Raw genomic sequence first — 72,089 nt, forward strand, 5'->3', positions numbered from 1 at the left:
TTCAGATTAAGTATTGCTTTGACGCAGTATTGTGGACCTGTCCTTACAGGACCTTTTTGAATGGAGATGTGAATTGTCAATGAGGTTAATAAAAAATATAATGGGCAATGGAAAGTAGACTCGTAAATTCGTAATACTGCAATCTAATGGTAAATCTGCCTGTAATACTAAATATGGCTAGGGGAAAAAAAAAAACCTTTAGACAAAAAAAAGATGCCGCAGATGGGTAAGCCTTGAATAATATATCAGTTTAATCACAAGGAGAGACAATATTAGCATGAATAAATGGCCATTCAGTTTAAAGGTGTATGAATATATTCAGCTGTGTTTATCACCTCTAGGTCTACTGAGTGCGAGACCTGACTTCTCAACATCATTTATCAGCTCCCACAACGGACTCGCTTTTGTTTTGCTTCTAAACACAGGATGTCTCTTCTTCAACAGTCAATAGCGAGATGGATTTTAGCTGCCGGGAGACAATGAAAAGATGAATAACCTACAGTAGCGCACTTCATTTATAATCACCATCTCTGCACTCTCGGGTATAATTTTTCAGACATCCCTTTCTCCCTCGAAGAACTAATCCACGAATCAGACCCAAAAGTTCATTTAAATACAACAAATACACCATCCGTGATAACAACGCTAAGCTGCCGGAAAAAAAAGCACATTATGAAGCTGCTGTAAGTGTTTTCAACATGTAAAATCACCTGTGATATTCCCTCTGAAGACAGTCGGGCTTGGTTGTAGAAAATGCGTCCAAAATGATCTCTGTCTGGGAAGACATCAGCTTGTCTGGGTAGATTGGCCCCTCCAGAGTCCACTAAAGGAATCAACAAAGCAGATATTTAGAGAACTCAATGATTATCATTAACATTCAGACTCGGGCTGTATCACAGACACCTAGTCTCCACTTTTATGATGAACTGCAGCCTCAACAAGGGTCCTCTGGGATGTCTCAAGTCTACACTGACCAAAAAAAAAGAAAAAAGTAAAACTGGATTTCTCCCAAAGGGCTCTTTGACTTTGGAACAAATGCAGAGGAGACCTACAACTTCTGGTATTCTCATTTTATAGACTTACCGGTATAAAATATATTTATTTTTCTCCTGAGTGACTTTCATTGTTAGTTAATTAATTTTTCAAGCAAACATTTCAAATGTTTGCCTCTCCCAGCTTCTTAAATGTGAGGATTTGCAGCTTTGTTTTTTATTTATGAGAGTAAATAAAGAGTCTAGATTTTGGACACTTGGTTGGACAGAAGAAGCAATGTAATGATTTCACACTGGGAAATTCTGATGAGCATTTTTATAGACTGAACAGTTCATTTATCATGAAGATGATATATCAGCAGATTAATCAATAATGCTAGCCCTAAACCTATTTAAATCTATAAGTCTTTTGTTTTACTAAATCCTCACATATAGAGGAAAACTCACCCAAGTAAATGCATGGCATGTGGTTCTGCTGGGCTATTTCCTGTGCACGGAGGTGTTTCTTCACTGTGACTGGGTAGTATGTTCCTCCTTTGACAGTAGCATCATTTGCAACAATAACACATTCCACCCTGTGAGAAATAATAAAAAAAGAAAATACTGAAAATTATCAGGTGCACCTGGAGTAGAACAGTGAATTCTCACTGGAAATTAAAGAAAAAAGCTAATTACAAGGCACAACGGTGAAATTAACACCCCATGTAATTTAATTTTGTAGTCAGTGTTATTTTAGCAGAAATATTCGCTCCAATCAAAATATTTGCTCATAAATATCTGAGATCTCACACTGTGAGAGATTATCACGTAATAGTGCTTACCCTGAAACCCGCCCAATCCCGGTAAGTATACCGCCTGCTGGGACTTCCTCTTTTCCATACAACTCATATGCTGCAAACTGAGAGAATTCCAAGAATGGGGTCCTGCAAGAAAACCCAACAAAAAAACATGTAATACAGTTTATTTTTAACTGTGGAGGAGAAATGTCCTGGCTTGAATTTTTTGCACTTTTACACATGAGATGTTCAAAGTTGAGTGTGTCCTGACTGTGAATTATTTCAAGTCTACAGTAAACAGCAAGATAAGCAAAGCCATCCTGCTTCCCTGTTCTCAGCATACAGGGGAGTGTGGACAGAATCAGTCATAAGAAATACCTGCGCTATAGTTTGCGTATTGACGTCAAACCACTACAAATCTATAGCATCTGGTCTGCTGGGTGCTGTATGAGTCAGCCATGAAAAAGTCAAAACTAGTGATGGAAATAGATGTTTCTACCCTGGATCCAGCAGTCTGTCTATACGCTCTCTAGGCAGCAGTTTCCCGCGAGAAGTATGAAGTCTTCTGGCTTTTTCACCCCCACCTGGATTCATACAAATAAACAAGATGTTAACAAAACGTTAAAAGCAACATTTTGCATAGCCTAGTGTTGATTTTAAACTTAATACAATGTGTTAAAGTGTAGATCCAAATTCAAACCACATACTTAGACCCTACACATTTAAACTAAGTTAAAAAAAAGTGTATGTTTATTATGCTTTAGTATAAACTTTCATAAAACTCATTGTAGCTGTTAACTGTAATATGCTCAAAGTTAAATTAGTATCAGCACTGAAATATCTACTGTAAATAAAAGTGTGACTGATAATGTTTGGACACAGTGAAAGTTGCACCCTTCATTAGCATGGACAATGTCAGATAAGGCAAATTAAGTTAAAAACATTCTGCTACCAGTTTATTGCTTCCTAATACAAAAGCACAACTCGGAGACATGGGAGTTTGCTGCTTGTGAGGGCTCGGCATGCGCCATAAACATTGATTGATTGTTCTTGATCAATTTATCCAAGAAGCAGGCTGTGCTTTGTATCTTTGATCAAATGCACTCCCCTACAAAATCACTCCCATCATTCTATCATGATTAATTACTTTCAAACAGAGCCATCCAAGTTTACTGGAGGAAATTCCCAGAAAACCAACATATCACAGTGTCTAATGTCTAATTAATCGTTACTTCCAGTTTGCACATTCACATGTGACAGCAGGTCCTCAAATCCTTAATAAACCACGAGCAGTTTTAATAAAACAGGGGAGTAATTGTGTAATAGTGTTTTTGTCAACAGTTTCATCACCGAGACTGTGTGAACATTCATTTGCAATGTTAGAATTAAAACACAATGTTATGAATTGAACTTTAGTGTAGTGGAACACCTACCCAGTTTGATCTTCTCTGTCCTGTTTTTCAGTTCATCAACAAGAATTTTCATTCGGTCATAATTCTCCTGAAAAACAACAACAACAACAACAACACATTTGTTTGTGTATATGTATTTTCTGAAGATTACAATTTGTGGCAGACGAATTACCATATTAAGAAACTGATGACTAAAATAAAATAGGTGGCTGTAACTTAATCCATACAGGCAGGTAGGAAAGTTTCAATGTCATACATACAACAATAATGGCTTTAAGGCTTTGGTCAACAAAATTATGTGTATTTATCTATGTTAATGCCACAAATACCATTTAATCAAGGCACCATTCAGCTTAACAGTAACCTGTCACACAATCAGGCCAACAGCTACTCACCAAACAGATAAGAGAAAATTAAAAAAAACACCGCTACTTGTAATAACAACCAATCAACCTCTGAGTGCTTTGTGACAGATTTTTTTTCCACCCCATTACCAAAAAATGGGACAATTTACGATCGTGGCGCTTATTTAATTCTTAAAGTCAGCCCTTAGATCACTTGCAATAAAGAAAGTTTATAACCCTCCTCAGCACTCTGTCATCAAACTCCATTTCTCAAGAGGAAATGAAAAAGGTCAGTAACACAGCTGCAATAACACTGATTTAACGTAGGACTTGATCACCTAAAAGACACGTTTATGTTGGTGTCTCTCTCCCAACTAGAAATACACAGAAAATGTGTCTGTGATGCCATCCAGTGATATGTTTTGGTGTTGCATCAGTGAGGATAAAAATAAAAAAAATGGATGCCGGGTACTGAATGTACCAATAATTACACCGATGCACCTTGTGATTTGAATGGTTGAATTATACCTTCAATCTAACAATCTTAAGCAACAAAATCTTAGACAATAAAATAATTGAGTAAACCTAATTTTACATTCTCTGCTATTTTGACACTATCAATGAACATATCTGATTTATCACAGATTCCCCCTTTCCATTGAACTCCTTGGCATATTTAATTTTATTTAACTATATTGTATTTAATTTATTACTCATCTATTTTAGTGTCTACATGTTACTGGATGTTTAGTGTGTGTGCCAGGCAAACTGTTCAAACAAAGTGGTGGGATTAATGAGGTTGTCTGAATCTCAAGCTTATGTTTTAGCGGTGTGCAAAGCTGGTATCTAAGTGGTGATCTAAAAAGTCACAAGTTTTATTTATTTTTTCATTATAATTGCGACTGTTTATACTCTTAAAAGGGTTCACACTGTACCATAGGTCTATCTATACATACACCTGAGATGTCACAGGTATGAAAAGTTTCACAACTAAACATAATGATTACTTGTTTAGGCACTAACTGAGGCGAGGATGCATACAAGGAAAGTACGCTTCACTTTATTAAGACTTACTTGGTTGATGAATGAGAGTTACAATCTGCCCTGTTATGACATGTGGAGTAAATGTGTCTACCTGCTGTTCAGAAATGTTAAGTTAACAGAAATGCATTTATCAGACTAACGTTAGTATTGTGATGCTAAGACCTTGTGCACAATGCAGACTCAAGGTTTTGACCTCTTGCAGCCATTTAACTAGCTAATGTTAGCCTCTGTGTGGTTTAGCGACTAAACAAACTACAGCCTTGATGCTTGTCAACAATAGCTGTTAACCCTAACTTGATTATTCAGGTCAGGTGAGCCACCAAACCCATCTAGCTCAATAGTGACGGTTGACATTAGCAGCAACTGTAATGTTACAGTGTGGCTAGCTAGGGTTAGCAACAGGCTAGCCTACCTGATATTCAGAAGACTGTTTATCCGGCTGCGAGCCGAGTCGAGCCACTTTATCGGCGTAGTAAGACCTCGAGCAAGCCAGAGGCAGACTCCTGCATCGGACCAACCACGGTCTGGCCGTCCGAAGAAGCATTTTGATGCTCACGTCTGACTTACTATATGTGCACCTTGCTAGCTTGCTAGCTAACCTAGCAGTGATCTTCTTCGGTGGGTTATGCTAGTAGGAATGAAGCTCCATACTGGCACCTGCTGTTGGAGGTAAGATGAGGCAAGGCTGTGTTGACCCACAGGGGGAATTCAGGTGCTGCAGCAGCACAAGAACAGTTATATTAACAAGTTATATTTTATTAACCAAAAGTAAAAGTATTAAATGTGCTGAATGGCCCATTTCAGAATAGTATTTTACTGGATTATGAAAAGTAATGAATAATATGTAGCATCACTAATGTTGCAGTTGGTATAATGAGGGCTAATTTGAAGTAGTCTACTTTATAAACTGTTTGGTAGCTTAATCTATGATAATCCATAATGATGAATCTGTTGATATATGTTTTGTATAAATAATCTGCATTTGCAAAACAAACAATGTTGTCAAAAATAAATGTACTGGTGTAAAAAGTAAATACTGGCTTTTAAAATGTAGTAGTGAAAAGCAGCATAAAATGAATGTACTAAGTACAATTCCCTTTAAACAGTACTTTACAAATCTTCATTAACTTGTGTGTCAATATAGTGGAAAAAAAAAACACTGACAAAATAATCTTAGCTCAAGATCCATTTACATGCATTTTCTAGGGCTTTCAAGTGCATCCCTCAAAGAAGAAAGTAGGTTTAAAGTTGCAGAAAAGCTCGTGCATGGAGGGTATTTGCATCAAAATACTGCTCCTAAGGTCAAGAATGAATCTTCAGGCTTGAGTACAACCTCTGTACCTGGCTCAAAGGTGCAAACACCACACTGTAGCTTAAGAAAATGCATACAAATTAATATTCATACACAGCAAAATACCCAATTTACAATTTCAGATTTTTTTATAACATGATGTAAATTGAAATGAAAATTGTTTGTGGTTCATTTTATGCTGCCTAGTAAATGGGATTCAGACCATTGTTCAGATCCATGCTGCCATCGTGTGGATTTTACAAACACTACACACTCAAAATCAGTGCAAAATTTGTCTGTGTGCGTGTGTTCGTGCATGCGTGTGTGTGTGTGTGAAAGAGAGAGAGAGAGAGGGAGGATTTATTGTATTAAACAGACTCTACTGCAGGAGCACTTTTTGTTTAATCTCCCCAATGATATCATTAATTTAAAAAACATACGCATACATTTACAATTGACTGCTTAGTACCCTTGTTTGAAAGCAGATAGACTCCACTTACCTCGAATCACAAGTGTCTAAAAAGTGTAGAAGAAAGATTTAAGCATAACGCGGCACAGTAACTCTGCACACAGATGCAGAGAAACGGCCTTGCCTCGTTCAGAAATGGGAACTAAAGTTGGTTTTAAGTGGGAATCAGAGTTAGCCTAAAAGCTTCAACGGACACCCCATCTGACCCGAGTGCTTTATTCTAGCTAGAGTACATTTGGCAGAGTAGGGGCTGAAGAGCATTCAAACCAAGAGCTTTTAGTTCATTTAGTTTTAAGAGGCCTTTCTCCTCCAACGCTTCCACCTATTCTATCAGCATGCATAGAAATGTCCATGACCTCCACTCAAATGGCTGCTCCTGTTTTCTTAGGAAATATACAATCCTCCACTCTCTGGGTGAACTCAAACCCTCTCACTCATCCAGCTCTCTCTACTTTGCCGTGACCTTTGAGCCCTTCTAACTGCCGCAGCTGCTGAAGTGACAGAATAGATGTAGAGGTATGAAAAGCCTCTTAAAAGCGAGAAAAAAATTAATAAATAAAATATTTTTGCTGACAGGGAGTAGAGTGCAGGAAAGTGTTTGAAAAGCACACCAGGGTGGGATGAAAAAGAAAGGAAGAACAGGTTATCATGTGCTCATGAAATTTGTGGATAATCAAAGGGGTCAGACAATGGATTCATCTTTCAGAACATCAAGAAGTATCAGTATCAGGGAGCATTATCCTTGAACATATTTGTTTGTTTTTGTGATATTAGTGTTTCATTGCTTGATGTGGTTGCTCTCTTTTAACTGGAGAAATGAGTCCATTTTACACAACGCATGTAAATAGACGAGCAACAAATTCAAGGAAAATCCTGAATAAGTCAGAGGACAAATATAAAAGATGCAAATTACTCTACACGGGTGCACTAAAGTTAACATCCAACCATCATCTATATAATAATGCTGAGCAGGCACAGGGCACCAAGCATCAGTCACAACAAATGCTCATTTGGCTAGTATCTCAATAGGAACAGCTACGTAAATCTGTATTTAACTTTAAGGGAAAGACATCAGCGGGGTTATAATTGTGGTCAACAGTGCACATTCGATTGAGAACTTAAATGCAGGTTCTGATCAGAGAGGGTGCTAAAGTGGAGCTGCGGAGCATAAAGCCCTCCTTACACAAATTCATACACATTTGAGTGTTATGTTGTGCAGAACCCATAGGCACTTCTCTATATAGAGAAATGGATAAGAGTGATATAATCAAATGAGTCATATTTCATTATATTCTTGATAAGTGGGTGAGTGCATGTGTGATGTACTGTACACCAAGAGAACAATACAGGCCTGAATACCTGACCCCTCCAGTGAGGGGATTCTGTAGCTCTGATTTACTGTGGGAGCCATTTTACTAACATGGATTGGGTCCTTTAAATGGAAAGAGTCGCTGCAAATCAGTGACTGGTCACCTAGCAAGACCAGCATATGTTGTGTTTTGGTGCTGGTTTTGGTGATGGTCTGTGCTGTTTTTTCTGAAAGGATTTCAAGATAAAACCACATCAGCAACATACAATCAATGAACAAACAAGCTAACAATAAACCAGTAAATTGGCTGGGTGTTTAAGTAGTGCAACAAACTCCAATAAACTGTCTTCTCGTATTTTCAAATGTCCCTTTGGTGACAAAATGGGGGGGGGGGGGGGGGTGCACAATCTCGAACAGAGATCCTAAGATGGCAGCTGTTTGACTGACAGCTCATTTGACGAGCTATAGGCTTATATCCCCGCCCTAGAGCCCACAACAGCCAATTACACACCTTCATTAAAACACAAAAGGAGGTTAAGTCATTTGAAAGAATGGTGTCCATTTAGAATCAATACCAATGTGCCTTGTTCTGTTGATGTTTCCTTTAGTTTGGTGCCCATCTGTAAATCTCAAAGCTCCCTTAATCTGAATTCAGATTCAACACATATTCAGCCACACAGGTTATCGTCAAGGCTGTGAACCTTTTAAGCCATTTTTTGTATTTTATTGTAGTGATTTGGTGTTATTATATATTTCTTCTCTTAAATAAAACAAAAATGTAGGAAAAAAAGCGTCACGTTTCTCAAGTATCAAACAAAGTAAGATTTCAGTATCTGTACCAAAAGTCAGGCAGTGTATTGGCACTGGTATAGAAGAAAAGCTGTTGTGTTCAAGGGACACTCCACCAGTTTGACACATGAAGGTGAGCTCATCACGAGGAGAAGAGCACAGCCTGTGAAAAATTTTAAGAAATGATAATGTCCTCTGTGGCTTTGGAGGGGCATTTCTAAAGTCTTAGAAAATTAGGTTTGCAAACCACAATATTTTAGAATCTCATGCATTAGTTTCAAATCAGAGGTCTGAAAGACGTGGGCATTTACCAGGCTGGAGGGTCTCATAAAGATGCTACCTACTTGCATTATGGGAAATGTTGTATCCAGCTTTTCTTGCAGCTTGATCCAAACCACAACTTTTGTGTGGCTTTTTGCAAGTCCCCTAACGTTATGGGACTGTGACATAAAATCACTTGATATCTTATTCTGATTTTACTTCAGGTTAATTTTACTCAATGAAACCTGTTTCGACAGTATTAATTGCTGTTTGGGCGTAACTGTACACAGAAAAAGCTGCTTTTCAATCCTTCACCTCGAATGCAGGATGCAATGCTCAAGTGTCATCAGTCCCTTACTCCCACACACATACACACACACACACACACACACACACACTCCCACTCACATACACACACACACACACACACACACACACACACACACACACACTAAATGATTCTTTCCCTGTCTTTTTTTACAAGCTGAGCTGAAATCTCCCATCCTTCCCCTTTTTGAAAAGAAATAATGATGCTCGTTTCTCAGCTCAAAGAAGTCATTAATGTGTGACACGGCCTTGAATGTAGGAAATCAAAGCTCCACAGAGTGCGTCCCCCTCCCGCCCACTAACGGCCACAACCTCGTTAAGATGGCGGAGACATGAATTAATCAACAGTCTAGCCTGTAATAGGGCGATGGATTGTTAGCGGAATCAGTTGTTGTGAGAAATGTCCCTTTGAATCGCTCCGAAGTATAAAGCTCCTTACAAATCTTTCATCTCGTCGAATTTACTCCACCAGATACACTGATGGACATGCTCCCTCGTGTACCCTCGTCCACTCTCTTTCGCCGACATGATAACACTGGTAAAGTGAAAAATGGGAGGAATTAGTGAGTCAGATATTATGAGGATGGATCTGTGTGAGTCCACGAGTGATACATGGCCTTTTAAAAGAGAACGCTGTGATCTTTGCGCATTAACTGTGATATAACACGCCAAAGCAGATCCTGAAGTATAGCATAACCTGCACCTCCGGATACCAAAGGAACAAATCTTTATTCACATGACGGGACATGTTTTTCACAGCAATTGGAGCCTGCATTTCTGCATTTTCTTTCTGTCATATTTTTGGGTGAGAGAAGGGACTGACAGTATTCACTTTCATCCTCGTGTCCCAAAAATATGAATAAGTGGGCAGAAATGCTCCCACTGCGACAAAATTCCCTCTTCTAATGCCTTAAAATGTCACTCTGAGTTATTGTGTTGCTTGTCAGTTGTTTATTTGCTGCTTTTGTATGGGGAAAAATCCTGTTGGTGCATATAAGCATGAGGTTTCAGACTTAATAAAGAGCAGAGTTTCTCTGGTAATGTCTAATTCACAGCTAGTAGTTATTAGTACTAAAGGAATATAAAAGCCACCCATTACTGCTGGTCAGCTGTTATAGGAATTCATCTATGCTTTTTTATTTAGACGGGAAAAAAAATCCTGGCGTTTCCTGGAGTAATTATTCCTTTTGTGCAGAATATATCCTTTTAAGGGAATAAAAGACCGAAGATACACAGCAGCATATTCACTGCTGTCTCCTGGGCTTTTGTGTATCCCATCAAAAGGACGACCAATGATTTTAAGTTCAGCTGAGGTTTTATGATCAAAGCCAACCTCCCCATTCGTGTTATCAGGTGGTGTGGTTTTGTCAAAAAAAAAAGAAAAAAAAAGAATCTCCTAGCAACCACGACTGTGCCAGAAGAAAGAAGAATTCCATTGAGCGGTTTAATCTGTCCGCAGAGTGCAAAAAAAAAAAGCTGTGCTGATGTCGTAATTGGCTCAAAAATGTTTGAGCGTCAATATATTGAGCATTCGTTTAGGATGTTATAGTATCTAATGGTTTATGTTGGATGCTGCCATGATTTGTGCTTTATTTTCTGGCCTCAGTTAAGTCAGCAGGAGTTTGTGTTTGGATGACAATTTGCAGTTTAACCATGTAGGAGAGCGACATGTTGTTTGTCTCTCGCAATGCTTGCCAGCCAATGTCTGTGACAACAACAGATGGATCGCAATAGAATTTAGCACAAACACTCATGATTCCCAGTGGAGGAAGCCTGCTGACTTTTCCTCTAGCGCCACCGCGATTTTGACTTTGGCATGGAATTTGGTTCAGACGTTCATGCTTCCCCCAAGATGACTAGTGAAAAAAACATGCATCCCTTAACTCTTTATTCATCAGTTGACATATATTACAGCTTTACTTTGTATTTAATGCAAATTCTCCAATGTAATCTAAACAATAATGGTAAATCTGCTAACATCAGCATGGAAAGAGTTGTCACTGCCAACATGTAAACGTGCTGAAACTGGCACCTGAACACACCCTCAAAGAGCTGCTAGCATGGCTTTAGACTCTTGTTTAAGGAATATATTTTCATTTTCCATATATGTAGGTCTTGTCTATAACACATTTTTAATTATTATTATTTGTATCAATTAAATACAATTATGACACTAGCTTTGAAATAAGTCATTTTCATATGCATTACATAAAATGTACCTGCAATGTATTAATAAATGATATATTCCCCCTATACTGACGAATATAAAATTCTTGCATTTTACATACATACATTTATTCATACAGTATTGCGATAAATTATACACATATAATATCAATATAAATTATGAATATATTATCAAGTAATATATGCTAAATATATTTCAATTAATACATGTTTAAAAAAGCATACCAGTATGCAGTATATTATGTAGTATCACAATGTGCGTTCATTATATTTTGTAATATATTCTTGACGCAAAATGATGAATATGTACAATATATATGAATAATGCAGTTTCTTATGATTTTTCAGTATATGTCATATATATATATACATATATACAAGGACTGTACATGCAAAAATATACATATATGTATATGTATATATATATATATATATATATATATATATGTATGTATGTATATTTTTGCATGTACAGTCCTCTTCCGTAGACTCCAAAGTGTGCTGTCGGTGCTCTAAAAGTGAATTAATTAATAGCGATTCTGACAGTGCTCTGAAGTTAGTGGAGTATTGTAATGGTTCTGTAAAGTGGCACTTTGCAAACATTATACCAGCAAACTGTGAGGTCGCTAACATGGTCAGGAAGGTTTTTTGGAAGGGCAACAAACGTGACAGTGGTGATCACGGATATGCATACTTTTAACATCCGAGTGCTCGGTCTTGTAAGGAAGTGAATTAATGCTACTCTTTTGCAGCTTCGTGAGCCGAGAAATCTACCAGCAAAGTGATGCAATGCATGCAAGCTATAGCCATCTTGCTATTGTGTGGCCTGTTTGTTTAATCTATGTCTGTCAGTAAAGTGGACAATTTGCAAGCTGCAAGTGCTCTTAATATAAAAACGTTGAAGTAGGGTGGCTCATTCCCACATTGCATCCCCACCTTTCCTCCTTCTCTCCCACTTTTGGCTGTTTGAAGTGGCGGCTGGAGAGCTGTAACAGGAGTATCATTCACTGTAATGGTGGAGCGTCCTCCTCCACAGCCCTCACTTAGATCACTTAATCCACTTCAGCAGTCCAGCACTGTGCTCTGCGTGAACACAGCACGTTCACAATGGGAGGTGTGACAGAGACTAGCGTTGACCTGTCGGCGTGTACTAAAATGCCACTAAAACACTTTTGTTTTCCAGCTCACTTAATATGGATGATGGACTCTGCCTGCCGCACAGTTTCGAGTCAAAACCTGAAGCTTTTTTGGCCAGAAGTTTGTAACACTATATCCAAAAGAGAACATAACGTGATTATTGTGATATCAGTGTTGTCCACAACATCCACTACTACCACTACTTGTTGTATTCAATCCCTTTTTAAATGCAGAGTTTTGAGGTGAACCCGGATAAAGTGATAACAATTGAAACTAAATTAGAATTCAATTAAATTTGAAAGTCTGCCAGTCAGATCATTGGAACAAACCCCACACCCTCAGCAGATGCGGTCTAGATACTTTATGTGGCCAGTCTATTCAGCACAGTATCTGCTTTCTGCTCAGGCGAAGAGAGGATTGACTTAGAACTTCAACAGTGGATACCTATAGGGTGTTTCAAGTAGATTTAGCAATAAGTCCAGAGCTAAAAAAAAAAAAATAAACAAATCAAAGGACGAACTCACAAGGGTAACCTGTGTGACACATCCATCCCAGCTCACACCCTATTTTTTCATTTCTGCTTTATATGATCAAATGCTATGGATGCTCTTCAAAGATACGGAAAATCCCTCTTGATGCACCTCGTAACACCATGGAGGTAAAACAAGGTTATTTTCTTCAGCTAGGCAAGTAGAGAGGAGTCGAAAGATACTTTAAAACAACATGTTTTCAGTCCGGTCCCTTTATTTTACAGAGTTTATCAACTGAATTAATAAAGGATTGTTCAAGTTGTCCCATTTTATTCAATGCCCTCCTCTGTCCACATGAAAATGCAAACGCAGGCTGTCAAGCGATGCCAAGTGCATGCCAAAGCAACAGGTGGTGATATTACCTCTGCCATAAGGCCAGGTTCAGCCAGTCAGAAGCCCGTAGTTATTAATGGAAAAGACAACAACACCAAAGGCGCCTCACAGGGGAGAATCATATGTGTGGACTGACACTGAGGTGGAGTCGATCCTCAGTGTCACACTTAAATATAAGGTGAACAAAGTCCAGGAAAATGTGGTCTGTGCGTGTGTACGGAAGGCCAAAACATCCGCGTATGTGTGTTCAGTGCCTGGAGCTGCAATGATTTATTGATTAATTGATTGGCACGCTGAAATCAAAGAGTGTGGACCCAAATGCAGAAGACAGCAGGCCAGCAAATTAATGGATAAAGTTTCATTCAAAACATACAACAGGAACAGGCAAACGGAACAGAACAGAACAGCAGGGACCGGAAAACACAACAGGTGACCACAAAGACTGAACTAAAGGACTTAAATACAAACTGAACTACCGGTGGGATGAGGTGCTGGTGGAGTGAGGCGGAGTACTTGAGGGTACTGAGATGGGAAAACAAGCAGGGAAGGAGCTGAAAGGCTGTGGAGAACTGTGGAGACTTAAGAAAGTGATGCAGTGCAGGTTTGGAGGGAAAGCAGACTGGGAGCACAGGAACACAGGAGGGGAACAGAACAATGGACACAAAGCAAAAGACACCAAAAAAACACGGAAAAAACAAAAATGACGGAAACATCACACTGATTGATTCTCAACTATTAAATGAATTGGCAACTATTTCATAATCAGTCAAGTAGTGTGAAGAGTCAAAATTCTCTGATTTCAGCTTCTCCAACGTGAACATGTTCTGGTTCTTCTATGACAGTAAACTGACTATATTGTTGTTGTTGATGAAGTTATACACGTCAGGACAACTTCTTATCTAACACTTATTTACATTTTTGGACATTTTTGGACATTTTATAGACCAAACAATTAATGGATTAATTGAGAAAATGATCAACAGATTAAATTGGCAGTGAAAATAAGTATGAATCAAAGGACCCAGCCCTTCACCCTACACTAATGCAAATAATCAAACCCCAAAGATTTTCAGAGACATGCGAGTGCCGGAGAAGTACTGGCGGGTTGTAAGCCGAAAAGCCCCTTCCACCGTGTGTTCGAGGGTATGAGTGTTTTGTCTTTTTGCGAGGAAAAGAGAGAGAGAGAGAGAGAGAGAGAGAGAGAGAGAGAGAGAGAGAACCAGTAAGCCTCTTGATTGAAATTAATCTTCCAAGGGCCCGGCTACTCTCTCCTACATTAGAGGTTTCATTGAAATTCATTTTAAAATGGATACAGGCACTTTTATTAACTGTTTATTTCCTTTCCATTCATGTTCAGCAGATGACTCTGAAATTGATGAATACAAAGCAAAAATTGGTGCATAGATATTGACAAGAATGCAGGAAATGAAGTGTCTGATACTGGAACCCTCATCAGGTTCCCTAGGCATGGGGCCACGGGCTGGGTGTCCCTTAGTTTTCCACAGTGAAGGCGGCAACCCTGATGCAGACACGCGTCTCTTCAACATCTGGACACAGAATCATTGATGCAGGACACTTTTGTAACATGCAGCCGTGAACTGTCCCTTCCTCTGATACAGTTTGTCAACAGTATTTTCATAGTAGTTAGTTGCATTATTTGTTAATTACCTTGATACTGAATCATGAAATTCAAGCCAAGTCCCACAGTTGATCAGTCAGAATAAACAGTGAATGAGTCTCAGACCAAATACTTCACACAATAATTTAATAAAATCAACCACAGACTAGAAAAAGAGAGCAAAGGCATTTTGTATTGAAGTGGGGAAAACTAGCAACAGGAAGTTTCTTTCCACTGTAAGCTCGAATTATTACATGTTTACAGCAAATTCATAACACCTTCATGAGTTCAGTCAAGCTATATCTCTACACACCATCATTGTACGCAACATCTCTGTATCAGCTCATGTTAGCCAGCTCACTTGTAGCAATCAGATGAGACGAGCAACACTGAGGTTTTGACTCCAGACATCAAGTATAACCGAGGCGTACTTTAAATTTTCTATAATTAATGGAGATGGAAGTTGCAGTAGCTATTCAGTACAGAAGGTACAGGCTCCATGAATCATCCAAGAGCAGAAAAAAGCAGCTGGGGTTGTTGATGTCAACAATGTGAACGAATAGTAATTTTCATTTGAAAGCACAGCTGACTGCAGCAAACACAGAAATGGTTCAGGTTTAAAGGAAATCACAGGATGAGGCGAACACTGAAAAACAAATCAATATCTCGAGGACCCCCCTCAAAATATAATACGTCACTGTGTGAGGCCGTCTGAGAAATTAGAAAAGTATCAGTCATGACTGGTATTGGCGCTCAGACAGTCCCCATTCAACGTTTCCTCCTGAGAAGACACTTCATGGAAAATAGTGCCTTTGCAGTCTTGGAGTTAACTTGGAGGAATTGTTCAGTAGTCTCTTCAACTCGAAAAAAGACCTCTATCTGTGATGCAGCTGGAAAAAAATCACATCATGCAAAAAGGACTGGCCATCTTTTAAATATGCTTCGCCTTTGAAACGTTTTCTTTTCAATGCAAAACACTATCCGATCCTTTTTTCAGCAAGGAGACGTGCTCAGAAACTTTGAGAGGAGTTAATACCTGCATGAGAGCGAACCAGGCCGACACCAACTGATCTCTTTCAGAGTATATTTAAGACGGATAGATGGGTCTCAGGCAGATTAGCACTGAGGATGAGCTCTGCTAAAACCAGATGGTAAATCATTAAATACATTTAAAGCAACATTATTTAACTTTTCTTTACCTTAAAATGACAGATTCAAAATGATGTTGAAGGTTCAGTGTCTTGTATTAGAATGAATGGTGTCTGTGTCTCAGCTACTCTGCCCCCTATCACTTGTTTCTGCTCTGTGTGATTTGTTGGGGGGGGGTATCAAATCACCGTGTTACATACATGTTTACTTCAGGGCGGTTCTGGGGAGGGGGGCCAACAGGGGCCATTGCCCCCGTAACTTTGAGTCTGGACCCCCCTGTGGCCCCCCCGACAGGGAGTCTGCATCAATAATACAATGACAGATTTCTTGCAATGATTTTGTTTTGAAGGGAAAGGCAGAAATAAAGTGTCTCAGCAGTTTACTACCCAATCAAAATTGCTGAAATTGTAAACATTGTTTTGTCTGAATGAGGGATTTATCTTTTTTTCTGGGTTGTATGTGCCCCCTCACAAAAAACCCGTCCCAACCTGGCCCCCCTATTAAAACTGGTCTAGAACCGCCACTGCTACAAGTTTTCAACACATACCATTGTAATGATGTAATGAGTTTTGTTTGTTGTCAGCAGGTTGTTTTAGACTTAGGATTTGTATTAACAACAGGGGTGTTGCACTCAGAAACTAAAAGGCCAATTTCTACATAATCCTGCCATAAATTTGGTTCACATGGCAGTTGCTGCACTTGTGAGAAAGGAGTTAGCCAGAAACATAGGTTTTACGCCACGTAACATCAACGAGATAATTTAGTTTAGTCTTAAAATGCTCTTTTCGTTTTTTCCTCTCCTTAAATGTGTTATATAGGCTCTTGTGTAGCCTGTATGTGAAAAGGTCTTGAAAGGTAAAAAGCCCAAAGTCCCCGCCTCTCTCCCACAGAAAACACTGCTTCTGAAACTCCTTGTCAGTAATCTGCCTTGAATTCCGTGACTTCTTGACATTACTGTACGTCACATTGTCCCCGGTTTGTATAATTTAAAGAGACAGGAGCTAAAACAGAGCGTTCCATACAGGAAGCACGGCAGCACTGGACAGTATGACTTTTTTGAGCATCAAAGCATGTAAACCTATTCTAGTTGTAGCACAAAATAAAATGATTAATGTTATAATGACCATCATGTGTCTCCTTTAAATGGCTGTTTAGGTTTGGATAAGAGATGGTTGTTGTTGCTGTATCTATCAGGGACTTGCATCCCTGCCAATAAATACTGTTGTGCTGTGTTTTTTTCGAGGTCTCTCTGTAAATAAGTTTCTTATGGTCAGGGGGTTGCAGCAGAAATGAAATATTAACACAACAAGGACAGAGCTTGAAAGCAGAAAAGAAAAGCACAGTGAAGAATACGTCAAAAACATCCGGTTAATGGCGCCGTGCTTCAAACAATCAGACTAAATCAGCTGTAGTATGTTTCACGTGCATGTGTTCAGCAAAAAGGACAACTGATACAAACTGAGCTGGATATTCTTGGTTACCATTTGTGTTACTTTGCGGATCTTTTTTTTGTTGTTATTTTACTAAAACCCATCCTAAAATGTTGCAAGATGTACAGGACAGTATTCTTTTTTAAAAAACAAAACAAAAAAAACACTCCAACAGCAGAGTCCACCACGTTTCATCTCTGTGTAGTTGAACACTCAGCAGGACGAGATGGAGTCATAAGCGTAGCAGCATAAAGGCACTGTGTTATTTCTACAAGCCAACAGACGTAAATCCAAGAGAAATCACGAGCATATCGCTGACCACTTGTTTTTTTGTCCAAAGGTTCAAACAAAAAAAGATCCAGGCAGGGAATGGAGGGCTGGTTGACCTCTAGACACCACCCAAACAGTTTTTTTTTTACTGAATAACTGTCGGACAGAATCCAGCGAGCATTCAGAGGAGTCTGAACAGAGAAGAGTCTGAACTGAAGGGGCAGATCCAAGTGCAAAGGGCACACAGTAGTGAGGGCAGTGAGGGCAATCTTGTTAGTCTATTTGTTCATCGCCCACAGGATCGAAACACACACACACACACACACACACACACAAAGACTGAGCTCACACCTTGCTAAGAATTATGAGAGTTGTGAAAGGAAATAAATGAAAAAAAAACATGTAATTAACACATACAGCAGGTATGTATAGACACAAGCTGCACAAAGATTTGGGGGAAATATTATTGTTTGCTTTCTTGCTGAGATCAAGATGAGAAAATCTATACAACTCTCATGTCTGAACGGTAAATATGAAGTTGGAACCTGCAACTTAGCTTAGCTTAGCACTACATCTGAAAATATGGGGGAACATTATGCTGAACTAAGCTAAGCGTGAGAGCAGGCTTGTTAAGGACATGTTATTTTTTCCAGACACTTATAAGGCTGATGATACTGATGAACATAACCAACAAAAAGTTGCCTTGACATTAAAAAAAAAGGCAAATTTGGTATGAGGTATAAGCATACAGTGCCTGTAGACAAGAATGAGACAGATCGGCTGCCTTTCAAGCTCATACTGATAAAACAGTTCAGCTTTTATGCAAATATAGAATAAAGCCTTGGATAGACTTGTTTTCAACCACATGTTAAAGGTCCAGTTTGTAGGATTTAGGGGGATCTTTTGGCAGAGAGTTCATAATTTTTTTTTTTATATTTCCATTAATCAGACTCACTGGATGTAGACTGCAGTAAAAGCCTCACAATGGCTGCCTATGTCAGTAGGCTATGTGTTACTGTCTTCAAAATTATTGCCCGCTACAGGAAGAAACAACAGCAGCAACCTCCAAACCAGCACTTACTCTAACCTTGTTGCTAACGGTACGAACCTGAACAAGCTAGTAGTTTTTTCCTTTTCTTCTGCAGTGATCTTCAGCCCGACCTTTCTTTATCATGACAGTTTCATGATAGGTCCGGCTATGTGGGAATATGTTTTCATTAGTGTATATTCCCCTGATTTTGTCGCCTAAGTATGAGCCTTTTATATCTACAGAGGTAGCTGGTCCTCTTCAATCTTCCCTCAGTATCCCTGAAAAGACAAACTAAACTCTGGCTCTACAGGTGGCCTTTCGGGGGTAGTTTTGCAGTTTTTGGTGGCCATTATAGGCAAGGGGGGTTCAGTTGGTTGCGACCTTCCACCACACAACTACATGCTACCAAATCCTACACACTGTTACGTAACATGTGCGTGATATGGCTAACGCTGCGTATCCCCCGTGTTCCTTCAGAGTGTAGTAGAAGTATATCGAAATGTGGAATACGGTTGGCAGCGGACTCTCAAGAAACGACAAGAAACAATAGCAGAGAAACTTCTAGAGCTCGTCATCACAGCTGCTGTTTCTCCCATGATATTTACATTAAAACAGTGACCCTCCCAAGTGTTTCTATGTTTAGTAGAGAATGTTTATGTACCGAGGGTTTCAGACACGATATTCTGGCGCCAGTCACTAAAATGACAAATTATTTGAACAATGACAAGCAGCTACAAATGTGTTGATAAAACAAAAAAAAGTTTATCAGAGGCCTTAAAGTATGAAGGAATGTTATGTGGTGCAACGACAGCCTCCTCTCACATCCGGTGCACAAGGACATCCACTCATCCTCACAACAACTAAAAAGCCACTCAGTAGAAAAAGAAAAATCTTCTGTGCTCAGTTCTTCACGTTTTTTTTGTTTTTTTTTATCCCGTTGGAATCAAAAGTCAAAAGGTTGTTGTCCAAGAAAGACTCGGTCTGTTTGGTTAGTTCCTTCGCAAATCCATTTTATACACATTAAGAATTGTACACTGATGACAGAGACATCACATAGTGCCTGGTAGGAAGGATGGCCTTGTCAGTGAACAACCGCAGCCCTCCTAGTAGTTGACCTCGTAGACAGTCGCTTTCTTATCTCCTGAGCCCGTCACGATGTACTTATCATCTATGGAGATGTCGCAGCTCAGCACTGAGGAGGACTCCTTTGACTGTAAGGGGAGTGACACATGCATGAAAATGTAAAAAAAAAAAATATATATATATATATATATATTTATATATATATAAAAAAAAAAAATTGAGAAAAGGGATGAAGGCCATGTGTTTGATAGACAGGGAGACTTTTATTCAATTTATTTCTCAAGTACAGTCACACATTTAACTCCCACTGCAACTTCGTGCTTCCTTGTCCAGACTTTCCTAAAGGCTTTTTGTTCAAATTTTTGTGTCCTTCATAAAAAAGTTAAAGTCCCAAAAGGGAGGTGAGCGTGTGGCTACATTTTTATTTTTAAAGATTTCTGATTTCCACTCGAGTGCACACCTTTCACAACCTTTCCTGGCCATGAATAACCATTTAACTTTTTACTTTCTCCACAAAAAGCTGATAGCCAGTAAGCAGAACAGTTCTGAATTAAGTCTGTAACTTTCTGAACATTAGACCTTACTGTACTCTGCCTCTCAGCTTCCTGTCATCCATGTTTATGTTCTTATGCTACATCTTTCCACACTTACCTGGAATATGCTGGCTCCATATGGGGTTCTCCATGCGTTGAGCAGATTGTCTTTTCCTGTGCTCACAAACCACTTCCCTGCGGAGGATGGCAAACCACATTAGGCCTGATCAGGATTTTGACAGTACAAGCAGCACAACAACTGGCTCAAACAAATCTCGTCTTGATAGATCTCTTGACTCGGGAGTCCCCTCTTAACAACTATCGGCTTTATATTGTTTTATATTTGGTGCAGGGGTAACTATTTATTTGATAAACCTAATAATAGTGAGTTATAATGACTCATTGTTTAACAACACTAGGATACTTTAGAAACAGTGCAAACAAAGTAAATCTTAGTCACAGAATGAGATAGTCAGTGGAGAGTGAAACAACATGTAACTGAGTGGAAATGTTGCATGTAGTCTTGTAAAATACTAAACTGTGTACATTTAGGAAAGAAAAGGTGACTCCATGAGGGGCTGTTGGTAACATTATTCAGAATTACCTGTCGCATTCACACTTGAGTGTTTGAATGAAATCATTCTAGTTATCTGCGTGAGAGTGCTTCAGCCATGTATGTGAAAGCATCGGACTTGTGTCCCCAACAGCCCTTCATACACTTGTGTATGTGAGCTTATACATGTCAGTTGTGTATGAGAGAATATTTTAACTGTGTGCGTGAAAGTGTTTCCACTTGTATGTGCATGTGTGTGTATTTAATTAAATTGTATGATGATTCTGGTTTCATGTGTGTGTGTGAGAAATAACTCTGAATAATGCCCCTTACGGCTCTTCATAGATCTGAGGGGAAACCTAGATTAACAGGATCTCAAGTCTACCTATGGCGTTACACTTGAGTAACATGCAAAATGTTATCACACAATGTTCTGAAATCCTTGAATAGTGATAAATGTCCAACTGAAGACCAGCTTCTCATTTTAACCACTGGAGGGCGAATTGATCCAGTTTTAATGGGATAAATATGATATAATACTCAAATACTGTTGGCATGAGCTCAAAATGCTTATTATGTAGGGATATTTTTTAAACTTAAGCGTGGTCGTTTATTAGTTATCTGCAATACAGTACTGACAAACTGATACCTTTAAAATGAAACTATAGTAGAGGCTTGTTGGTTAATTTAAGGCATTAAGTGACTTAGGGCTATATAAATAAGATGTATTTATATAGCCCGTAAGTCACAATATCAGTGCCATCATTTTGATTTGATTTGATTTGAATGTAAACATCAAAATAATCAATTTGCTCCTGCAAATAATTCATGCTAACACTTCAGCTTGAACTACGCTAGCTGACTCAAGTTTATGGAGTCTTGATTTTTAATATAAAAAAAGGTAATAATTTGTTTGAATTCATATGTCTTGTAGACCAGTTCAGCATGATTTCTGGCTGTACAAAGCCTTCTTCGGAAAATCACCTTCATTTACATTGTAAATTCACATTTCAGCTCATTTTCACGGTCTCCTACACAAACCTGCCACATTTTGTCACATTCCCACATCCTTTTACTTGCCATGTAGCACTATAAACCTGCTTATTTTCACTCGACACATATAACAGTTTTAATGAATTCACACATAATACAATCAACGAGCCATTTTCCCCAGGACTCGGTGCGGACAATCACGTAAGATCTCTCCACACACACTGGTTGAAACATGTTTGAAGACAGAATCCTGACGATAGGTTTGCTGATTCTTACCACAGTGAGCGAATCTGAGCGAGAGCACGCAGCTCTCATGCAGGTGGAGCTGATACTTGTCAGGTTTGGTCACGTGTAGGACCTCCACGTTGTTGTTCTCCATCCCCACTGCCAGCCACTCTCCCGTTGGACAGTATCCCAGCGAGAAGATCTGCAACCAAACCCAGCTGTTATGGCTCTTATAGTTCATATAAATGAAATACATAATCATTTCTAATCTTAGTTGACCTTCTTTTTTCTTCGCATGAAAACTGTGTTTGGGGTGCGGGGGTGGGCAGTGATATTAACATATCTATGTATGCTGGCAAAAGTCGTCTGTATGCTTTTCTACTTTTCTACAAGCAAACATTTCAGTCCCTGATGTGCTAATCTGTTGAAACAGATGGTTGTTGCAGTTTCTAAAATCATATTAAGTATCAGCAAAAGTCCTGCTGGAAAAATCACGATTGAGTAATTAAGTCATTTTCTTTTTAAAACACAACATTTTATGACCAAAGACCAAAATAGCACACAGAGATTACACCTTGTGTCTCCACAAACCTTGTAAATACAATCCTGTATTTTCTATGCCAAATCTCCGGTCTAAAAAAAAAAAAAAAGCTGTATTTTTTGGGAGGTTTACGAGGCTGAGAACAGATATTATAAGGCAACATCAGCACTCCATTTTCCACCTCTCTCTCTTTGTTCGCCCTGCCCTCTCTTCAGTGCACACTCACCTTCCCCAGTAGACACTGAGTTTGTGAAATGAGTCTTTTCAGGAAAAATTGCAGTAATGGTCAATTATTGCTGCTCTTCTGCTCACCTGAAAAAAAAATACTAAATTCCAACTGCCATTATTATTAGTGTTAAAGGTATTTGAGCAGACGGCTCCATCTGGCCTTTATTGTGGGTTAAATGTTCTGAACTGAGCTTGTAAATTACTGCAATAAAGCAAAGCCTGAGAGTGTAATCACACAAACTGCAAATGGCTGTGACTTGTCCTGAAATGGACAATTTTCAACAATCTGTGCCTTTTTCTTTAACCACCAAATAATAATAAAAAGCAATCCTGGGTGCAGCTTACTGACTAAACAAACTACAAACCACACAACTGTGACACAAACTACTATCTGTACCATATTCTAACAGCAGTAGAAGTAGTTTTGCACTAATAGGGTGTGTTTGTCTGTGAAAATGTGTACCTGAGAGGTGAAGTCGTGCTGCTGCAGCTGCCGTCCCTCCCTTAGGTCCCAGGACCGCACGGTGTTATCCAGGCCTCCGGTCCACAGCTTGGTCCCGTCATTAGAGATGTCTATACAGCTCGCCCCGTCCGTGTGGCCCTGGAACTGCCTGCAGACGAACACTCGAGTCAAACAAACCCATGTGCAATGGTGCAGTTATCATCAAATCAAAGAACTCGCAGGAGTTTTGGAGGTTCAAGAATGATCCGTAACACATCCTGAGTATAAACCCTGGACTGATTAACAACGATCCGGTGATTAACAGACCTTCTGCCAACATCAGGAGAACATATCAGTGATGCTGTGAGACTCTCTGGCATTCTTAATACATGGGTAAGAAACAGTGGTCTACTGTATGTCTGCAAGGGCAAACTGACTGATGCTGATGCTCCATACCTAACCAGAGTCTGGTTGTGAAGATCCCAGACGGCTATGTTTCCATCGGAGCAGCAGGAAAAGCAGACCTTGGAGTCGGGGCTGATGGCCAGAGCGTAACATGCGGGTGCTGATGAAGTCAGCTCAGCCTTGATCCGCGGAGTCGGTGTAGCCAAATCCCAGATTGACAAAGTACTCGCCTCGCCCCCCACAATGAGAGTCCGCCCATCCGGAAGTAGCCGGCAGGAGCGAATGTAGTTGTCTCTGTTCTGGTGTGACAGACGCACAGGAGTACTTTTTTACTGTTAATGAATATGTTACATTGCAGACTCATGTATGTAAGGGTCATTGCACTCACAAGGCAGTCCAACTGGGACACAGGGGTCTTGTTACCCGGATGACTGATGTCCCACACCTTGACGCAACCCTTGCCGCCGGTGTAGACATGACGCGTGGGGTTACTGATGGTGACAGCACACACCACCTCCCCGTGGCTGAGAGTATTGATCTGTCGTGCGTGGCGCGGGATGCCAGGACCGATCAGTGAATCCGGAGGAAAAGGCACAGGCTGCATTTGTCCATCAGCGCTTACATGAAAGGAGTAAGCTCTGGAGGAAAGAAAAGGTGCCACAGGGTGGTGAGAGGACAGAGAATACACAGAAGAGGAAATAACTTTTGATTTATTTAACACCGTGTCTGTATTTGGTCGGAGGAAACATACGGTTTTCCACCAGGAATGCCCGACAGGTTTGGAGGAAGGCCAGGGACACGTATGTGGTGGTGTGGATCAAATCCCACCTAGAGAACAGGAGGAAAAGAGCTCAGAAACAATTCAACCACAAACACTTTCCACAAAAACCAGAGCTGTTGGTATCATGACCATTATATACTGTTTGACACCGTGTGTTTAAACTGGAATTACTTCTTCATGACAAGACATGAACTGCCTTTCGCAGCTTGCAAGTCGTATGTCGGGTTTTATGTATTAATTGACCATAAACTACAAAGTCACCGCACTGTCAGCAGGTCAGAAGATGATTAGGGGTCCTATAATGTAACAGGCTGAATTAGGTTGAAACATAAAAGTCAGTTTTTTAAGTTATAAATGTTATTTCTAGACCATTTGAATGACAGTATTACAATGTGAGGCAAGCTCCATAATATATCAGTCAATACAAAACTAGCCATAACAAAATGAAGTCACTTTTAAAACAATCCTAATTGGAACATGTACAGTGCGTGTGTGTCGGGTTACCACTTGCGTCCGTCCGTAAGCTGCCACCGCAGCCGCAGCCACCGCGCTCATCTGTGGGGAGATGTTATGCAGGCCGGTGTACGCTGCTCCCGCTCCGCTCAGCTCTCCATTTATACCCGGGTGGGGAACCATTCCAAACGGACTGGGGTACGAGCAGGGCACCGCCAACGGTGTACGGAGACCAGGAGCTACAAAAGACAAAACACTGTCTGATAAGTTGGGACTTTTACATTAGCCTACAGGTGAGAGGGCATGTTTTATCTGATACATCTGATCTGATACAGCTCGTGAATCAAACGTTATGATGTTCTGGCTCAAAATGAGATGACTATCTTTATGCTAATCAAAACAGTTTCAAGAGAAGTTTCGTGTTCTGTGTTAAACACTCACCCAGTGCCTCGACTCCTGTCAGTTTACCAGGTGCTGTCCTGAGGCCTGGGGTGGAGGTGCTGCTGGGTGTCGGGGCATCAGAGCGGGATGTGGGGGTGCTGGACTTTGACACAGGAGTTGTGGACTTCTCATTCTACAACACAAAGAGACAAAGTCTTCGTACTCACAAACACTAATCTAAACACTGAATTCAGATGGAGAAGATATCTTTTATCTTATAGTTCATCGTCAGCTGACCAACAAGTCACCAAACACTAAACCTTTATTCTCTTTTACAGCTCATGATTCTCATGAACGTGTAAAATTAGAAAAACTACCCAGAGAAACGATGAAAAAGAAGATCAGAGGGCTATAATTACCCAGATGACTCACCAAATTAATCTCTTTGGATTTGGATGAAGGTGTGCTGCTGGAGGAGGCGATGGAGGAAGGACTCAGTGGAGCGTCCTTCTTCAGCAGGCGACGCTTGTCCAAGCCGTTCTCCCGGGGTGAGTGGGCAGGACTTCCTCGAGGAGACGCTGGATCCTGTGGTGAGTGAGCACAAAGATCGGAGAGTCAGATAGAGTCATGTTTTTTTCTGATCAGGTTACACAAAAGACGGCATCCTGCTAAACTGTTATACCTCGTTGGAGACGTCCACTACCAGGTTGTCATCGCTCTTCTCTCCGTCACTTTCCTGGGAGGGGTGCATGGAGAGACACATACTTAAGACACTTTTGTATGTATAAAACCTGCATGTGCATTTCCTGTGCGCAGCATTTTGGATCAAAGGGACAGTCTTCCTCTTTCCTCTATGCGTACATTTATGAGGGGTCTTTGGGAGAAAATGTATCTCTCTCTCTGAAAATACAGATCCCAGTGCTTTTATCCAATTTATCATCCCATTTATTTGATGGTAAAATGGTAATCATAAAATGTAATTGTTTTATAACAATAAAATCTGAATTTAATATGGAATAATGAATGTTCTGAGAGAAAACCATAAAGACTAATCATCCCTGTGGCATTTTTCCTTTTGTATGTCTGCGTGTTTTAATTATCAGATAAAGTGGTCAAAACGGTTCCATTGTGTAGCATCCAGATGGCTCGTTTGGCTGCAGTACAAACCATAAACTGCAACACACCGAGTACAAAACCAAGCAACGACCTCTGACATGTCAGGTCTCTCTCTCACTGTGCTTAAATTGCCAACGAAAAACTCAGAACACCCCTTTTGTCTCTTAAGTGGTGAATATTGGACCCAAAGTGTAGCTGATGGTAGTTCTGCCTTTACATTGTTAGAAAAAAATGTGCTCATGAAGTCAGAGGAAACAAACATGTGTGTTCACCCACATAGCGTGTAGACTCCTTATCATCCGTCTTCTGTTTCTTGCTGTCGGAGGAGTAATCGCTTGAACTCCTGTGCTTATCTCCAGCCCGAAAACTGGCCGAGGGAGACACGGACGAGCTCTGGAGGAAAACAAGAAGGGTTTACTTGAAAGAAGCTGGATCAGCAAAAATTTCCCCTGGACTGAAGATTCTCTGCAACTCCAAAATAACCCTGCTCTATTGCTACCTGCTTTACTTTTTAACGTCTATGAAGCACTTTAAACGGTTTTCTTTGAAACTACCTTTTCACCAAAGACAGGAAGCTTAAAACTTTTTTTTTTTTTGATGTATGTTATTGGATTGAATAGACGCCATCTCTTGCGTCTAGTTTTATATAAATCATTGTATGAGGAATGTTATTGACGTCTACTGCCTGGTGAAAAGCAACCACTTAAATCATACCAATCTTTTGAACGTGTCAAGACTTCCACTTTGAGCTAAATTAGAGTAAAGCAGCCGGAAAGTGATGCCACACCATGCTCTGCATCACTTTAAAAACTCCTCTGCCTCTCAAAGCATTTCCACCGTATCATGCGATAACAAAGCAGCGCTGCGTCCTTGACAGCCCGACTACACCGCCATGGCTTGAACTCAGCATTATTTTGAGATGTTGGGCGGAGGGGTGGGCGGTCGGTCCGCTGATGTCTCTCTCTCCTTAATCAAATATGGCATCCTTTAAATACCATTACTGAAGGATTAATCCTCTTTGAGAAGCAAAGATCAAAATAAGGTCAACTAAACATTTCCCCTCTTGCTCCGCCTGTCCCTGCTGATCGCTCTCTCTCTCTCTCTCTCTCTGTGCATCTCACATTGGGAGGCGCTCCTTACCCCGGCAGACGACGGACAGAGGGAAGAAAAAATAAAGCAGGACCTTTAACTCGACCTTTCCACTAACTCACGCTTGTAACCTTTTCGCTGCCCTTTGCCGTGCTGCAAGTGTTGATGACAAAGATTCTGTGGGGGAGGAGTGAGGTTCGCTGTGTGTGCGTGTGTGTGTGTGGTCATGCAGCACTTGTACCTGTTTACATTTTCGTTCTCCATATGTGAGAACAGCGTTGAGGCGTCAGTGTGTTTTACAGGTGTGCGTGTCTCCTCATGAGTGAGACAGAGCAGGTTGAGCCCCCTCTCTGTCTTTCCCCTTCCCAGACTGATTAGGTTAATTAGCCTGCAAATTAGCTCTTTCAAAAACATCAAGGCAAATTAATTTCGCTGCAGAGACAAATGAAGCCTCTGCCAGGCAGTAGAAGCATTGTGAGTGAGAGGAAGTGCGCGGCATTGCCGGGTGAAAGTATTCATTTAGCAGCACATCATAATTATATTTGCCTCATAGCTTCAAATTGATTCTGATACCTGCTGCCTTCGCTGCTCAATTTCAGTTTCGCAAACAGGCCGACTCTTTGGTGTCTCTCCAGTAGCGAGAAGGCTCTGAATAACCGGGCTGCTCTTGTATATATTAACGTGGATGTTAAATGTTAAATGAAGTCGAAGCGGGAAATCCTCAAGGTGGATGTTTGGGTCGCATTGCAGATTAAAAACAAATTAGAGGGGCATAAACTCATTAAAATGTGAATGATACTGGCTGATTACAGATTAATATTATAAATATAAGTGCATTCTGTACTTTTACGAAGTTGGTTTTGGATTATTTCTAAGCAGATGTGATTTTTATACTACATATATTGAGGGAAGTATCACAATCAGACGTTTAATGCCAGGCACGCTTTCACATACAAGGACTTTGCCTCTGTGTTTTGGTGTGAAACAGCAAACATATAGAAGAAAAATTTAAGAAAAGTCAAGACTCAAATTACGCCAACCACGATCAGTTACAAGCTAAACTCAAACTTTGATGGCAAGATAGTGAGCTGACTGAGGACAATAAAGGGTTCAAAAACACTTCAAACATGGCTCCAAACTGAAACTATCGACAAGAGAAGTGCGGAACAGGACGAGAACATTCTGAGCAGACCTGACGAAATTGAAGTTGACAACATTGAACCGAACACGAGTGTTGGCGAATAATTAAGCGGGGCTAGTTAAGCATCCACAGCACCTGCTAAAGTTAGCAGCAAACAGCTGTATTGAGTAAACCTACGCTATATTTTATTTTAACATTGGCTATAATGGTATAACTCTATATTGTATATTGGGAAACACTGCCCAGACCCACTCTGAAAGTTAATGGGTTCTCCTTTGGCTAATGCTGCAGTTTTCCACCAAGATTTAATGAGAATCAGGCCATAGTTTTTCACTAATCTCTCTGACAAACACGCAAACACACACTTAGAAAAGAATATGTAAAATATATCTGTTTTGAAAATGAAAATAGCATCTGAAACGAGGGAATGGAATGTGCAAATGTCCACAGCAGGAAGTATTTAGAATATGTGCACTGTGCGGAGATAATAGCCACAAATTAATGCTATGCAGTGAGTCAGATGGCGAGGCTTCACATTAATGTGGATTTCAGGGTGTTTGGGGCGGAATAACAGTCAGTGTCCTTTTGATGAGACTAGCTGCAGTCAAGAAGAAGCAGATGTGAGGTCTTGGTCTCGATGGAGCGCGGCCTACTGACAGAGGAGAACGTTTCAAGCATTTTGTTTCTGAGGTGGTGGGAGGGTTCAGCCACAATCTTTCCTGCTCACTTCAGGTCATGATCACTGATAGTAACACACTCCTCTTTTAAGGGACTCCTTGCTCATGATTGCACAGTTCCTATCTGAAGGCTGGCTGATCTGATTGGCTGTCAGCAGCTCTGGACCTTGCTAAAGGGCACCAGGGTTGCAGTTCTGAGAGAGTTGCTCTTTCAGTTCAAGGAAATGTGGCAGCTTAATTACTCAAACGCCTAAATGCTAAAAGAAAACACAGTGAAATGTAATACAACATCATGTAATATCAACAAATGAACTCTGAACTTCAGCTTTTATGCCTGCATGGATGCAAGAAAAAAAGAAATGTGAACATCCGGACAAAAATATGATTGAGAAGCTCCATGGACACCATTACTGTATCTTAAATTTATACTTTTTTTGTCTTCTACCTTCCCTGTTGTCTTTTTCTTTCCCTTAACCAAGACAGTAGTTTGCTTCTTGCAGATGTGTAGTGAGAAAAAGACACGTCTACCTTTGTTTTATTCCCTTTGTCTGTCAGCTTCACACCACAAAATCTGAGTTCAAGTCAGCGGGTCTGTTTCCATTCAATTTGCTTCTTAGTCCGCAGCCAACACAGCGTGTGGAAGACTAAGCCGTCCACTGTGTACAGACTTTTTAAAAAGAGCATCCCACCATAGACAAAGACACAGACCACAACTGTAAAACCTCAGTTACCAGTGAGAGAAAAATAAAGGGACAACTTAGAAAAAAAAGAGCAACTGTTGAAACATTCTAAAGGTCAGTCTAAATGTGAATGCGGCCTCTTTTGGAAATAAGTTATCTAAATATAGAGCACATAAAAGGACGTAGCCTGCGATTACAAATTAGATCGTTCCATTTTTAAAAATAATCTCTTGTTTATCTCTTTAATTGCAGCTACTCCAAACCCCTTATCTCCTTTCATTAAACAGTTGACTGAAGAGGAAGCGTCTAAGTAACAATAGCAGAAATGAATGGCATTGACAACCGAACCTACAATCATTTACAGTACACTGACAGACTTGAGGAGTCCTTGAACACACCACGACTACAAAAGTGCCGGTGCGGCCAACAATGAGTATGAAGACGTACATGTGCGTCTACACCAATATACCTTCATCCGCGCATGAGGTGCTAACACCAAGGACATTAAGGCACAGATGTTCACACACACACACTGTACCCTGTGAACTGTTGCCAAGGCAACTGTAGACCACTGACAAGGGGCTTATTGCTTCCATGAAGTGACTGCTGGCCGTGTGTGCGTGTGTGCGTGTGTGTGTGTGTGTGTGTTCTCACAGGGCACTAATGAAAGGCATTCATCATTCTGGTCCCTCTATCTTTACTTCTGATATCTGACGACCTCACACGCACACGCACACACAAACACACTCATGGGCACACATGCACTCTGCTAATCGCTCCCATCATGGTGCCTACAGCTGTGTGTGTGTGTGTGTGTGTGTGTGTGTGTGTATGTGTGTGGAGGAGGATGAACTACATGGGGGGCAGGAGATAACATATTAAACATTCCTCCCGTCTCCACCTAGTCCAAAACACCAGAGAACACACACAGCACGTTAACATCATGCGTGTGTGTGTGTGTGTGTGTGTGTGTGTGTGTGTGTGTGTGTGTGTGTGTGTGAGCTCAGGCTGCCGGAATAAAGAAATGCTAATCTGCTCATTGAGTATTCAACAAACCAAATGTTTGCCTTGGGAAAAAAAGCTCTGCTTAAGGGACTAATTACTACAAGTGCTGGATGTAATGTTGCTCCGTTGCCTCCTTCGGCTCCCTCCTTCCTTCACTAGTCAGATGGGTGCTGTTTTTCCCCCTCTGCTCACTTTGGGGTTTCTTTTTCAGCCACTTCTTCCTTCCTCTTTGTATTAATTTCCAAAAATCATAAGATCTACCAGCCGTGACAGTGTCGGCTGGTAACGTTATTACCTTTAAGTCTGTGTGTGTGTGTGTCATCGTGGCGAAGTGTGTTTCTGGATACACCCACTGTAGCGGAACATCCATAGAAGCAGTTTTGAATACTTTGGCAGGTGTTTACATGTTCGTCTGTCGGTCCGCAGTCGCATCGTTTTACAGGTGTGTAGTTAAAGAAAAATGAAAACCAAGTTTGACAATGGGTGGGTAAATACTGTACTAATGTTGTAATGAATACTTGGCACTAGGACTGGGCGATATATCGATATAAAACATATATCGATATATTTTTTAAATGTGATATGGAATTTGACCCTATCGCGTATATCGATATAGTTAAAATTTGCACTGTGATCCTTGCTCCGGGCAAGCCGCTGACCCGGAGCTCTCTGCACTGCTCCCCGCGCCCCTCCTCCTTCATGCACAGAGAGGGGGGGCTGGAACAGACACTCCGGCACTCTTCAACAAACTATTGTTGCCCCGCACTTCGGCCTTGATGCCCCATGAAAAAAAATCATTGTACGGCCACAGTGGCCTCTGTAACTTCAGTGACTCCGCAGTTCGCGCAGGTGGAGTCTCATCATCACGATGATCTCACGTGAAAGCCTCTCAAACAGCAGCAGCATCTCAAAACAGAGGAACGAAACTTAAAGCACAGCGAGCGCAGCCGGTTTGATATGATACGTGACTGACTTATGTGGTAGGATTTAGTCCGGTAAAGTTGGAAATATATTCACAGATTCGAACTTCCCGGATCAATAACTCATAAGTGAAACCTTGTTAAAACACAACTGACGGCTCTTTCCTACGGTAGTAAGGTAGACAACGAGCTACAACCGTATTTTCATCCAAACGAGTGTCTGGACATTAACTCTGGTCTGTATGGTCAGCCAGCTGTGAGACGAGGGCGCAGGGACCGTCCACAAAGTGCGACACCGAAAAGAGAAACTAGAAAAAATATTCAATAACTTCACTATTATTCAGAGTGTATTGTTACCAAAATCATTCCACACATCAGTGGTCTCCTGCTGGTTATTCTACATTTTTTTTGTTTGGGAAAAAATGTGCTTTGCCATAATTTTGGGGAATTTCTATTGGGAGAAATATTCAATAACATTAATATTCAGTATAGTGTCACAAAACTCACCTCACCCTAACCCTACTTAAAAAACAAACTGTTTTCTAATGTAACATCAACTTGATATTGGTATTTAAAAAACGTTTTGATACATAATCCATGTGTTATTATAAATTAGGATGTTATGGTATCAGTCTGAAAGGTAAATCAACAAATTTTACTTAGTGGTCTTTGTGCCCTGTCATGTGGCCTTGGTGCCCCTGAAAAAAAAAAAGTGAAGGCCAAATGGACTTGCCCCTAAAATGATGAAATTCCCACCCACATGTCATATTTGGCTTTGACTTTGACTGAACATTTGCTCTCAATGTGCAATAAAAATATTGGGATATATATCGTATATCGATATTCAGCCAAAATATATCGGGATATGACTATTGGTCCATATCGCCCAGCCCTACTTGGCACTCATGTAATTTCCTTTTTTTATCCGATAGTAGGCTATGTGTTGAAATATACAGCAGGGAACATCAAAAAGGTTTTATATCTACGTATATAATTCATTATCTAACATTCAAAAACTCATCTACAGACAGTAACTGTTTTTGTACACAACACTGCTATAGCTTGTTTTACCTGCAACATATTTTGTAACAAACAAGTTGACAACAATCTCGGTGGTAAGTGTAATGTATGCAAAGAATATGCCGTACCATATGTGTGATAACATATTTGGACACTAAAGTTGATTTTCTGTATATTTTCCTCCCTCACAGTTGACAAAGATCTGAACAAGGATGGCAGATACGTCAGTCTCACGTCATGTTCTTTGCATAATATCAAATATTATTGTTCAGCCACTGGCGGTCGTGTTAAAACTGAAAATGAATGAAGTAGAAATATTTGAACGTTTTTTTCTTTCATTAAACTGTATTGCATCCCAACCCCTAACCCTAAGTCTGATATCCACTAAAGAAACACATTCTGAAAAAAAGTTAATTTAAAAAAGAACCTAGAGCCACTCATCAGTCCATAATAAAGAGAGCATAAAGGTTGGACTTACCTTGACTGAGTCTCTATCTGAGGAGGTGCAGGGCAAGAGACAGAATAAAGGAACTGATTAATGAATGTTATGTGAAAGCACAAAAATACAAAGACGCACAGATGAAAAAAACTGATAATGGAAAAGTCTCACACACAAAGACATGAGAGAGATTGCGACGTTTTCTGGGATGGTCTTAATGTCAACTAAGACTCAATGTTCTATTGTATTATTCTACAAGTGAGTCTGCAACTTGTTAAGTGAAATGTGATGAAGGGAAATAAAGCAACAGTACATGGTTATATACGGGCCGCAACATCAGCCAAGTCATTCTAACAACGCACACAGTGTTTGCATAAGACCCATGAAGTATTACAGTAGCTGCAGGGGAAACAACATTCATCATTTAGAAAGTTGAATCATGGCCGAGGAACCATAAGGTGCTTAAATTCTGAAGGAGGCTTCAAGAGGACAAAAACACACTTTTCCAATGAAAGTTTTGTGATGACCAGGTCTGTTTTGATTAGATAGGCTAGTAGATATAGTTAAATCAGTGCTGCATAATATAATTCTTTAAAAAAATAATCGGTGGGAATAATGATTTTTGTATCAAACTGGAAATTTTCACTGAAAACAACTATTACAATCATGATGATATGACATTTGTTGGGGTGTGTACAAATATGTTTTCATACATCTGAAGGACAAAATGTGTAAGTCTGGGCATCTCTGCAGAACCACAGTGCTCAATGCTGTTTTTTTTTATAGATATATTATCTTAAGGGGGCTCTGTGGAACTTCTGCGTTGTGCTAGAAGCAGGTTTTTTCTATTAGCGGACTCCACTTCTAATCAAACATTAGCTACAGTTGCTCTCTGTGTTGGCGGAGCGGAGATAGCACTGAGACGAGGCACTCGAGAACGTACATGATGTCACATCCTTTGGACTGTCGTGGAAAATCTGAGTCCATCACAAAGAAACCCAAAAGAGAGAAGTCCAGCAGCATTAACTTTAAAAAAAAATGTCCATGGGCTTGTATAGGCAACTAAGAGAGAAGGGGGAAGGTCTAATTTTCCACGTCACAATACAATCTGCTCATATATGGCTGATAAAGAAGTGATAAATATAGGTAAATTGCAGCATAATGTTACATAGAGCCTCTTTAATCCAAAAATCGCCTCTTCTTTGTATTTGGACATTGCACTTGGCCATGTAGCGATATCGACAGTATTGTATTATTAACTGTGCAGCCCTTCTAAATACAGATAGATGCACACATGATAAGTTGTTTGTACCTACTTACCAAAAAGCTGCTAGATTTGTACGTTGAGGCACTTAGAGGGTCAAAATTACACTAAGTCTAGCAACAAAGTCACCAAATAGATAACAGCCTGCTTTACAAGAAAGAACTGCATTTAAAAAGACCTGTAATCCCGCACATACACACCCACTCACAGGAACTCGGCTCGAGACGGAATAGGATTGTTATTGATTTTGCTCCTAATGGGGCTAAGTATTACCTGAGTTAGCTTTACTGCAGCTACAGGGCAAGGTTAACAGCTCTGCTGCACTGTAAAAACCTTCACAGCCATGCTGCAACAGAGTAATTAAGAGCTGGCACACACTGTTTCTATCGCACGCACGCACACAGGCACGCATACACACACACACACGCGCGCACACACACACAAACACACACACACACGCGCGTGCACACACGCGCGCGCACACATACACACACACATACAGCCTCTATGTACTGTAATTAATTGCTTGAGCTCAAAGTCAGCTCGGAGAAGAAATAGAGGCGTTCTGCGTGTACGAGAGAAGAGAGGCATCATGGTGTTTGTGTATCGCTCCTTATTAGGCCAATTAAAATAGCATAATGACAAATCAGTTTTTAATTGCTTTAACTGCTGTTCATTCAGACTACTAACAATTAAGCATCCGCATCAATAACAGAGGTGGTATATTTCATAACTTTGACTGAAGTTTCCCGTCACGTTGAATTAGTCTCATGAGCTGAACAAAAGATATAAGATTAATTCTTTCTGTCTTTTAAACACATTTGACTTCTGCTTATCAATAACTAGCCATTTGCATTGAATACTGACATGTTATAGAGGTTTGTCTGTATTCTTTTTTAAAAAAGATGGTATTTTAGCCTGCTACATACAGCAAACTAAAAAGCTAATATCTAATATGATCCAACAATGTGACATTATAGACATTTCAACAGTGAAGAAGATGAGATAAAATGAAGAATGATGCAACAATTTTATGAAGATTTATTTATCTCTATTCATGTTTGTATCTTTCCTCGATGTGACCGCTAAGTCAAATTTAAATAAATGTTTGTATTAAATAAAAATGGAGGAGGAAGTAATCAACAAAAACAAAACTTTCCATTGTGACTGTTTAACACACAAATAACCACTAATACGTCCTAAGACTGACTGCAGACATGAAGACGCCGACACCTGCACACATACTGACATAAACACGTCAACACCTACTGTACACACACACACACACACACACACACACACAAACACATGCAGAGCGGACCTTACCTCTCGGCTGTTCGCCATTGTTATCATGGTGTTTCCTCTCATCTTTGAGTGGCAGCTGGTGGCTCAGGGCGGAGGACAGAGCCAGCAGGCTGGCAGTGCCGGCCCCGGGTGGCAGAGGGGGCTGGAGGCCAGCTGGGTGTGGCGTGAGCGGGATGGGGATGGCGTGGCCATGGGAGAGGTGCTGCGCCTGGAGCTGCTGCTGCTGAACACCGAAACAATAATTAGTGTGATGCTACTGTTTGACCTGAAGCAGTCGGCATGGTGGACGACAGACGGGAGGGAGAGCTGAGGAGAGGGGGAGACCAAATAAAAGCCTGGCTAGAGCCTGGCCAATACTAGATGTATTGTAGATATTCTAAGTATTTAAGTTTTCTCAAAACATGTAAAAGTCTCTGGGTACCATATTATATGACATCGAAAATAAAATAGAAAAACCTCTCACACTGAACCTCTTTTATTTTCCGTATTCTTTTTTGAAGGAGAATGCTGCAACACTGTAACGCTGCTCAACAGGTGCGTTTTGGAAATATAATAAAAACACTAGACAACCGCACTAACAAATATCGATGTCTCACGTCTAAAATCTCACTAATTAAAAGCTGTCCTAGTATCCTAGCCATGACAGCACTATCCCAATCTAACAAACTTTTGGTGAATGAATATCTCCAGTTGTCCATTTAGCATTAGCATCAGTGTCTGGCTCCTCTTCCACCTTAAAAATTATCTTTTTGTGTGACTCTCTACCACTTTTTCCAACATTTCCCTCTGATAGGTATTGTGTGCATGTGTATGCGTGCAATACACCCACTCCTATGATGGCGTTGAGTTCGGCCATGGTGACCTGCTTGGCCCTCTCCACCGCCTGCACCACCTGCTGCTGATGCTGGGAGAGAAAACAGACAAAGTGAGAAAGTGAGACATCAAAACAGAACGTGGGACTAAACGATCCGTGCATCATCCTTCGCATCTGTTTGGGATTGCTTTTTTTTCTCAAATCACAACAAAGCCACTGCTTTTTCAGTCAAACATGAATAGCAGCTAAATCACAGCCGTCTGTGAGTCACTCACACTTTCGACTGACTGACGCACACTTCACTATCAATCAGCAGAGGCACTGATCATAAAACCTGAGAAACTGTCTCGGACTAGGCTGTAGCACAAACCGTATATGTTGTTCCTCATACGTTTCTGGACAAAAAACATCCAGCCCGCAGCTCTGACCCGATTCAGTTTAAATACCATCAGACAAGAACTTGAAACACCTCTGAGTCATCACTGCCAGTTGCTCTTTATTTATCCTCACAGTTGGACACTTACCAGCACGTTCATTAAAACTCACCAGATAAAACAAATAAGCAGCTAATTAGGGGCGTACTAGTTGCCCAAGTGTGACTTGCAAAGGCCAGAACCGCAGAATCTGAGAACCGGTGGGGCAGAGCGAGGTCCAAAGGGGGAAGGATCAAGATTCGGCATCTGTACACACACACCAAATATCCTGATGTAAACACCAAAGTACACAAGAGAGATTCTGCACAACAGTTAACCATAACCATACATTCTTGACAAATCTGTTGTCTGCCCACATGCCTCACGATGGTGTATATCGGCTAAAGCTTCGACAGAAATGGAGATGTTTGTTGAGAGAAACAGACAGACACCCAGAGAGACAGACAGCCAACAGGGCAAAGTCATCCAAAGGGTACAGAGCGAGAAAGACGGATGCAGACGGTGAGAGAGAGTGCAGCGAGATTCATCCAGGAGCGCCAAACATCAAAGTAGGGCAGAGATGAAAGAGCTTATCTGGTGTGGAAATGAACCTGACCATCGAGTTCAGCTACACCTCTGCAGGCCGAGTCGGACTGGCCTGAACGTGACCCACGCGCCTGCAAAAATCCACCCGGGCTGATGATCGCTGGCGAACAGCTTTTATATCGTTATTATCAATAATTAAATTAAAGATCTGGGACGGGCACCAGAAATTCTTTAACAGAAGATTCACTGTGTCGTCTCAGCCAAGTCATTATGCATCTTAAACATCTAAATGCTGCTTTGTTTCTTACCTTTCCAGACTAATTAACACTGTGTTTCTGATTGTCGGCATTAGCTGAGCAAGACGAGCACAAATTACTTCAACTTAAAAGCAGAAAACACGTGCACAGATCAACGAAGCTGTCACACTTTTTTTAACACAGTTGCAAAGGAAAACAAGACGGTAAATGTCAAAAGCTCCCTGTAAAAAACTTAAAAGCTAGATTTTATTTTTTAAAATAGTACTGGCTAGTAGAGATGCACCAATTGACCAGGGAGTGTCTGGAATTGGCTGGTTTTTAATATGACACTGTCTGCTGTGTCCAATTCTGTGCTGGTCATGTTGCACACGTCTTACTTTCAGTTCCACCAGCTGAAACTAAAAGGCAGAAACACAATATTTTATGTGATTTACCAAAAATATGCGGACTCATTTAAATTTTCAGGTCAGTGTTTGTTTCACCGTGGGAGCGGAGTCAAGACGGACACCGAGCAGAGCTGAGTCAGCAACGTTACTTGAGTTGAAGAGGGAATGTGTTGCGATCTGTTCTTTTGGGTAAAACTTTTTAAAGGATTACAATATGCACATTTACTTTGAGGATAAGGATCTACTGTCTGAGCCAGAGCAGTGAACTTTTAGTTTTCACAAAAAGAGTCCCATATATAGCAGTACACACTGCATAAATACCTGTGCTAGAGTCCACTTAGACATTTCAGTCCATTTAAATGGCTTATAATTTGTACTTTCTATTACATATATAACATTTAGTGTTTTATTATGAACATATAATTGAATTTCCCTTAAAAAAAAAAGTTACAGAAGTTTTTTTTGGATGCTGTTGATTATGGTTCTGAGAAAGAATGAACAATTGGAATCGGCAATTCAAGTCGAAACATTTTAAATCAGAAATGGTGTCTCGCTGGTGGTAGCTGGATTGGCCACTATCTGTCATAATGAAACGAACACAATCACTAAAACTCTTGTTAACTAATGTCGTATTTAAGGCTGGGTTTGTTCAAAAACATTGTCAGATTGGTGCTGCAGTATTAAATCAGTTTTGCTGTAACACCAAAAATCTACTTTTATCAATTCCATTACTTACTGAGTGCAAAAATTTGTCTAGAAAACCTTTTATTTCTGGACAAGACAGGAAACATCGATACAAAAAAAAAACAAATTAGGAAACAAAGTCAATTTTAAGAAAAAGCAGTAGAAAGACACATCTGACTGGAGACTGATCCTCGATTCATGCCAATGCACAACTATATGTAGGCATAAATTCTGATATTGGTTCTCAAACCGAGCAATTACTGCTCGATACAGCAGCTTGACGGATACATCATCCTATTAGCGACGACAATGCTGCTGTCAAAGAAATTTCCAAACTGCGACCGGGAACAATGTGAGAAAACGACAGGAATAAAAATAAAAACAAAAGCGCTCTAACAAACACGCGCGCGCGCACAAGTCGACGTGATTCGCTGCACAATAATAATATGATTGTGTTACACTTTGTACGCACAGCCAGCAAACGAGGCTGTGCATCAAAACAAAGCGGTAAAAGCCGTTTCCTCTCCCTGCCTCCCCTCTCTGCGGGGCCTCGGGGCTGTGTAGCAGCACCGCAGTCTAATGCCATTATTCCTAATCCACCCTAAACCCTCCTAATCCATGGCTAATCTGGAGGAGAGCTTTGGAGTCCCACACTCACTCCTTCCTGCTGTTCCCACCCCTACACACACACACACATGCACGTACACACACATTCGACTCCTCCAGAGGAAGGATTTATCAGCTAAACGCACAGACACACACCTTAAGATTCCATAATAAACACACTGTATAAAAACACACGTCTCACACCTACAACTGTATCTTGCACACATGTATAGCATGTTTTATGTGTATGCAGGTGGACAAATATTCGCAAACACACACTCACAAGCACAAAATAAACTCAAACAAAAGAATTGTCTCACACACACGCATGCACGCACACACACAGACACACAAGCAAACACACACACACACACACACACAAACACACACTCAGCCGCTGGCTCCTGCATATGTTAGTGGGAGACATTTAATAAGTTCAGAGCATATCTGCCTATCCCGAGCAGGGAGGATTAGCCCAGGATAATCTGTGTGTGTGTGTGTGTACACACACACACACATACAAGGCAGTATGGATGCATGTGTGTGTGTCCATTACTGTCTGTTTTGCTTCACAATCCACCACACACTCCTCCTCCTTCTATGGACCCTCTCTCTCTCTCTCTCTCTTTCTCTCTCTCTCTCTCTCTCTCTCTCTCTCTCTCTCTCTCTCTCTCTCTCTCTCACTCTCTCACTCTCTCTCCCACCTCTGACTTAACTCACAGTGACAGCCATTTTTTTGCATTTCTCACCTCTTGGGAGAGGAAGGGGATGACTTGGGCGCAGATTGCGTTCAGCCGCTTGACGATCTCTGCCTGCAAGACAGAGAGGTGGGCGAGGGAAACACAATCAGCATCAAATTGGCGAACAGACAAGAAGGCGTCGTCCTCATGTAACCTACAAATGCTCACATGAAGTCGGTTTAATGTGTGTTAAGTTCAAGTAACAGTGCACAGTATTTCCACATCAGGGCCGGTTAACATGAAACAACAGTAACTTGATGTTAACTGTTGTTTTCAGCTTTCAGATTTGCTGTTTGTTTTTTCCTTTGGCTCACAGGAATTTAGGCTTTCAACATACAGTATGGCACTTAAAGGTGACCTGTGTGTCCCTGTTTGGGTTATCTCATGCACGTATTCACACAAGATGCACAATACACAGTCCTGCTAATGGTGTCACACAATTTCACTTAACAACAAGTGATGGTCAGGCCAAGATATGCAGCAATGCGCCAGCAAAGACAGGGGAGATGAAGAAGGCTGCAGCCAGGTAAAGATGGATGTAAACAATCGGCTTTACAAAACAACCTCAAGGATGCGCAAGATGAGTCTTGGTTTCCCTGAATGAAAACATGAGCGCAAGAAAAAAGGAGACGTCCACGTACCACCCACACTGTGAGATTTAAAGATGATCTCTGGAGAGTGCACAGGCAACTCGGCATCGCCAAAACAGAGGAAACACACCCCCCGAAGACAGCACTCTCTGAAGCCAAATCAACTGACTCCAAAGAACGATAGACATGCTTTATAAAAGATATCAGCTATTAGCTTTTTTAATAATCTCATTTCATGTGCTTCAAACTTCTTATTATACATTACAGTCAGAATTGATTTTGTCAACTTACTGAAAAACATCCGCCGCGGGCTATAAATATCATGTCTTCTTCGGTGTCATTTCTGTCGCGATGCCATAGACTTAATATTCACCCCGCTGTCTGAACCATTCATGAGAGAATAATGGAGTAAAAATAAACATCAGTCTGTCCAGCAAACGCCACAACAGAGAACAGCGGGATTGTTTTTTATCGCTGAGTGTCGAGAGAGATTTATTCTTTTCAATCCACACTTTCGTCTTCCTTGTCAAAAACCTGGCGTAACACTACCCACAATGCAACCTGAGAATTGACAGACTCAACAGCCTTACGGAGCCTTGAGCAGCTGGACTCAAGTTTTTGTTTTATTTTCAAATTTGTAATCTTAAGCCCCATTTAGGGATTTTTAAAAGGTCCCTCTGGAGCCACAGAATGCTTTATTGCAGAAGTCCGTCCCTAGACCTATAAACTGACTGTAATATGTAACAATTTGCATTTTTAAAGGTGCAATGCGTAAAAGTTTAGTGAAAAACATTAAAAAGCTTCGACAGCATGACATCTACATATAGTATTGTGTTGCAGAGATAACTACTGAAGCAAGCATGCTAAGCAGATAACCCTGACTTGTCCCGGTCCAAAGCCCCTGTACTAGCGATATAAACACCAACATTTCCCCCAGTGCTCCAGGTCCTCCAGTTCAGACTAGCTAACAGCAGCCACAGTTAGCAGCAGTTAGCAGCTACTCTGATGATTTGTTTTGAGTATGAATTCTTCAGGTGGCTCATCCTTACATATTGCACCCTTGAGTAAATCTACAATTATCACAAATGTCAGTTAAATCTCCATTTTAGTATTTTGGAAGTGGAGTAAGAACACTGTAAAACAAAAAATTTGAGAGATACAACTGAGAGACATATTACCCAGCAAGATTTAGCACCAACTACGGGACATTTAACCTTCTGTATCCCACATTCAATGACCACTTATAGTATCAATTCATTTCAGATAAATTGCTACCGAGATAATCTAATATAAGAAGAAAACAGTTCCATCACTACATAATTTGTCCACCAGTGAGCACTGAAAAAAAACGAATCAAAATTGGCATCAAGATTGTTTATCAACCAGTTAATGATTTTCTAACTCCAGACATCAATATCAGTAAGAGTATAAAGGCTACACCACTTATCCTTCAGCATCTCTGTAAGGTTATTCCACCACTGCACTCTCTTAACATCAATCAATTCCAGCCTAATGCATGATCTGTAAATATAAACCCAGGATCTGGCCCTCGTGAGAGTCCACTGAGGCAGACAGCTGAAGGAAAACATGACTTTTGTCACTGCAATCAGCTAAACTAAGAGCCAGCTGTGCTGAGAAATCCATCATGGACCGAGAGACTATCTCCAAGTCCGACACAAATGCAGAAGAAGCAAGTAACCTTGTCAAGGGCCTGTTTGTTTGTATGTAACCTTGATGGAGGTGAACTTTGCTCTGGTATCAGTGGTAACAGAAGCCCCCAGAGGCCATGAGAGCGCACCTACAAAGCAACGCTGCAGCAGGGTGGTGCACATAAACACGACCATGTTCACACCTGCACAGCCTTCTCTGTATGCGGCAGATGTTTCTACTGAACCCAAGGGTTGGCTTTTAAAGATTACACAGCTCTCTCTCTCTCTCTCTCTCTCTCTCTCTCTCTCTCTCTCTCTCCACATCAGGTCGGATTTTTTTTTTTTTTTTTTTTTAAACGGGAAATTGTCTGATCCATCGTCCCAAAGGGAGTGCTCGTAGTGCAACTCAAATCCAAACACAAACAGACAAAAGACACCGACTCACACAAAAGCACACGCTAAGTGGCACAGGGGGAAACACATTACCTGCTTTGGTTGTAAGATTAAACACGAACAACCAGAAAAACACAAAGTCTTTCCTCGAGAGAGGTCATGTGACCTGCAATGATCAGACGACTCTGGGGCTCTGATTTGACAAATAATATGACTTCCAAGACTTACAGCAGTATTTTACTTTTTTTCTTCTGGTAGTACAAACTCAATCAAATTTTACGCAGCAGGACACAGTTTGACCTGCGGGCTAAAATAACATTGTTGAAGCAAAAACAACAGGATGCTGACTGCTCCTTTGGATGATAGCAGAGGAAGCTGCCTCTTTAGCCCCGATCAAACGGCAGAATCTTCTGTGGGAGGTCATCACTGCTGATTAAATGCCATTAAAAAAATGTTGATCTCCATACAGAAACTTTTTCAGGGTTTGACTCTAAAGTCAACACAGTTTAGCATGGCTGACTGACTGACTCTTCACACTCGTCGCACTGGTTTTTCATTTAGATGCACTGGCACATCATTTGGGCTCATCCAGTAAACTATTTTCCCTAAATGTCTTAACACACTATGTAAATCATTGTATGATGGGTTTTTCATCTCAATCACAGGACACACAACAAGAAATAATAATCTCAATGGATTGAGGATAAAGCATTTTTAGGCCGAGGACAAAACGGGTGGTTTCTCTCATTCTTACATTTGCAAGATGGACATACAATCCTGCTACACGCTGATGAAATAATCTGAAGAAAATATTTTGAAAGGCTACTACTTGTTCAAAGGCAACTGCTACCAAACCAGCTTGTGTTTAGTGAAAAATACTTTTGTACATTTTTTAAATCTGTCGCTACCGATAAAAATGTTTAGTCGCACTTCACATAGTCTCACCCTGGAAGCCTGTTGTGAGTTTTGTCACAAAAGAAAAAAGGAAAAGAAGCAAATCCTCACATTTTAGACACTGTTTGGCATTTCGACTTGAAATTGACAAATAAATGATTAAAACAGTTGCAAATGTATTGACCCTGACAAAAGATTCAGAAGTATCCACAGACACACAACCAGCTGCAGCTTCTTTCCTCAGGCTGTGAGACTCCTGAACTCATCCTCAACACTCCACCATAAAAAATAGTTTTTTCTTGTGTAGCATGATGCGACTACAACTTGCAATGCGTTGCTGTAGAATGACAATATGAATTAACCTTGAGCCCTAATCGGCTAATCATTTCAGCTCCATGATGGAGAGCTGGGAGATACCAGAATTCAGAGGGTCTGACATCCGGTTCAAACAACAGCTGCCTTTTTAAAAACATATTGTAGAGTTTTTTAGGACTACAGCTGTTTAAAGTCTGACTTTATCTTTACTGGGGCAGAAGGTGCGTGCTCTGCCAAAGAAGCAGCAGCAGCTCTGGCGAAGTTTTTACTTGCAAAGAGAAGATGCTGCAGAGAAGAGGTGCGGCTAGAAAAGGCAGCTATGTCTTCCAAAGATGTGCTCAGCCAGACGCACGCACAACTAAACAAAAGGGCAGAAGCATGGCTTCTTAAGCTGAGGCTTATCCACTCGTCAGACTCTTCAGACACACTCAAGAGGTTCCACTCACTACACTGATTCATTCAATATTCACACTTAATGATTCACTTATTGACAATTATCTCATTATGTCAGAAAATACCCCAAATCAGCGACATCCAAAGGGATCTGATTCTTTTTGCCGATGTGCCTTTATTGAACATACTGTTGTGCTGACATTTAAAGATGAGACATCAGAGGCCATGACTGTCATCTTTTTCAGGGCGTCTGTGCACCAACTATCAGCAGAATTAGGCGGCCCTTTCAGGTCAAGCAGATTTGGGAACCAGAGGCAGGGCTGCAGCCACCCACACTCCCACAGACAACCTAAAACACTGACATTTTCATTCTATATTTAATGTTTACCCTTGCTGTGCACACATGCCCTTTTTCAGCTCGGTTCTGCTTCACATTCATACACACCGGGGAGCTGCCTGCTACATATCAGCCTCAGAGAAACTTCACTGTACAAGGTAGTTGGGGTTAAGTGCCTTGCCCAGGGGCACCATAGTGTTAGGTGTTGAGGGCAATAGAGGCTCAGCATTTTAGAGCTGGGAAATGAGCTGTTGATCCTACAACTTTTATGAGTCTTCTACAGTAGCGAGCATCACACCGTATGAGCTGTTTGGACATAAGAGGGCTGCCGAGCAACACCAGAATTAAAACAAAATTTCTTCCCCAGCTCCCAAAGTTAGCCAAACACATACCACAGTCCACGCCAGTGATGGTAAGTTTGAGGTCTTTAAGTGTTATTATTGATTTTAAAGGAAATGAGCAGGGAGGGATGGGAAATGACCAAACTGTGGAAGTTGTTATTACACAGTCAGCACCTTAAGCCATTAGGCCACCGGGGCGCCGCAGCCACAGCTCTACATTTTTGCAAACCATTTTAACCAGCAAACCAGCCATAACTTTTTTGTTTTATTGTGTGCCAAAGCAGGGTTGACATTCAAGTCAATTTGAACTTTATCTGGACCAAACAATGATGATTTAACTTTGATGGTTCACTTGATGGTTTAACACTGTGATGGTTCAGACAGCTGTAGTGTCTGCTGATTATGCAAACTATCTCCCATTACCACCAACATACTTTAAAAGCGTCCTTGTCTCCGCGCCACATGTCCCTAACTTAGCTTTGTGTTGCCTAATATGCATAAAACAACATTGGCCGACTAGCCAAGGAAGCTAAGCTAAGGAAACTGTGTATGAAAAAGGCACAACTGAGAGAAACAGCGTCTCAAGGGAAAAGAAACACTGCTGCCGCAAACTCAGCTGGTTTAATCAGGAAATAATAAACGGGAGGTGGAGACATAGTGTTAATGCAATGAGCAGCAACATGCTACTTTTAATTTCCTCCCACGCACATATCACAAACAACAACAACTCTTGCCCTATGGCAACTCCAAAGGGACATGCCACTTAATTGTGCTCTCTGTTGGGGAGCCATTTGAATCACGGTGTTATGATGGTCAGAGATTAGTAGTTCATGGCTGTCAGCCTTCAGCGATGGACAACTGCATCGTTCATTGGCCCAACCCTAGTTACACACCTGAAGTGGGTGAACAAAATTGACAGCGTGTCAAGGGTCTAAATATTGTCTTTACAAATCATTTTTCAGGGTTCTAGGTGCTTCCAGAGACTTCCAGGTTCAACCAGATGAGCTGTATGGAGGCTTTTCGTAGGTTTCTTGTTGTTTCTGAGAAGGTTGCAACGGTTATGTGCTGTGAAGCTCCAGAAATGTGACTTCTCATCCACATGAGGGGTGAGTAGATAATGACTAAATGTTCATTTTTAGGTGAACTTATCCTTTAATTCATTTAATGAAAAATTTATGTGATTAAGAGCTTAAACGATAAGTCAATGAATCATTAATCTTGAAAAAAAAATTGGGGGACAACTGATTGATAATTGATAAATCATCAAATCCACTTTAGATATTTAGATATCAAACTAATTATCTTTGGGTTTTATACTATTTTCTGGGGCTGTATGGACCCAAATGTGGAGCAGTTTAATCAATAATGACAATAATATTTCAAAGCCCTGCATGCAAACCACTAAAACCATAACTAGAATGGTTTATTTAAAAAGACTGTTGGACAAACAGTGTTGTCAAACTAAATAAGGATCCTAAAGCCACTCAGTTGTAAAGATGCAGATCTCCTCTAACAACTCTACAACCTGAACCTTCGATCGATCCGTTTTGAAGAGGTGACCCTGAGATGTTGGCAGAGAAATGGAAACAAAAGCAGCGGAGCAGAAAAGGAAATGGAGATGCTTTTCCAGGAGGAAACACAACCAATTTCAGGTGACATTTTACATCAATGGCAGGCAATCGTGACTGTCGGCCAGAGTGCAGGGATGTCAGCCTATTTGCCCAACGCGTCTGTTCACACCGCAGAGACCGAAAAGAAAAAGCAGGGCTCCTTTTATTTCCTGAAAAGTGTCCTGTGATTTGAGCAAACCTGGGGAATTTTTCTCTGCAGGCCTCGACTTCGACCTGAACCCCTCGCCGTCTTGACAGTGAATAAATAATAAGAAACGGCTGGCCAGAGAGGCCTCTTAGGTTAGGACTCACACCCGGTCGATCCGGGGAGCTTATTGCGAGATTAGAGGACTCTGTGGTCACATAAAGCCCAGTAACCTCAGAGGCGAGATCATGTGCACTGAATTTATCTTTGACCCTCAGTGTGAGGAGCTAGAGAAATGCTCCTGCGGCAGAAAAAAAGAAAAATCAGTGAGCAGTCGCTGTGCAACATCAAACACCTCATTTTATGGTTTGCCCCCTGTGATCAGATCAACAGCATGCAATAAATGGTGTGATCTTCCTCAGCCATTGACTCCCAACAACTTCTGGCAGGGTTCGACTGCAGAATTTGCCACTGAATATGCTTTTATTATTTACCTGAGAGCACCTACTTGGATTACAGTACTCTCTTTGTTACGAAAGGATGGTGAGCTAGCATAGCACAAAAACACCCAGGCAGTAACCACTTATCACAAAGATGTTGCCCAAAAAAAATAAAAACCAGCTCAAATACTCCCACTCTAAGTCCTAACAACAAAGAAATTAGATCAGGCAGGAGCCCCGGAGTCAGATTGGGTCAGAGAGAAGATCAAATGTCCATCTCCCCTGTGGAGCTTTGTAAGCACCACATCAGCACCACTTTTCACCACCAGCTAATACACCTAATGGACCCCACCATATAAAGGCTGTACTCCCTTGTGACTGCATGTGTGTGCGAGTGGGTGTGTGAAAGACACAGCAAGATAGGTTGGGAGGAAAAGGGAGGAAAAACAAAGGGGTGTTAGACACACAGGCTACAAACAAATTCAGCTAAATTAGTGCTTAATGTAAAGATTTAGTTTGTTCTAAATACAAATCATCCAAACCCTTCTATAATAGAGTTTTAGAGTATTTTTTGCATCTTACTGAAGTTTAAGATAAGCCCTCTCTTCCTTCAGACAGGGTTCGCAGTGATGATACCTGCTGTCTGCTGACTGTAAGTAAGGGGACATTCAGTCTCGGCTTATTAATGAAACCACAAATAAATACACCAATGTTTGCTTTTGGCTTCTGTAAGGTCAAACGTTCACCTTTTTTTTTTACCAAATATACATCTTGCAAGCTGCAGCTGGCAACATACGATCATTCCTATGCTGCCCTATTTTCGTCTCTATTTTCATTCTTTAGACCTATGCATGAAAAAAGAGATTATTTGCAATCTGTGCGCAGCAGTCATATGTGAAACCTGATGTTGCCACCATTTGTAATCTGTGTGCAGCGCTCTATTCACATCAAATGAGGCATTGCAGCATAAACAGCCTTGGATAGCGCATTTAGTCTGCAGTGGTGTGGACTGCAGGAGATGTCAGAAAAAGTGCTCCGACCCTGTGGTGAAAAGTTGAAATCCAATCAAATTTTGGAGAAATGCTCATGATGTTCAGATATGAAAACACCCGCGGGAAGGAGAACCTTGAAAGTCATGTAGCCCACAGTACTATTACTATTATTATTATTATTATTAATGGAGGAGTGACTGATGAACGTCGTGATGAGCTTACCAGCGATGGATAACCCTGCCACAAAAGACTACAAAAACAGTCCGAGCAACATTCAAATGGCCTTTTTTGAACTGGTCCTTGGCATCAGTTCAATTGAAAAGAGATATGTTTTAGAGAAAAAATCAGAATTACGCAATATTTTATAACCAACAGACAAAGGAAACCAGCCAGGACTCCAGAAAATCACTGCACCTGACCAAAAAATTGCCCTAGCTTGTCATTTTCATGGCTAGGTTTCTGAACAAGCAATCAACACACGAGACAGATTTCATTACCTTCGGAGAGAGCAACACTAGCTGCTTCCCCCTGTTTGTGGTTGGTATTTACTAGGGCTGCAGCTATCGATTCTTTTTGTAATCGATTAATCTAACACTTTATCGATCGATTAATCGAGTAATCGGATAATTTTTTTACGGCGTTTTTAAACAACCAAAACAAATAATGCATAACGAAAATGATGTGGCTGTAAAATGATCAAGCATTTCTCAAAAAAACAGAGGTATTCATTCCAACTCCAACATTTGGCTCCAAAACTAAGCCCATTTATTAAGTGCCAGTGCCAATAATTAAACAACAATACAGTTAAATCAACTTACTGTAAAACATGTATACCATGTAAAACTGTGAATACAAACTTAAATAGTAAAGGCCATTTGGCCTTGGTTTTGTTTTCTTAATACAACATTACAAAAAAAGGATTGCACCTTCTGCAAATTACCCACCTGAGAACAAGGAATGAATATAAAATATCAAGCCAAACAGTCACACAATGTGTACAATTTATAAAAAATAAATGTAAATAAAACAATTATAAACAAATAAAATAAATGAATTATAAATAAGACTTTTTCAGTCTTCAGTCCCCAAATCCATGATAACCACACTAATCCGCCAATCACAAGGAGGCAAATACACTGTGTGGGAAGACTAGGGTCCTCCTGGAACCGAAACTTATCCTGAACTGTCAGGAATCATTTCAAAGTGACACAGTCACATTGGATTAGCCGGTGGAGGCGGTGTAATGCACTCAAACAGAGTTTATAATCACAAAACAGCCAATGTAGCACGTATTTCATGATCATGTCTGTATAAAGTGATGTTTATTTTTGCTCTTCTTCGGCGGCTGTTTCAGTGAGTTTTGGGCGCAGAGTGATGAGACGTATACCGTTGAAATTTGTAGAGTCCCAGCTTTCATATGACATGCTGTATGTAGCGTTAGCATAAAGTAGCATAAAGTAGCGTAATCGCTAACGCCGATTTTTCTGACATGCGCCAATAGCGTGTTTTTTCTACGTGCTCCTTTAGTTGCTTGGTGTCTGAATTGAGTTCCGATTAGGTGAAAATGATTATCATGAGCGTTTAGCTGAGCTTCTTCCCGTTAAGTTGGTGTGCTGCATTAATATGTTGCTACATGGTTAGCTTATAAGGTGTATAATGCAACATGCGCAGCTCGGATTGAAGAGGTTAAAAACATCAAAGCTAAACATCATATCTAGTCAAACCGCATCACATCACTACAAACACAGAGCTAAATTGTGCCAGCAAGCTAAATTCAACATGTATGACGCGCTGGTGTGCTTCCTGAACAACGGCCCGTGTGGAACAATCAGATCCCTGCGCGTATAGTGCGTGTCATAGGAATTTAACGAGGCTTCGAGGCAGAGTTATTGCCTCGAGGAATTTTTATAATCGAGTTAATCGAGTAACTCGATGAATCGTTTCAGCCCTAGTATTTACCTTGCTTCTAACCCTCAACAAGAAAATAGGGAGCGTACTTTCCAAAATATCTAACTACTCTTTTGTCACTTGGGCCAGCTCAGATTAATCCTGTGACCCCTTGTGGGGTCCCGACCCACAGGTTGGGAACCACTAAATTACACTGTTGTATTTCATTAAAACAGTTTTATATGAAAGTTATCTGTCATTTCAAGGTGCCTGTGCGCTTTTAATCTCGCTCCAAATGCATTTTCTAGAATCAAGTTCAAAATATTAAAATGCTGGATAAAAAACATTACGTGAGCAAAATCCTCAAAATGAAACAAATGGCTCCCTGTCGGCTGCAGTGAAATGAGTTGTCAGGGCTGGTTGCAAACACTGCCAGTCTTCGGTATCAGAACGTCTTATTGAGCCCGCTTCCTCATTTCGCCGCGCTCTCCTCCCGCCTCCTTCCCTTTTGCTCTCCCCATCCTTCCTTTGCTTTATTCCTCTTTCAGCCTCACTAATTTGCAATTGATTAGCTGTCCTCTCTCTCTCGGCTCAGTCTCATGCTCTACACCCCGCGCACCCCTCCTCGGCCCTCCCCCCCCGCCCGTCCTCTCCCCTCCATCTACGAGTCAATTTCTCTTTAACGAGGGCACCAGAGCCCTTCTGTGTAAATAAAACAGAGAGCGGAGCCTAAAATCAATGGGCTTATTACCCTCAGAAAATGCTAAACAAGCAATATTAGCAATTCGCCTGGTAGCGGAGGCCGACTGCCTTAATGGGACTGAGGGCCACACACACACACACAAACACACATACACACACACACACACACCTCACCCTCAAAACATCTCCACCACCACCCTCACCTCCCCCCCTCCCTTCAATCTCGGCATCCACTCAACGAGCCACACACGTCGTATCATCGTACTGAATGCCGTAGATGGAAGACACACATTAACGCCCATGCACGCTGGCAAAAACACAACCTGCGCATCAAAATCATTCGGTTCCAAAACTCTCACACACACACACACACACACACACACACACATACACACACACAGACTGCTGGCAGAAATTAGGGATTCACTCTCCAGAACTGTTTCCTGACAGAAATCATCGGCCCCACACAGAGTCACCGGCCATATTTCACCTTTTTTCATTTTTTTTCTCTCCCCCCAAATACATACACACACACACAAACACACACACAACAGCAGACTGCAGAATTTACAGCAGACACCCCATAATTCATCAGAGAAGTCTGATTAGTGTTCCGGTAAAGGCGCTTCATGTGTGTGCAACACTCACACACATAAACACAAAGACCAGCAAAGAGAGCCAAGTAAACGTACACAATATCTGAGCACATACACACACACACACACACACAAACCGTGAATGAATACACACATAGTACACACAGAACTAAATAAACAACCACAGTGTGCATACAGACAAATACACACAGACACGTACACACAAATACTAAGCAAACATGTACGGCATACATACAGGCTGTTATACGGACATCCCATCACACACACACACTCACACACACAAATGCACGCACACACACGTGCACATGCATCAAAGTAAACACACAGTACAGAAACACACACACTGAAAATAATACACGCAACAAGACAAAGGCCAAGCATTTATCACTTCCCCTCGCAACACACAAAGATTCACACACACACACACACACTTCCCACTTCACACCATGTGTGTGTAGCTGGTTAGCTGTGGCCCATTTAGTCTGGCAGCTGATGTGCAGTTAACACAGACATTTATGCTAATGATCCTCCATGTTAAAAAAAAGGCAGCAGCAATGTAAAGGCTCGTTAAAGGCCAAATCCTCGTTCGCTCGGCTCATTTTTCAGCCCATTTTCTCATTCAATTAAACTGATGAAGTCATTATTCACACGGGGAACGACTGCTCGGCCTCACCGGGCAACACAACTGTGAATACGTCGCACTTCAATGTGTATTCTGGGACAGCTGCAAAGCATGAGCACCAGTTTGTGCCTCGTATGTTTCATCGTTATAAATAACTGGCGATGTTTAAAAAACCCAAAAGATTGTTCAATAAACGTGACCACTGTGCTGTCCAGGATCTTATATATATATTCTGCTTGTTGCACTCTTTCTCAAGCTGCCACTGTATTTCCTGGTTGCCAGAAATGACTCTTGTTGTAAGACACAAGCAAATTATGAACTCATTATTGTATCTAAAAATGTTAAAGATGCACTATGTAGTTTTGGGAAAGAAATTTAATCAGAAAAGAAACATCACTGATTGAGTTCATCATGACTGACTTCAGACAAACAGGTGTCTATATTGTTATTACTGTTTATATTTGCGGGACCCTCCGAGCAGCCACCTTTCCAGCTTCAGTCACCTTACTTTTCTCTGAGGACAGCTTGTTTATTCAACTATGGACAGATTTTCATCAAATAAATATTTCTGAGTTTGTATTATCACCTTATTGATATTGTAAATATGATCTTTGTCTGAATTTCTTTCTCAAAACTACATGATGCACCTTTAAATAATGCAAAGGAAGATCAACAAATGCCAATAATAATGATTCTTGATAATGATTGTAAATATCAAATTCTGACTTTGAGTTTCTTTTTCCAAAATTACAAAGTGCCACTTTAACAAAAATATCAACAAGATTTGAGGCCCCCAACTGTGAAAAAAAATAATAATAATTTGAAATCTGACATTCTTTGATTTTAAATTACTAGACTTCCATCAGCTGACTGCAGTTTGATCTTTTGAGGCGATGACATGGTAGCGCCGCTGGTGATCAGCAGCAGTTTCAAGAACTCGTGTTCCTCTCACACCCACTACGGTGTCGTCTGAATCGGTTCTGCTTCTTTTTAACGTTCGAGCAAAAGAACGCTTCCTACCTGTTTGTGCATCTCGATGTTCAGCCCGTATGACATTTCGTAGTACTGGAAAAAAAAACGACAATCAAAGCAAGGTCAAAAAAAGTTTTTTCTCCTTTCCTCTTTTTTTGCACACACCAAAAAACTGCTCACACATTAACGCGTGCGCACACAGACAGACACACATACGGACACATACACACACGTAATCAGTGAGACTCACCATGACATAGTGTCTCTGCATCTCAGTTTTGTCACTGGCCAGTTTCTCACACTCCAGTTTCAGACTGTGAGGCAGAAGGAAAATGTTGTTAGTGTATTTCGTTATCAAACACACACACACACACACACACACACAACATTTAAAATGAAATTTTAAAAAAAACAGATATTACATATAGGACTTTATATTCTGATACTCTGCAAGATAACAACTCTTTGACATGTTAAAAATGTAAATCATAGATGTCACTTTGCAGAACGCGAGCCTGAAAGCGTCTACATCCTGTTACTTTGCATTTGCATTTCTAAATTTAAGTGCAACGAAGAAGCAGAGAGAGGGTTAGAGAAGAAGAGTTGCTCAGATCACACCAGTTTCCCCTGCAGACACTTACTCAGCAGGTACACAGCAGTAATTAATGGATCAATAGGCGACCACACAAACCTCATCATATATTCTTACAGTGTGAGTGGATGCCAAAACTGCACCATCGACAAAAAAGCGACCATATAATGAGGATCCATTTTACTACTGTGGTTACACAAAAGCTTAACTCTTTTTAATGTTGTGTGTTACTGGAAAGCCTCCACGTATCACCACAGGAAGCACACGTACGTGTAGTTCATGAGGAAACTGGCAGGTGTACAATGTGGAGACAGAATTAGGACACAGGCACGACGAATACGGACATCTTTGCTTTGAACATTTCAAATTAAAGTTTGAATCTTCAACGCGTCAGAGTGAGCATAAACCTTAATTTCAGCTGGGTGATGGTGACAGTGTCCAGTTGGTTTTATCTGCCTGCAAGGTTGGAGGATTAACTCAGCCAAAAGTGCAAATATACAGTCCTTTAAAATGAAGTTACAAGATCAACAGAGGTGGAGATATAAAGTTATGTTGTGAAATATTACATATTATTATTATATTTGAAATTACACTCCATGTGACAGGAAAGCACAGAAAGTTTTACTCTGCTGAATAAAACCCACAAGATCTCTGTATTCAGTGTGCATATCTGACCAAACCTGACTTCCCCTTTTTACCAAATCGGTGTCTCCCTGCAGTTTGGATTTCATGCGTACATGAAGCGGTCTGATCGCAGCATTACACATGCAGCAGACACTGTCCCTGCTTCAAGCTCATTCAGCTCGGGGTTTTTGGCCAGCAAACTGGACCGCTGGTTCATCTCACCAGGTGATTGGGCAATAATTACGTGGTGGCCAGAGGTGGGCGATTATTATGCATTGGCATCGTGCTTACGGTTCTGCCCCCCGAGCAATGTATTTCACACTTCATCATGTCGGGTAAAGAAGTATTTCACACCACTTGGGCTCGCAGAGAGAGGCATGCATACCAAGGTTGATGGGGTTTACCTGTGGTTAGTCACCGGTGATAGATGAGGGCCCCTGAGACAAACGCGAGCAGCAGCTCTGAGGAGAATCGTTTCATGGGATCTCCAGATGGATATTTACCTCTGACTAGAAATATTTAATTTCTTATTTAAACCCCTTAACAAACCAAAAAATCAATGGGTGTCTTGGATTTCGTGTCATTGCATCATGCATTTCCCGGAAAACGTTGGTCATACTGCATGACTGGAGCGAGCCAGGTCAGCATCCCATATGTGACCCTTTTTCTCACATAATGCCGAGCTTTCAGTTTATAATAAGAACTCAGGCTACTACTAAGGCTTATGTCACCATTATTAATCTACTCATTGTTTTCTCGATTAATGTTTTGGTCTGTATAATGATAGCAAACATGTAAATCAATCAGAAGTATTATATCAAGTTTCACTGGTATGATGTGTCACGGTCTGATGATGAGAAGATGTTTCCATGCAGATGTTTGCCATCGCTGAAACTCTCACCTGTGATACTGGGCTTGCAGGAAGTGGAACTCCTCCTTGATCCGGTCGCAGGACTCGGTGACGGTGAACTTTAACGGCTGTCCCGGCTGGTGGGGGACCTCGACCCAAACCAAAACAGCGTATAGGGGAGGGGAGGGGGAGAGAGGAAGAACTGAGCCGCCAAAGTTCAGTGTCACGACACAGACACACACAGACAAGACTGTAGAATGACAATAGGCCTTCTGTGATAAGGGTGGCCTTTCGGTTTCGGGCTCCTCACACGTTAACCCACGCACACTCACAGACTCACACATGCAGCTGCAGCAGTTTGACAATGAGCGCAATTGTCCAGTGCGGGCGCGCAGTGGCACGGAAACTTGATCTAAACTGATTACGCATCAGGCGCGCGGCTGTTAATCTGCGCTGTTTTGACATAACTGCCTCGGCTGCTGCTTTTGCTCTCTACTTACCGGATGCCGTGCCGGGGGGTACATCTTGCTCAGATCCCGAATCATTAAAAATGTATTGCAAAGTTCGTCCACATACACAAGAAAAAAAAAAAAATTAAAAAATGTGCGAGCACGGAGCTTGAGCCGTGCGTAAAAAGGGTCGGTCAGTCAGTGGTCGGTTTGCGGGCTGTGTGCAGGTTCCGTAAAGAGTGGAAACATCCTCGAACCCGTCTTTCTTTTATTTCTTATATATATAAAAACAAGTCCAGTCAGTGAGACAACCAATGCAAGAGTTCTCCAAAAATCTCCAGCGCGTAATTCTGTGCGCACGAAGCTCAATATTCTCCCCCAGTGAACTAAACAACGAATCCTCTATTTTCTCTGATTTTCCCTACAGAGCATCGACTTCTGGCACACCATGACCCTGCTTGTCCGCGTCTGAGCCTCTCCGCTGCGTCCCGTCGTCACGCATTCGCCGGTTAAATGTCCTGCAGCCTCCGTTCAATGTTCACATCCTCGCACAGCAGAACCCGGCGGAGCGACCACCTCACCGACTGTGGCAGCTTGCCCCTCGCGAAGCCAAATTTGGAAAGAGACCAGTCGCACGAGCGCAATTACATATTCACAACAATTAGAGGCGCCCGTACCGTGACGTCGGGACGTGTAGTTTAATTCATATTAGTCGGTAATAAGCACTACAGATGTGCGTCGGCCGGAAAGAACTACAACTTCCCGGCTTCCTCCGCGAAGCCCCCCCGAAGCCAATGGTGTGTGGTCTGAAGGAGGAGAGGCCATTAAAGGCAGCCAATGGTCTTCACCCTGCGCTCCACTCTCCTGCCAATCATCGACGTGTCGTCCAATCACCTCCGACACGAGGAGATTTATGCGGACTTCCCCACGTGGGGGGCTCGAGCAGCTCCTGAAAGATGTCACATGGATTAATCTGGAAACTATCTGTTGACTTATGTGTTGTTTTTTTGTTTGTTTGTTTGTTTTTTTTCATCGGGATATCCAGGCAGATGCGAACATATGGCCGCGAAGTGTCTCGTGCTTTTCCTGTGTTTTTAATTGAATGGCCCATTAAACCAGTCTGCTGCCATGTCCACAGATTGCACTTCCAACCCCTGCAATTAAATCCTCATTGAGCTCCGCTGTATGTAGCCCGCATCCTCCTGTTTGTATATAATGTAAATCACAGCGGGGTCGACCAAATATTGTAAACACTTAATGAACTTCAATTTGTATTAAAATGACTGGCTGCAGGCTCGTTGGCATTCTCCCAGCCCCTTTATTCTGTCTTCAGGACGTGTGTGGGGACATATTTTCAGAGATTGTTTCCCTTGGCATGCAGATTTTTTTTCTATTTTTTGACTTGGGTAGGAAGAATTGTTGTTTTAAAAGTAGCAATACAATTACATAGGAGTACTGCATTCAGACTCTTAATAGTAATAGTACAATAGTATTATAGATTAAGATATACGATAAGTACCAGAAGTTCTTTTCAGAATATATTGTTTGAGTACAATAAATGATTACTTAAGTAATAATGTGTAAATCACACAGCGTTACAGCTTGTAAGCCCTGTGGTCAAAGCTAGTATGAGTGCTCATTTCACAAAGATGTTGATCTGACTAGCATGTAATAATGATAATAATAATAATAATAATAATAATAATAATAATAATAATAATAATAATGACAATAATAAGAATAATGATAAGAATAATAATAATACTTTTATTTTATATAGTGCGTTTTAGGGTACACAAAGACACTTTACAGGTTAAAAAGCAGAATCATGTGCATTTGTTTTGAGAGCAACTGAAAGAAAGAGACAACATATTTTATAGCACTACCTTTATTTTCTTAAACACAGCTGTTTGTAAGACGCACAGCGATGATAATTAATAACTCTAATATGACGAAATAAACATTCTTAGCACTTAGCATGTCCTTATTTACACTGGCTGCATATAAAATAGTCAAAAATGTGCATAATTGGAAAATACGCTTACTTAAAGAGCAAAACACATAAAACTAAATGAAACTGCTAAATTTAAAAGATTTTGGCTTTATATTGCTGGAAATCTCATTGGCTACATGGTGCATCGATCATCCGGAGGTTGGCGTGTAAGTTACTCAGAGAGACGATATAGAAGAGGGGGTGGGTCACTTGTCTAAGCAATCACTCACTGGCTGTTGTAGGCTCTAGGCAGGGCTTAGACGTTCCCAATTCCTCATATGAGCTGTCCATGAAACAGGTGCCATCTCATCTCATGAAAAAGCATCTGCCATTTTATCCTGGAATATGGTGTCTGATGCACCATCGAAACACGCACACACTGTATTGGTGAGTTGGAAAAATCGTTGGTGCTTTTATCTTGAAAAGTTTCTATGAATAGAATCACTAGAATCTAAGCTTTCTTACGAAGACGTACAGCGTGACTATACGCTTACATTGATGCACTGGTACCTTGATACCTTTTTGCTTAGCTGTGTTTATGTTGTTTGGTGACGCTTCGTTTGAACAGCTTAAGAATAGATGTAAAAACTATGTCGAAATCATTTGGAGTGTCAGCATTACATTCAAACTGACAAGGTAAAAGCTCCCTGCAGTATGTGTTTAAGTAAGGTGAGTGTGAACCGAAACAGATCTGAGCGAGACAGCTAAACGATGAGCTGGAACTCACTTTAAAGCGTCAACGAGGCAAGGCCAACTGCAGATGCGGTGATAATACTCATATAGTTGAAACATTATTGACTCTAACTCCCTTAAGTCATGTAAAATTGCTTAAAGGAGCCAGAATCGGAAATACTTACATGACATTTTTGCATTATTTGACCACCCGGGCCACCTATTAGGGTGCCTATTGCAGAGTAAATTTAAATCTTTTATGATTACCACTCTCCCTCCCCTTCTCTCTCTCTGTCAACAGTGTGCTTACATTTGCCGCTGTGAGTAGATGTTTAGTGTGTATAGATGAAACACACTGTTGCTGGGTCAGCAGCTCACTTAACCACCGCGCTCAGTCATTTAGCTGCACTAACTGAGTGTGTCGAAAATATTAATCATCTTCTGCTGCACTGCACTTCACAGTCATTCATGTTTATTCTCTCTTTCTCCGGATTGATCACCTCTGACGGAGTAATTTAGGATCAGATCTGTGCCTGGTTGCGTCTTCAAAAAAAAACTCTGATCGTCACAGTTATACACTGTATACCTTTACATTGTCTTCCACAACATGACACCATATCAGCCCTCTCTCCTCTTGTCTGTCTGCCTCTGTCTCTCTGTCTTCCCTGTTGTCTCTGCCGCTCCCCTCATACATACATGGGATTGTGCACACATATACACCGCCTCAGCCATTCAAATACACATCTCTATCTACCACACACACAAACTAATATCTCAGGTAAGCACAGGGCCTAAAGTGACCTGCTGTCGTGGCGCGTGAATCCACTAAGGCTTGGAAAAGGTAATATCATGCCCTCCCTCTCCCCCCACCCCCTCCAAGGGCTGAGCCGATGATGTGGGCGAGCATGGGAGGTGCAGAGGTGAGGGGAGGGGGGCAGGTGAGGAGGAATAAACAGATTTATTTGCCTGCGCCCCTCTCTGATTATTTTGCCCCTGCCTTTTGTTCCAGACCTTATGAAACCCAAATGTCAAGTGGAGCGAGGGCCTCATATCGAGCCCTGTCAATCACATCCCTCTGCGCACCTGAAGCCCTGACGCCGGATTATTGGCTTCAACACAAGGGCTGCCTCCGCCGCCAGCCACTGTGCCTCAGACGACTCACCAGCCAAGTTTTTTTTTCTTTTTCTAAAGAGGAACTTCATTTGGCAGCTGATGCACGGGAGATTGCACGGGAGCGGATTTCGAGGGGAGATGGGTTGCAGTGTGTGTGTGTGTGTGTGTGTGTGTGTGTGTGTGTGTGTGAGTGGGTGTAGATGGGGGGCCCGAGTGGGGGATTAAGGGAAAGGGTAGGATGGACTTGGGTTGAGGTGGGGAGTGGGTGGCCTTAACATCTTGCTCAGTGATCCCGACTCACTATCATCACCTGTACATATGTCTCTTAATCTCCTTCCAGCCCTCACACACAAATACACACACACACACACACACACACACACACACACACACACTTCCTACAGCACCTCTAATATTATACTCCCTCACAATTACTCACTTTGACCTCATGCACCTCAGTCCACAGGCATGTTTACCTTCTTTAAGGCCATAAAAGACGCCTCCAACGACTGCCCATCACATCCCATTGTTGGACTCAATATTGCTCAAAATTGATGCAGCAGAACCAGAGATATCGTCGTTTTATACATTCCACAAATGCTCCATCTTTGTCAGAACCCGGGGACTGCATTACCCACAATGCAACATGCCACTGACAGTTCTGTCAATTTGGGTGTGTCGCGGTTAGCCCTGAGTTAGTAGCTTCAAGCAGAGATAAGGAGCTTGCTGCGAATTTGGTTCTATCTCACTTGGTTTTGTTTTTTCATTTTCCAACACGAGACAATTGAGACCAATCAATCATAACTACATTGAGTCGAAGATCTGTAGACAGGCTTTGAAATAAAATCGATGGAGTTCCCCTTTAGCTGCGCCATGAGACCAGAGAAGCTGAATGCTGGGTTCAGCTTGAGAAAGGGTTCATAGCAAGGAGGCATAACAACATTAACACAGTCGCCGTCACTGCTGTAAACTCCCTTTACTCATCGCCGCAGCACCAACTAAACAGGTGGGCTAAAAACATTGTGTGCGCCCAAGTTTTAGCTGAGATTAACAGACAACCCGCAGATAGCAGCTTCCATGAGACAGTTTGTGGAAATATTTGCTGAACAACGCAGGCTGACAAGACCTTGTTGAACCACCGGCAGCACGCTGATTAGCTCGTAATTTGAAACAGCGTTCCTCTCATAAACAAACAGAGGCAACTCTATCACCAGACGAGAGCGTCAAGATTGAATGGTTCTGCAAAACTCCAGTTTAAATACAATCAGAAAGTTGTTGTTTCTAACTCTTGCTTTCTATAATCTCTGTTCATGCCAACTACGTTAAGGTTACTTATAGTGAAAGATCATGAATCAGTTTATGAAAATGTTGATTCCTCTTCTTAGCATCAGAGTTTTTTTTTTTTTGTAGATTAATAACAAAAGAAATCCCACAAGTGCATGTTGCCTCCCAATTCCCCAAGACATTGGCGTTTGTCGTATGTCTTTTATTACCATTCGGGGGGTATAAGTCAGAAATATCTCACACCAAGTTACTTTGACATAAATGTATTTGAAAGCTCTAGGAATCTGTAATATGTATGGGTCTATTGAATCATTTAGGGAAAAGAATATACGATTGCAGGTTGAAAGCATTACCACCCGCTCGTCTACAAGACATTTGACTGGTTTGAAGGATGACATCTTACGCAACACTTTAACATCATGTAACACAACAGTGCATGTTTTACATATATGCACACAAACTGCATGCTCACTGCAGTTTTCATGAAACATACACTGCCTGTCTCCCTCACAAACATAAAGATCCTTTGTTGTCACCGACTGAAGGTCGATCGAACGCACCTCTTTCTCACGAAACGTCCAATTCACAGACACACATCGGGGTAAAGTCATTTTGTTTATATTCACAATTTAAGCTACGTTCAATATAATGAATGCTGCATATGACTTAGAACACAGATTTAAAGGATAGAAAACCGTTTAACAGAAACTGAACACATTGAACTGGCTTCATGATGTGGACACTCAATGAAACTGCTGCTGTCCCACAAGTCAGCGGGGTTACAGAGGTATATTTGCAATAAAACAAGCACAATGGTATTGTCCTTTCACCGCCACATCATCCGCTGGGTATATAGAATAATAAAATAGCAGCTGTCTGTCATTGTCTGCGTATGTGTGTCTGTGTGTGTGTGTGTGTGTGTGTGTGTGTCGGGGGTACAGTGTCTAACTAATCATACTTCACTGAGCACTAACCACTGGTCCGTGTTCTTAAATCTCCTGTCCTTACAGCAAGCTGCGTCTAAATCCCCCATGCTCGCCCCTTTAACACGTCATTAATCCCTGACGGTTGCCCCTTTGAACAGGGAGCTTGTGTGAAGGGATAACCAGGCCTCCTCAGACACAGAGACAGAGAGGCGGAGGCAGCGCTGGATTTACTCCTGCTACCAGCAGGTTAATCCTGCCTGCACACTGAGTGAGCGAGGGGAGGTGGTGTGTGTGTGTGTGTGTGTGTGTGTGTGTGTGTGTGTGTGTGTGTGTGTGCGTGTGTGTGTGCACGCGCATGTGTGAGGAAGCGTGTGTCTTTATTGGAGACAGTTAAGGATCGACTCCATCACAGTAACGACTCTGGGGGAACATCAGCATCTGGTGCTCAAAGTCATCCAGTCCCCCAAAAGGAACGTACAGCTTGCTGCCATTTCTTTATTAGATTACAAATGGGTGGATGCAAAGTGTTTGCGCTGATAAAAACCGAAATAGCATGGAGCGACCAGATGACAAACAGACTGGGGTGCAGAAAGCTAGAAACAAAGGGAGACGGACCTCGATGAAAAACAATTAATTACCAGGGAAGTGGTGACATGGAGAAGAGCAGAGAAAAAAAAAAAATCCAGAGGGTCCTAATGATGCAGCGAGCTAATCAGAGCTACAACGTCCCAAAACGTGTAGGTGACAGCTAGTAGTGTCGGAAAATACATCATGGGTCACACTTTCATTTAAGGTCTCTTATAAGCAGTATAATGCAGTTCAACACACAATAATAACAACATTCTATTAAGATTTGTCAACAATTATCACTTAATGGCGACACATTTAATATCATTACAACTACATTATACTGTGTTATAAACCATTAGTTATGTTTATATAGCCCGTAATATAAATGCTGAATATAAGTGCTAAAATTTGATGGACCTAAAGGGCTGCGTTATCGTGCTTTATACCAGTGTTCTTCAATCGTGGTCCTCGAGGCGCCCATGCCCTGCAAATTCTAGATGTTTCCCTTCTAACACGCCTGACTCCAATGAACGGCTAACTATGATGACGAGCCGATCATTTGAATCAGGTGCGCTAAGGTAGGGAAATATTGGAGGCCTTGTAAAAGCTAATATGGATGTTTTTCTAAGCAAATATCTTTCGTTCAACTTTCTGTCACAAAATATCTCCCTACAGACATTAAAACGCAAAACGATTACAAATGTTAAAATAAGAATGCCGGGCCAGTGGGGGGCCATCGAGTCTACATCCCTGACATCACAGTCTGAGCGCGTGCAGTGAACCTTCTCCCCTTTGGCGGTCGTGACTTAAAAACATAAACAGCAGAGGCTCCTTTGATCGAACAACTCTCTAAGGTGCTATGGAAAAACAGAAAGCAAAACGGTGATTCATTTGTGTGGACAAACGATGAGGGGGAGCTGCTTCTTATGGAAAGTGACGGTGGCCATGTGGGAATCGAGGCGGGACGTCATTGTTTCCCCAAACCCTCAATTTTTCATGCACAAACGTATAAACGGAAGAAAAAAATTGACTTAGGAAGGACGTTTTTAAGGACCTAAAGCGCTGTTTACATGCATACAGGCGGCCAAAACGAATAGAAAAAGCTTTGTTTTAAAAAATACCCATATATGTGTATACAGGACCTAAAACAGGCAGCCCCGCGGTCCTTGAGGAATACAGGATTGAAGATAAGAATACATAGATACAGTGAAAACTTTTATACATCTTGGCCTGAACTAAAAGTCATTAGTCCAGCTAAACTCAGCCACGTCTGCTAAACTGTAGCAAATCACTTCCCTAAATGCATGTCTAAAACTGTGTATCTAACACTCGTAGATGCAATTATTGTTCAGGGTTCAGTGTTTCACATTCACCAGGCGTTCGCACCGCGGCTGCTCACTTTATTTTTAATATAAAAAGGCTCTTTGTCTGCAGTGCAGAAGAGTCGCAGATAGGCAGTTGGACTTTTAACATTCTGTCTCCTCTTCAGTCTAAAAGACTAATCAGCCACTCGGCGGGGCTCTGGCTGCTAACCAGGACTAATTCTGCCTCCTGCTGGCTGGTGACACACACTGGGACAGCCATGATTGGCTGTTTAACACCAGGGGGTACACCTCTGATTGTCTGCTTAGCATATTTTCTCCGCTCGTACTGCTGGCACATTCTCGCTCCGTCCCCGTTGCACAGCATAATGCAAAGGAAACAGGGAGAAGTTATAGATGTCTGTGTTTGTCTCCGTGTGTGTGTGTGTGTGTGTGTGTGTGTGTGTGTGTGTGTGTGTGTGTGTTTGTGTTTCACATCGCTTGTGTTTGGGAGAAACAAAAAGCCAAATTCATCAGTAAGTCAAACCTCTCTCCTTTATTGCTACCCCCCTTCCATTTTTTTTTCTTTCCCACCGCAGCACAGATCAGATAGAATGTCACCTCTACAAACTGCCGCGAGCTAATTAGCTGTTAGCCATGTTTGTGTTCTTGACTGATGACAGGATCATTTACTCTGGTCTCCAGCTGGCTCTGTTTGTCGGAGCCATCTCATTAGCATGGCAAATTAGTCCCACTCAGTCAGGGTTCTGCCTCGCCCAATGAGAAGTGACTGGAATGCAAATCAATCAAGAGGGCGGGCGAATGGAAATCATTAAATTGCGGTGGAGAGGGGAGGATGAGAAGACAGTGTAAACTTTTATTTTGGAGGAGATGAAAAATCAAGTCGGCTTGTGTGCCGGAAATTAGACGCAAAAGTAGAGAAGGTCAAGATTGAGCCAATTTTTGGGATGGGGTTTGTTACTAGCAGAAGTGTGTGTGTGTGTGTGTGTGTGTGTGTGTGTGTTGGCGAGTGTCAGCTGCCGTCGCCTGAGAGGAAACACATCAGAGGGCGACGCCTCGCACTGTTGCATGTGATTGCTCTAAGGCCAAGGAAATCGACTGTAAATCGTAGGAACTCTGACTTTGCGAGTGTAATTCCCCTAAAAGCAAAGAGCCGGATTTAATCAACAGCAGCTATTCATCAAATCAGTGCCAGGCCGGCCAGGTACAGTTTGTCTCCGGATTAAATAAGACGGGCCAATCATGGAGAAAAACAAAAATCTATCAATAAATAAACGAGGTTCAGCATACTGACGAGCAGCACTGCCTGGCAGAGGAACCTTGTTTATCATCATTGCTTCGTAATTCTGCTAAGTGAGCCGTTAATACATTCCCGGCGTAAACCAATCTCTTTAATTTAATATTCTGTCATCAGGTTTTTTTCTCCTCATCAGCAGGAAGTTATTGATCATGCTCAGGGGCTGCTTTCACAACAAGACAGCCGCATTTTTCCTCAGCACGCCGTTCAAAGCAGCGGGCGCATGTACGCTTTCCCTGTGAAAAAAGAAGTGGATGAAAGTTTGGTGAAAGGCATGCAGCAAAGGCAGGAAACCTCCACAGAACAAAAGATGATCGAGCCGCTGGGGTTTTTTTTTTTTTTCTCAGTACATTCGTGTTGTTAGAGGTGCAGGAGGTGTGTGTCTCACTCCCTCTTTTCTCGGTGTGTGTTTTACTCCTTCAAGTCAATCTCTGTGAAGCCGCCGCCGCTATCTCTGGTTTCATTTGTCGACAGGTCTGGCAGCCTGGAGGGAGCGAGGAGGGAGGAGAGGCTGGCGGAGGAGAGAAGGACGGAGGTGGAGAGAAGGAGGGGGAGCAGTAATGTAAGAAAATTGGTGGATTAGACGGCGAGCCCTCTTCCTGTCTGCTGCTGCACTCCCCCTCCTCCTCCTCCTCCTCCTCTTCCTCCTTCTCATGCCTCCATCCAACCCTCAGACTATAATAACACAGCCTGACATACTGACGACCATCTCTCCCCGCTCCTCCTCCTCCCCCTCCCCTCTCTCCCTTATCCCTAACAGATCTGTCATACCTCTTCTTTCTCCCTGCAAATCTGAAACATGGACTTTCTCCCTCTTACTTCATCTTTTCTAGTTAAAAGCAGGATTACACTCTATTTGTCTCTTTTCTCCCTGTCATTCTCAATTACTTCACTCACCTCCCGCCATCATCAGCCTGTCTAATCATTACAGAGGCCAGGGTCCCTGCCGTAAAAAGAGCATCTGCATCTAAGTTCGAGGCAGATTTTCATGGTCACCGTGCTTTTGCATGCAGGTTACAGAGCGTGGAGATGTGGCACTGACACGACACAAGAGGTAGTAGTGGTGGCAGTGGCAGCCGGCGGCGGAGGAGGGAGGGGACCTGAGCAATGGGCGAGAGTTTCAGAGTGTACGTGGAGGGGTCTGAAAGGGCCTAAATGGATCTGCGATTGGACTCTCTGAGGTCGTCATCAGCCCAGATTGGAGGCCATTAGGGCCTATTTAAAAGAATTACTTCCAGGATGCAATCAAAAACCCTGATAGGTAATCAATGGCAACTAGATCAGGGCACAAAGGCAGTCCATGTGTCTCAATCAGCCACCATTCAGCGGGACAGGGAGATCAGTACTGGCCAAAAAACGGCAGTCGCTTGCATGCGCAGACATGCTGCACATAATACCACGAGCAATACCTAAAACACATGTACAAATGCATGCACACAAATACACACTGTTGCAACGGTGTACAATCATGTCCACGGCCTGGCAATCCACACACACACGCACACGAGAGTAAGTTGATCTGCAGATGGCCATGATACTCTGACCCGCTCCTCAGACAGTGATTTATCAGGGGGCACGTAATGCCTCCAACACCACCCCTTGAGCTTTAAAAAGAAGAATTACAGGACATAAAGGAGAGAGATGGAGGAAGGAGGGGGCAAAAAAGATGAGTGGGGAGGGAGGAGGAGGGAGGCGTAATGGGGGAATAGGTAAGAGCAAAGGGAAGGGAGGAGGCCGTGGACAGACAGGTTGATTTATTAGACCTTCTAGTTAACCGAGGCACAGACTGTACACACACGTGCGCACACACACACCTGCAGCATCCAGCGAGAGTGATGAGCGGGGGAGAGGTTGGTAATGCCGCTCAATGATGCGTATGGCGTTTAGTTCAGTCTGAGTGCGCCCGTCTCTCAAGCCATGCAGGCTCACAATATGCCCCGGCAGGTGGACAAAGAGAGAGAGACAGAAAGAGAGAGAGACATAACGCCAAGGCCACAAATTGGGTCAATATGCCTGGTTCATAAACAGAGCAGAACCCTCAGAGCAGCCCCGGCACGCTGACGGGCAAAATTAGCACCCACATCCGTGCTGCGTGGGACCTCAGGGTGCACGCAAACATGCACACATACATATGCAAACAGACACGAGAATGTGCAATAACTCGATTTATTAGGTTATATACACCGGCGCATATAAATGCAGAAACACATATACCAATAGGAACAATAATAGTCCTGACATGATAAAACACCATCAAGAAGGGGATATGAAACACAGCGCGCTCCCTGCAATAAGATTACAGGCTATCAGCCCTCAGTAGATTTGCCAGCGGGAGTCCCCAGTATAATAAAATCAGATTAAAGGACAATCATATTTATTTCTAGTATATACAATATATCAAGGTTGCTCAGTAGCTCTTATTGTGATAGGCTGTGAAAAGGCGAGCCTCTGTGTACTCTCCTTCTCCTAAGTTGACGTTAGGCTGTGTTTAATGAGCTTCAGGTGTCAAGGAGTCGGGGATGTAACAGGATATGTTGGCGAGGCTTATTGATTTATTGTTTTTCAAAGAAGTTTTTGTACTTTTGTTATTGCCTGGCTGTCACCGGTAATGTCATTTCAGAATGATTTCAGGTGAATAAAAGTTGAGGGACGGTGTGTAAATGTGAGCGCGTGATTGCTCTGCCGCTGGATAAAATATTAGAAAATAAGATGAGTTGGAGAGGTTAATATGACTTCTGACACATAAACACATCTCCCGCTCTGGGGAGAGGAAAAGGTATGGGAGCATTTGCAAAATTTTAATTTATGTGGATTCAGAATAGAGACAAGGGGGTGAAAAAAATTAGGTGGAACAAGTCTTAATTACTTCATTACTTTATTAATTTTACCTCCACTATTGCTCCTGTTGCGTCAACCACTGCCACTATACACTGCATAGAATGTGGAGGACAACAAATCAAACCATTAAACTACTTACATGAATAAAGAAACCATCATATCATATCTCTCTCTCTGACTTTGTAGGCAGCACTTTTGTAAATCCTCTACAGGTATGCTTCATGTGTAAATGTTACTGAGTAAAGTGGTTTCTGGCCCAGATGCTCTTCAGTAGGTGGTCGAACAGTCCATGCAGGTGTCCTTCCTCATTAATTAAAAAACCTCAGAAGAAAGCTACATTGGAAGTAAATACACAAACCAAAAGGGAATTATTCACTTAAATGTCAACTGTCAACCTGGAAAACCCCAAAGGTTTTCATTATATGTCATTATAAAAGGTGATAACTGATTCATGAAACATTTGTGACAATGTAGTAACAATTAAAGGTCCAGATGTAGTGCGGTATAACAGAATATACTGGCAGATTGAATATTTCAAATCACGTTAATATTAGCGTAAAATCACCTGGGAGTACGAATCCTACACACTAGACCTTTAAAGGGGCAATATCAAAGAATTTTAGTTGAAACATTAAAAGATAATTATGATTATCAACAGAATGTGAATGAATAGCAGTTTTGAGACATTGTGTTTTGCTGAAGAGATATAGATTAGTTAATAAAGGTAATATGGTATCCAGCTAGCCCCAGTGTAAATGCTAACACGCCCTTGGTCCCGGAGCACACAGTTCAAACAGCTAGCTACACAGCTTACTGAGCTAACTAGCTAACGACTGCTACAGTTAGCGAGCAGCAGTTAGTGGATATTCTGGTCTAGATATTGCACCTTCAATAAGGTCAATCAAATTAATGACTATTTATTTTGGGGCTGGAAAATGTAGCAATAGAGATAATTTTGTAAGACTGCTATAGTCCATATTTTTCTTTAGTCTTTCTGCTAATTGTTTTGATTTTTCTTTTTCACACATTTACAGATTCAGAGTCTCTCTCACTTTGTGTCAAGACCATTTTAGCGATACAAAGCAAATGTTTCAGCAAAAAAGACCAAGCATGACATTGACTACTAGCTGGTAAACAAAGTGGAGCATTTAGCAGCTAAAGATGCAAATATTGCCATCCAGAGTTGGTGGAAACAAAAACAGAGCTGAAGGAGAATAAATACTGGAATTACACTCCAGGACTCCAAAAAGAAATCCTAATTTTGCTCCGTATCTGCTTAAAGTGTAAGTAGGCAACTGTTTGCATAAAAAGGTATCCATATGTACCTAAAAGAGGTAATATGATAGTGTCATGTTTACGGTTTGTGTCTGCTGCCCCCAAGTGGTCAAAAATACATTGCTGCAGCTTTAAAACTTATTAAAGACACAGAGTTGTGCTATGTGTGTGATGTTCAATTCAAAAAGACCTTTACATACACAGAAGTGATCCTGTCTTAAGTATGATAGCTATGTTATGCTTTTAAGTGGTTTAACTTTAAATGCCAGAGTCATTGCTCATGTGGCAACTAGATGGAACAGACCCTGAACTATACACGCCAGTGTTACATCTCAGAAACATTTAACTAAAAAAAACAATATGAATAGACTGGTTCTCTGTTGTAAATTGTGTGATTCAGAACGATCCTTAATTAGAAATTGAAAGTCTACATGCCAACAAATGTAAAAAACATAATGAATTCAATCTACAGTTGGACTTGTATAAAGATTTGCCTTTACATGCTTAACCATGATTTCCTTTCCTTCCTCTATAGAGTATTATCAAAAATGAAGCTTTCCCATCAGCAAGGTGAATAGGTGTACAGTTAGTCTGTCAGTTCATCACTGTCCTTCTACTTCTGGTACCTGTCTCTTGACTGAGAAGCTCTTTTCCTTCCATCCCTTTGCCTTTGCTGAAAAGAGACTCCGTGCTCTCTAGCTCCCAGCCGACTTTGTGCTTATGCAACCAGCTGTTTGTCTGCTTTGCTCATCCTGTCCAGGGAAAGCAACTGTCTAAACAGCACTTGTATCGCTGGATCGTAGAGGTGTTACCAGAGCCTGATGATACAAAGAAATGGAAATAAATATATCTGACTGATTCCACCAGAGGTAGGGCTGCTTCTTGTGCATTGTTTGATATTGTATAACTCAAAGCATTCACCCATTGGCACACACATTCATACTCTGATAGAAGAATGAATGGAATTTGGGGTTTAGTATGTTGCCGAAGGCCAGTTTGACATGTAGACTCCAGGTGCCATGAATTAAACCACCAACTCTTTGATTGGTGGATAACTGCTCTACCTGTCTAACCATCTGGTGAAAGGACTCCAGCTTTGCTTAAAGCGTGCTATTTGTACAGTCTCGTGGGCTGAAACCATCATTTTCATTTCAGTCTCTACAGACAATACACCTGTTGAGAATGATTTGGCAAAAATGTGAGACTAAGTGAACATTTGTTAGTCTCAGGTAGATACACTTACCAACCCACAAAATGAAATAAAAATGTAGTGTTGTATGAAACATTGTTAAATTACATGGCAATAAATCTGTGAACAAATTGTCCGAAGCGATACAATGCAATACAGATTTGTTCCAAGATTATACAAAACGATATGATACAATGTGAAACCATACAATGTGAAACCATACGATACAATATGATACAATATGATACGATATGATACGATAACCTTTATTGTCCCCTTAGGGAAATTTTTCTTGGGCTTAATGTTGCTGACAGACATCATTTACAAGTTAGAAAACTAATCTATTTTGTTTTACACATCCAGCAGACACTGAGGAACATTAGCATTCACTTGTAGCAAGGTGTTGCTGGCCACCTGGCAAACTATAGTCACAGTTTTAGCTCTGTTTTGGTCAGCACCGACTCTTCAGGGAAATGTCTTACCTTTAAGCAGCTAAATGCTTCACTACATTCACCAGCTAGTTTCTCTCTGCTGCTGTGTGTAACTGGAAAAATCTGTCATAATCTAAAGGTTGCTATACCTTAAACTGAAAATGTGGATAATTACTTATACTTTAGGCTCATTTACAATTATAAAGATAAAGTTTAATTTCCATTTTCCAAACGGTCCAAAAAAGGTATTCAGTGAATCTCAAAATAAGCTCTATCGAGGCTTGCATTATTCCCTCTTTTCCAAGCTCAGAAATTGCAACTGTGCCCAATCATTCTCAAATAACCTAAAAATGTGGAAGTGGGAGGCACAGACTTTTCAGTGGTCCATTCGCCCACATGACTAGATGTCCCTTTCCTCTAAATGCCACACAATTATGATTGGCTCCAGGTTTGGCAGGCCAAGATGGTTGGGGGTTGTTGAGATTGTGAGATTGCATGCGTGAGTGCATGAGCGTGTGTGTGTGTGTGTGTGTTTGTGCATGTGTACATTGTGTGAACAGAGAAGTCATCTTATTTACCCACCTTGGTGTTAGGGGTGGCCATCCCCCGCCCAGCTAAATGCCATGCAAATGCTGCCGCTGCCGTCAAGCTGCCAATCACACCGGTGTTGGCATTCACGGCATGCCGCCGGAGCATTTACAGCGTCTGTGATCTTTACTAAATGAGAAATAACCCTAGCCTGTCCAAGCAGGCCGCGACGTTTAAACAACGCTATCCCCAAATTCCCATTGGAAAAATGCTGCGAAGTGAAGACATCGTAGTGTGTCAGAGGAATGATAAAGAAAACAAAGGGGGTGGAGGGGGGGTGGTGGGATGTGTGGGTGGTAAGGGAGGTGTCTTACTCCCATAGTACAGCCTCATTATGATGATGTGATTTGCTGGAATGGCAGCAGCGGCTCTCGTCACTAATACCAGCTCCCCTGAGCCACGAAACAGCGCTTTATTAAACTTTATGAAAGGCTTAGCTGTCCAATTTATGAGCCTGCCTGCTGAGGACACGAGCGTGCAGAGACAGAGGAAACACTGCAGCACTACATCAGATGAGATTACACAGAACAAAAAGTTTTACCCCTGACAGCACTTTTTTCTCTCGCTATATTCAGAAATGCAAACACAAGACACGGTGCTAGATTGATCTTACAAGAGGGGGAAGGAAACTTGCCAAAAGACGTCTCTATCATCGTTCACGTTCAAGGAAACACTCAATTTTTCAAGTTTTAATAAAAACATTATCACATGTTTTCCCAGAAGTAGAGTCATGACATCTGTCGTAGGTTTTGTCAACAA

General features: G+C 41.5%; 2 protein-coding genes across 4 annotated transcripts in view; both read right to left on the bottom strand.

Annotated features, from left to right (window-relative positions):
• Positions 1-5,215, bottom strand: part of mccc2 (methylcrotonyl-CoA carboxylase subunit 2) — a 16,632-nt gene extending 11,417 nt beyond the window's left edge. Inside the window, exons 1-6 of the mRNA XM_030416688.1 lie at positions 4,981-5,215; positions 3,202-3,268; positions 2,268-2,352; positions 1,814-1,915; positions 1,440-1,567; positions 711-823 (exon numbers count right to left, since the gene is read on the bottom strand). Coding sequence (XP_030272548.1) covers positions 711-823; positions 1,440-1,567; positions 1,814-1,915; positions 2,268-2,352; positions 3,202-3,268; positions 4,981-5,112 — 627 coding nt within the window. The 5' untranslated portion in view covers positions 5,113-5,215. The remainder of the gene's footprint in view (positions 1-710; positions 824-1,439; positions 1,568-1,813; positions 1,916-2,267; positions 2,353-3,201; positions 3,269-4,980) is intronic.
• A 14,225-nt stretch (positions 5,216-19,440) lies between these two features.
• LOC115581522 (transducin-like enhancer protein 4) lies at positions 19,441-56,550 on the bottom strand. Of its 3 annotated transcripts, none has more exons than XM_030416671.1 (20): positions 55,884-56,550; positions 55,435-55,532; positions 53,568-53,631; positions 53,366-53,410; positions 40,428-40,490; positions 36,802-36,876; positions 35,994-36,192; positions 33,443-33,459; positions 26,709-26,825; positions 25,999-26,052; positions 25,749-25,901; positions 25,377-25,509; positions 24,987-25,174; positions 24,453-24,529; positions 24,090-24,339; positions 23,753-24,000; positions 23,318-23,465; positions 22,137-22,287; positions 20,433-20,509; positions 19,441-19,909 (listed from the first exon to the last, which is right to left on the bottom strand). In XM_030416671.1, exons 1-20 carry the CDS (start codon positions 55,926-55,928, stop codon positions 19,802-19,804), a joined length of 2,310 nt encoding a protein of 769 aa, XP_030272531.1. In that variant the 5' UTR covers positions 55,929-56,550; the 3' UTR covers positions 19,441-19,801. The 3 variants fall into 3 exon arrangements, with proteins under 3 accessions (XP_030272531.1, XP_030272530.1, XP_030272532.1); XM_030416670.1 differs by having other exon boundaries at positions 35,994-36,195; positions 55,884-56,549; XM_030416672.1 differs by having other exon boundaries at positions 35,994-36,195; positions 55,435-55,520; positions 55,884-56,547.
• Between the last annotated feature and the right edge of the window lie 15,539 nt (positions 56,551-72,089).

This window comes from Sparus aurata, chromosome 5 (assembly GCF_900880675.1).
Source record: "Sparus aurata chromosome 5, fSpaAur1.1, whole genome shotgun sequence".
Taxonomy (NCBI): domain Eukaryota; kingdom Metazoa; phylum Chordata; class Actinopteri; order Spariformes; family Sparidae; genus Sparus; species Sparus aurata.

Bases quoted from the DNA above. Each gene is read 5' to 3' on its own strand.
- LOC115581522 (XM_030416670.1), bottom strand. From the start codon at position 55,928: ATGATTCGGGATCTGAGCAAGATGTACCCCCCGGCACGGCATCCG. The intron at 25,902-25,998 runs GTATAACAGTTT...CACTCACCACAG, and splicing joins TAGTGGACGTCTCCAACGAG to GATCCAGCGTCTCCTCGAGG. The intron at 20,510-22,136 runs GTAAGAATCAGC...CATCCTCCGCAG, and splicing joins GCTCAGATTCGCTCACTGTG to GGAAGTGGTTTGTGAGCACA.